This window comes from Eucalyptus grandis, chromosome 3, assembly GCF_016545825.1.
Source record: "Eucalyptus grandis isolate ANBG69807.140 chromosome 3, ASM1654582v1, whole genome shotgun sequence".
In the NCBI taxonomy this organism is placed as follows: Eukaryota; Viridiplantae; Streptophyta; class Magnoliopsida; order Myrtales; family Myrtaceae; genus Eucalyptus; species Eucalyptus grandis.
The window spans coordinates 14,980,829-15,052,917 of NC_052614.1; the positions used below are offsets into that span (position 1 = coordinate 14,980,829).

General features: G+C 36.6%; 3 protein-coding genes and 1 long non-coding RNA gene across 10 annotated transcripts in view; all 4 read right to left on the bottom strand.

The window, feature by feature from the left end:
• LOC104446639 (TMV resistance protein N) overlaps positions 1-9,253 on the bottom strand; it is a 14,151-nt gene extending 4,898 nt beyond the window's left edge. For all 7 annotated transcript variants that reach the window (XR_005549162.1, XR_005549165.1, XR_005549163.1 and 4 more), the window contains exons 1-6: positions 8,628-9,253; positions 6,917-8,027; positions 6,547-6,825; positions 3,834-4,523; positions 999-1,847; positions 1-666 (exon numbers count right to left, since the gene is read on the bottom strand). The exon at positions 1-666 is cut by the window's left edge and continues 95 nt beyond it. Coding sequence is in view for 2 of the 7 variants with exons in the window: in XM_039308327.1 (XP_039164261.1) it covers positions 1-666; positions 999-1,847; positions 3,834-4,523; positions 6,547-6,825; positions 6,917-8,027; positions 8,628-9,103 (4,071 nt within the window). In the remaining 5 variants the exon portion in view is untranslated. The remainder of the gene's footprint in view (positions 667-998; positions 1,848-3,833; positions 4,524-6,546; positions 6,826-6,916; positions 8,028-8,627) is intronic.
• Positions 9,254-30,699: 21,446 nt separating this feature from the next.
• On the bottom strand, positions 30,700-37,876 carry LOC120291455. The gene is made up of 4 exons (XR_005549489.1): positions 37,526-37,876; positions 34,977-35,092; positions 31,869-31,965; positions 30,700-31,074 (listed from the first exon to the last, which is right to left on the bottom strand). It is a non-coding gene; the product is annotated as an uncharacterized LOC120291455 (long non-coding RNA).
• Positions 37,877-39,222: 1,346 nt separating this feature from the next.
• LOC104446680 (TMV resistance protein N) lies at positions 39,223-54,182 on the bottom strand. Its single transcript, XM_039309350.1, has 5 exons — positions 53,710-54,182; positions 51,484-51,848; positions 51,153-51,391; positions 50,745-50,984; positions 39,223-39,759 (listed from the first exon to the last, which is right to left on the bottom strand). The coding sequence occupies exons 1-5, from the start codon at positions 54,180-54,182 to the stop codon at positions 39,223-39,225; spliced, it is 1,854 nt and encodes a 617-aa protein (XP_039165284.1).
• Positions 54,183-66,685: 12,503 nt separating this feature from the next.
• On the bottom strand, positions 66,686-68,559 carry LOC104446679 (pentatricopeptide repeat-containing protein At5g46460, mitochondrial). Its single transcript, XM_039309351.1, is given in 5 exon segments — positions 66,686-66,951; positions 67,086-67,148; positions 67,374-68,181; positions 68,183-68,517; positions 68,520-68,559. Coding segments are annotated over 5 exon segments (1,512 nt in total).
• Positions 68,560-72,089: the final 3,530 nt, after the last annotated feature.

Sequence of the window (72,089 nt, forward strand, 5' to 3'; positions counted from 1 at the left end):
TCCAGGAAGAGAATGCTCACGATGTCTCATGTTTATGACTTTATCATGCTCGTAAGAACTCGGTGGACAATCTAGATCAAATTCGATCAGTCTGTTTTCAAGCTTATGTGAACTCTCTTGCAAGTTTTTTAGTTGATCCATTTCGATTGGGTTGTCTCCATGCACATGTGAACTCTCGACTTCTGGATCTATTGAGTTATGACCAATCTCGTAGAGGAAAGCTGGATCAATTAACTTATTGTCTCGGAGCGTAGCTTTTAAATCGTCCTCTAATTGCTTGCATATTATTCGAAATCCCCACTTTTTCACGCCCTGATCCTTGCTCTCTAATTTAAGGTTGAATTGTGCATAACTCCCATCAATTTGATCAAAATGGACTGCTCCCCATAATTCCATTGGTGCAATATAGTTTATGAGGATGCCACCTGGATCCGATCTGAAGACCCTTGTTTCGTAGCCACCGTAGTCTTTGCCATTAAAATATGTTTGAAACAAAAGTACGCAAAAATCGCCTTCATTGTTACGTACGCCACATAAAATCAATCCAAGAAACTTGTCATATAAGTCCTTTGAAGCCATGAAAGATATAAAACCATCTTTAACTGGTTGAAGCCACTTTGGCATCTCTCCTTTAGGGAGAACAAAAGTAGTGCAAGGAAATACTCTCTGTTACAAAAATAGACCGTTAGAAAGCACCTTAGAAGAATTCAATTTGAGTTTAGTAAGTAATCCTAGTGAATAAAGAGTTCTGTAAATGAGGAGGGATCCATTGATCCCAGCTTGCGTTAAGATAGAAGTCTCATGTGATAAAAATCATTCCCATAAAAACTATGCTAGCCACCTTCACTACGTAAATATTAGTGTAGGATCACTTTATATTCATTTGGTTTTCTCAAACCTCTGATTTTGCATTTTCAGCTATTGCAATATAAAAGCACAGATTGTTTTGAACATATTCTCCACACCGATATGTGTGCGCACAAGAGAGAGAATCTGACCTCGGCAATTGAAGCAATGTCAACCACGGTCAATCCTCGATGGACCCACTGATCAATTGAAGTTGAATGTCCATTTGTTTGTAGAGATTCGCACCCATCCGCGAGCAATAAATTTAAAAATGGTGGAAGCTTGGGAATCTCTTGTAATTGATGGCAATAACTAATTGACAATTTAGACAAACGATCACGCTTACTAATGGATATAGGGAGACTAGTAATATTGTTCCCCGACAGAATTAAGTTTTCCAACAAGGGAAAACAAGAAAGATCCTCAAGAAACTCTACTTCGGACAGATTACAATTGAGAAGGTCTAAGACTTTTAAATTTGAAAGTCCAACCTTCATGCACGGATTAGCTGAATCCATGAGGTTTGGAAACACGATTGGGCCAAAAGCAGATTTGAAGCATTGAAGTTTTTGTAACTTGTAAATATTAGATGGAATGCTTACTGAGTTTTTGCAAATATCTAAGAGCATTTCCTCTAGAGAGACAAGATTTTCTATTGATGTAGGAAGTTCTTTAATAGCAGTATGTAGTATGGAAAGTTTTTTCAGGCATCCAAGTTCATGTGGGATATCGGGAAATCTTTCAAATTTTGAGCAAACAGAAAAGTTGAGATCTCGAAGATTTTTTGACTTGAGCACATTTGGAAAAACACGAAGTTCAGGGCACCATTTAAAATGCAAGACTTGGAGCTTGTCATGATTTGCAATCGACTCGTGGGCTTCTACCAAGTTTTTGCAATTCCAGAGTTTCAATTCTTTGAGATTTGGAGCACATGAGAGGTTGGGCGTAATAATGAGCGACTCGCAGTCACTCAATTCAACGTACGTCAATTGCTTGAAGTCCTGCAAAAACAACAAAACCAACTACCATAAACATTTTGAAAGGGAAAATAGGGTATCCTTATAACGCGGTTGCCACTTCTAAGAATTTTCATCCTTAGGCCACAATTCTCTTCATGTGGATGGAACCAAGAATCATCGTTAGATTAGGCAACTTGGAACCTACTATTTAGGGTTCTAAGTAAATTTCTAAACCTACTAATAACTTTTCATTCAATGTTACTATATATATATATATATAGTATTGAGAAATTACTAAACCCTTAGAAACTTTACCGGTAAATACAAATTTTTATGTGTCTACAGTAAAGCTCACATTCACGAGCGAGTTTTACCTAACAATTTAGTTTTATGATCACATTAGCGAATAAGAGATAACCCTTATCATTTCATTTTTAGATATTATTTTAAATAGTTATATAATATATACAAAATACACAATATTAAAAAGAAATCACAAATAAATTTTTAGACAATCATCAAAACAGTTAGGCATAACATGATAGACCAGTAAAAGATATATCATGATTATTAGAAAATCACTCGTTGGTTTTACAAACAATGGGATGCTATACATCAAACAAAAACTAATCCTAGCAAGTAATAACATCGTACCATTTAATGTTTGATGCAGTAAATATGACATGATTCTTTTCATATATATATTTCAGACAATTACATTTCGTATTTAAGAATTGCACTTTACCAAACATGGAAAAAAGACAATTCCTGTTACATTTCGTATTAAGGGCTAGTTAGTTTAAATTTCTAAATTACTCCGATATTGTCAAAGACAATTCCTGTTACTTTATAGTTGATGGAGATAATTTATATCACCTTATAATTGGTGAGAACAAATATTGAATTATTAAGGATTGCCAAAAGTTTTTGAATGAATTAGTTATAATTTATATCACCTTATAATTGGTGACAATTCCCGGTGGCATGCCCCTACGGGATCACTTATATCGAATTAGTTGTACATGCATTACTAGCAAGATGTTTAATAAATATTTAATTACGGGTACTTAGAAATGCTACTCCTTCGGAACTGATTTGAGCAAATAATGATGTATTTTTTACAGCACGGTGCAGGACAAATGCCGCCCTTTACAACATACATTGGAAAGCCTCCATGACTTGGAGACTACGTGGCCTCTAAGGTTATTTTGAAAGTGAGATATTATGATCGATATATTTGACCAACCACATTTAAATTAAATGCTTGACCATTTAACAAGCTATTCCTTGGGCGTTTTTACTTTTGTATATATGTCAACGGGTTAATTCGTCATGTTTTTGTTTCCCTTTATCTGACCATTATACAATTATTTTTTGATATAAAAATGTTTATATGTAAACTAGTGACATAGTTAGAATTAGGCGAAATAGTTTATACTAGCATATTTGCATTTTGAATTTCTTCCCTAGGTAGATTTGATTTTGAAATAAAACTACATGAATAGTTTGAGATATTAGGTTTAGAAAGTATCTGTCCTTCTATATATAATAAAAACCTTCTACTTGTGAGGGATTTTAACCTCTTTTTTCATTCCTTCCATTCATGATCTTCAGTTGCTCATTTTACAAATATAATAACCATGGACAAATGCACGAAATCGGTTATTTTATTTTATCTCTCACATCTTTCAATATATTAAAAATTGAATTTAATCATGATTCAATGGCCTTCATAAGACAAATTTTTTCTTCCTGCATATAATAATAGAATTTGTTTGAATCGTGTATTTTACCCGCAAATGTTTTCATTGCGGATTTCTTATAAAGATGTTTCACTTAATTTTTCAATGCCAATTATGCTGCACATTATTTCCAACACAAGTAGTTAACGACATTCTACAAGAAAATAGAGTAGTGGTTTCTAAAACAGAGGAACACCATTTCCTTAGGGATACTAGTGCATACAGTACACAAACGCCCATACAAATGAAGTAGATAATAAAAAGGTCTATGTAGATAAATGCTCACCTTACTAATTGACGATGTGGACAAGCGATCACGCTTGATGGATGTGGAAAGGCTAGTAATATTGTTCCCCGACAGAATTAAGATTTTCAACAAGGGGAAACAAGAAAGATCCTCAAGAAACTCTACTTGGGATAGATTACAATTTAAAAGGTCTGACACATTTGAATTTGGAAGTCCGATCTTCATGCATGGATCAGCTGAATTCCAAAGGTTTGGAAACACGACTTGGCAAAGAAAAGATTTGAACCGTTGAAGTTTTTGTAAGTTGTAATTGTTAGATGGACGACTTATAGGGTTTTTGCCCATGTCTAAATGTATTTTCTCTAGAGAGACAAGATTTTTTATTGATGTAGGAAGTTCTTTTAAAGCGGTATGTCGTATGGAAAGTTCTTTCAGGCCTCTGAGTTCATCTGGAATATCGGGGAATCTTTCCAATTTTGGGCAATCGGAAAGTTTGAGATCTTGAAGATTTTTTGACTTGAGCACATTCGGAAAAACACAAAGTTTAGGGCACCATTTAAGATGCAAGACCTGGAGCTTGTCATGATATGCAATCGACTCATGGGCTTCTACCAAGTTATTGCAATTCCAAAGTTTCAATTCTTCGAGATTTGGAGCGCATGAGATGTTGGGTGTACTAACGAGCGACTCGCAATCATGCAATTTAATGTACCTCAATTGTTGGAAGTCCTGCAAAAACAACAAAACCAACTACCATAAACATTCTAAAAGGAAAAGAAGGGTATTTGTATAATGCCATTGCCACTTTTAATGATCTTCATCCCCTGAGGCCACAATTCTCTTCATGATAAAGGAGGCAAGGAGCATCGTTAGATCAGGCAGCTTGAAACCTACTATATAGGGTTCTAAGTAAATTTCTTAACCTATTAGTAACTTTTCATTTAAAGTTACCATATATATAGTATTGAGAAATTACTAAACCCTTTGAAACTTTACCAGTAAATACAAATTTTTATGTATATACAGTAAAGCTTATGAGAGATTAAGTCGTATGGCATGCTCACAAGTGAGTTCTACCTAGCAATTTAGTTTTTATGATCACATTAGCGAATAAGAGACAACTCTTATAATTTTATTTTTAGATATTATTTTAAAGAGTTATATAATATATAATACACAATATTAAAAAGATTTCAAATAAATTATTCTAGACAATCATCAAAACAGTTAGATATAACATGATACTCCATACTTGACCGATAAAGATATATCGTGATTACTAGAAAATTAAACGTCGGTTTTACAAACAAAGAAATACCATATATCAAACAAAAAATAATTCTAGCAAGTAACAAAATCATTCCATATGATGTTTCGATACATTAAATATGACAATTCTTTTTATATATATTCCAGATAATTACATTCCATATTAAAGAATTGCAATTTAACAAACATGAAAAAAAATATAAGGGCCAGTAAATTTAAATTTCGAAATTACTCCGATATGATCAAAGACAACTCCTATTACTATATAGTTGATGGAGATAATTTATATCACCATGGGGAGAACAAATATTGAATTAAGGATTGCCAAAAGTTTTTGAATGAATTAGTTATAATTTATATCACCTTATAATTGGTGACAATTCCTGGTAGCATGCCCCTACGGGATCACTTATATCGAATTATTTGTACATGCATTACTAGCAAGATGTCTAATAGATATTTAATTACATGCACTTAGAAATGCTGCTCCTTCATAACTGATTTGAGCAATTAATGATGCCCTTTTTACAGCACGGTGCAGGACAAATCCCGCCGTTCACGACATTGAATAAGCCTCCATAACTTGGAGACTACGTGGCCTCTAAGGTTATTTTGAATGCGACATATTGTGATTAAGGTATCCGACCAACCACATCTAAATCAAATGCTTGACCATTCGGCCAGCTATTCCTTGGGTGCATTTTCTTTTGTATATATGACAATGGGTTGGTTCATCATGTTTTTGTTTCCTTTTATTTGATCATTAGACAATTCTTTTTTGTATATGAAATTGTTCATATGTAAACTAGTGACATGGTTAGAATTAGGTGAAATAGCTTATACTAGCATATTTGCATTTTGAATTTCTTCCCTAGGTAGATTTGATTTTGAAATAAAACTACATCAATAGTTAGATATATGTGTGTGTGTGTGTGTGTGTCTCTCTCTCTCTCTATATATATAATTATATATTTATTTATCCTTGTATATAACGTAATAAATTCCTTCTACTTGTGAGGGATCTCAACCTCTTTTTATTCCTTCCATACATGAGCCTCAATGGCTTATTTTACAAATATAATACCCATGGACAACTAGATGAAATTGGTTATTTTATTTTATCTCTCACATATTTCAATATATTAAAATTAGAATTTACTCATGATCCAATGACCTTCATAAAAAAAATTTCAAATATGCTTTTTCTACATATTATAATAAAATTTCTTTGTATTGTGTATTTTATCAGCAAAATGTTTCCGTTGGATATTTTTAGTAAAGTTGTTTCCCTCAGTTTTTCAAATGCCAGTTTGCTGCATGTTATTTCCAACGCAAGTAGTTAGCGTCACTCTGAAAGAAAATAGAGAAGTGGCTTCTAAAACAGTGGAACACCATTTCCGTACGAATAATGGTACATCAAACACGCATATTCCCGTACAAATGAAGTAGGATAATAAAACAATCTATGTAGATAAATGCTCACCTTAAAGTGTTTTACGAATTCTGTGATATTGCCTTTCCTCATATCAATACTTACTAATTTCTTGTGACCAGGAGGAAATTTTGGAATCCAAGCACCACTTCCATCAAATTCCATCCATCTTAGCTCATTAGGAAGACATATAAGGCCATGGAAAGAAATATGAACATTGCGTATGATGAGCAATTTCAACTTTCTCATTTTTGGAAAAGCATTATGATGGATACTTAGCTCTTTTAGTTTAGGTGGCTCCAACACAATGGCTTTCACAGCACAATCTCCCTGTATATACAAGACTATTTCAGCTTATGCATTTTCAATAATTAGAGTAAAAAATAAGGAGCAATATTTTGATCATGTTCGCAAGTCTTACCACATCGCTTGACAAAGCATCGGCAACATCATCATACCGCCATAGTCTGCTGCGACTTCTGGGATCATCACGACATTCTTGTCTCACAATATCCATACCCATTGATTGAATCAAGTCATGCATTTGTAGTATTCTTCTATAGTCAATGCTTATCAAGGACGTCTCAATGAGTCTATTGAATCCTACGGTTGCATCAAGATCACAACTATCGAGGACTTTCTTTATGTACTCACTATCCTTCCCCTTAAAAAAGCAGGCAACATTGAGAAAAATATCTTTTTCATTTTCCTCTAGTCCATCGTAACTTATTTTGAGAACATCATTAATAGCTTTGTTGGGAATCCTAGAAACTTTCTTCAGTGTACTTTCCCATACATCTTCTCTTTTACCACGTAAGCAGGAACCGAGAACCTCAAGTGCTAAAGGAATTCCTCTAGCATGATTCAGAACACTATCCACCAAATTTGTCCTAATTTCTAATTTTTGGAGTGTCAGACAAGCATGATTGCTAAGCAGCTCACGAGCTTCATGGTAACTTAGTGGTTCAACTTCATACACATGATCTTGAACAATTTCATAACAAGTTAGCAAATGTTTATCTCTTGTAGTAACAATGATCCTACTTCCATTACCAAAACATTGGCCTTCTCCTGCTAAAGCATGTAACTGATGCAAGTCATCCACATCATCAAGGACAAGGAGAACTTTTTTGTGACGAAGTCTATGTTGTATGAAATTGATACCTCTATCAGCATCGGTCACTACCAATCCATTTTGCTGTGATAAGACATCAGATAGTAATTTGTTTTGCAGTCGAACTAAATCCTTGGAATCTTTCGAAGCTTCTCGAACATTTTTGAGAAAACATGAACCATCAAATTGTCTAAATATAGAATTGTAAAGAACTTTTGCTAACGTTGTTTTCCCTATCCCTCCTTGTCCCCATAACCCAACCATGACAACATCATTATCAAACGCAAGGTTTAACATCTCTTTCAACTTAACAACTGGAGACTCTATCCCAACCAGATGCTTAGTAACATACAACGGTGTTAGGTTAAAGTGAGTGGAAATCTCCTTCACAATTTGCAGTATAAGCTTTGACTCATCTCTGTCAAAAAGGGAAAAAGAGGTTGGATCATCTTTTGAGCAATTTGAATAAGCAAATAACGAGCAATCATAAGCTAACAATGAAAAAAATACAACATCACATTTTCAAATAATCACAGCCAAAACAAAAAAAATTTCTCACCGAGTCGAATTAGAAAACCAATCGAAACAACCATTATGGGGTTCAACTTTTGGTCAGCCAAGTGATTCATGCTTTGTTGATTTATATATGATAATTTACTTTTCCTTTTGACTGCTATATGTAATATATTTATACGCTTCATCAAAAAGAGCTATTTAGGACTTTAAACGGTGGTTAAGATTTTGATTCGATAACTATTAAATACCTAAAGCACAATGTTATTGCCTTACATGGGTTGTACACACTAATTATCCGTTGCTGCGAACTTTCTTACTTCATTCAAAGAAATGGGTTTAAGTGCAATAACGTCACTTAACATTTTCTCCATTGGTAGATCAAGTTTTAACATTTATGCTACAGTTATCTGTGTGTCGTCTTTTTATTTTATTTGAATGCAAACAATCTTTATACTTGTAAAGATCAGCTTCTTACACAAAAATTGAGCTACTTAGAACTTACTCATCATTCAAATGCCACCTGGACAAGTTACTAGCATCAAAAAGAGCTTTTTTCCATTTCTTCACTTTCTCTGGATCCTTTTTGAACTTATCCTCATGCTTATCCAGAGCTTTCTTATAACTCTCTCTCCCTTCTCTCACTTCTCTTGGGTCCACTTTGTAAAACACCGGTAGAACGGTGAGGTCCTTTTGCTCCTTGCACTCCATAATCTTCGCCGTCTCTTCCAAGCACCACCATGAGGAAGCGTAGTCCTTGGAAAAAATGATGATTGCAATGCACGATTCTTCAATGGCCTTCATAAGAGTCGCTGATATTTGGTCTCCCTTTCTCAATTCCTCGCTATCCTGGAAAGTGTATATTCCATTCTGATCTAAAGCTTGGTAGAGATGGCTAAGGAAGCTGTTACGCACATCAGTGCCTCTGAAACTCAAGAAGACGTCGTAAATACTTTTGGATTTCGAAGAAGAAGCCATCATATGATGGATTTTAACAAACAACAATGAGTATTAGCTGAAGGTTTGAAATTGTGCTTTCAGGTAGGTCGTTCACTACTTGTTCTTCTTGTTGATTTATTCTTATACTAGAGGACAGAGATGCACGACTTTTTTAGAACTTTGGTAAATGATGGTGCTTAAGGATGGACCAAGTTATTTAATAGGTGTGAACACGTGGACTCATTTTTACCAAAGACTGCGTACCACCGCATTATTTGAATTTGCTGATTGACACAAGCTTCTCTATGGCCGACAAAATTATTGCACGGATGAAACTCTAGGGTGGAAGATTGTCGTGATCTAGGTCATAGGCTCACTCATGAAAACAATGCTGGTGGTCTTCCTCGAAATTTCATCCCAACCTTCGAAGAAGTAGTTTTTGTCCTTGCTGTATAATAATTTACCACAAGACCACTCAAGAGATATATAATTACACACAATTAAGTGTTCCAGCAAAAAAAAAAAAAAAAAAGATCTATTAATAATGGTACAACTTTGAAAAAACATGGTGCTTAAGTATGGACTACGATATGTAATAGGTGCGAACACCAGGACTTATTTCACCACCGCGTTACTTGGATTTGTCTGATTGACACGAGCTTCTTCGCGGCTGAAAAAGGAAGTGGAGGCTCACCAACCAAAAAAACTTTGCTTGCTTCCTTGAAATTACATCCCCAACTTCGAGTGATTTCTTCTTCACTAAGTAGTAATTTAACACATGACTACTCAGGTAACATATAATACATGTGACGACAACAATACTATTTAATACTAAGATAATCACAACATTACTCTCCAAATGTCAAAAGAATCCGTTTTTTAAAAGTTTATACCTCTAACATTGCGTTGATATATAAATTTTTGCTTGTAGTCCTTTCATTCATTTCATGAGAAAACTAAGAATCAAGTTCGTTGATAGTGGTGCTACTGGATCCATAATAATAATAATAGAAAATACATTTGCTTAGCTGAGTCCTACACTAGCATCTTTTATTGCATTTCTCTGCATTCAGACAAAATACACATTTATGTTTAGGCACAATGCGTTGAATTAAACAAAGCTTGTTTGTGTCAAATGAAACAGGGGCTCAATTACGAACTTCTTCATTTTAAGCGGCCCACTGGACGGCTCGACATGCAAGATGAACGAAAAAGGGAAAACAAGGTGGGAATAAAGCTCAAGAAGTTACAAGCCAAAGGCTACGAGACAGAAAAGCAGAAGACTTACCCTTTTATTCTGTTCTTTTAAATTGCAAAAGAGATAGAAAAGGTCTTCGTTTCAAGAAAGCATTTTTACTCTCGTCAGAAACGACTCCTAGAGGGGTAAAAGGGGCTTCACTGCAGTCGCCAAAAATTTCTTGGCCGTTGGATTGTTTCGTCACGGGGGTGGTTCAGAGCGGTTTTGGATTCTTCTGTCGGATTCGAACTGCATGGGAAAATGCAGAGAGAGAGAAGCTGAATTATCTATTCATGATGATGGAGCGGAAAGGGAAGGGATGAGGCTTTACGGAAACGAGGCTTTACGGACGCAAATGATAACTATTTTGTTTAGAAATTGATTTTTAGAAGAAAAATAAATATTTTATTTTTATTTTTATTCTTGAACGAGTTTCTAAGCAAAAATACGCGGATTAATGATGACACAAAATTTCTATTTCCGGCATAGAAATTTGTTTGATAATGACATAAAATTTCTTCCTTCTGAACGGCGACGAACGACGGCTAGTAGATGGCCCGATGGCTAGCGAACGGCACGCCAGCAGTGGTGGGCGGTGGCGGATGGCGATCGGCGGACGGCGGCCAGCAGCAAGCAAATGGCGATCGTTGCTGGCAGCGGCTAGCGTCCATCAACGGATGGCAACTAGGTGGACGGTGGACGGTGATTGGTAGCAGCGGATGGGCGGCTGGTTAGCAACTAGGACAAATGATGAAAAGAGCTTTTATTTCTCATTTTTGTTTCAGAAATAGAGAAGTGAAAATCTATTTCTCAGTTTTTTACTTCTGATTACTATTCCAAACATATTTCTAGAATAAAAATTTATTTCGTATACAAAGAAATAAAATAGTTTTACCATACAAATTTCTATTCCAAAAACAAGTTTGGAACGGAAATAAAATGATTATCATGTGTACACATAATGACTGGTGCAAGCAACAAAGCAAGTCATAGCGAGGCTGCATCAGCTCCCGGACAAGGAATAGGACCTCTTTGATATACGCGGTTGGCAATGGTTATGCTGTCAGGAACCCCATGTTGGACCAATTTGTTCGGTATCTGCCTCTCTCTCTCTCTCTCTCTCTCTCTCCCCGTCCCTCCTTTCACGGATTCACTCAACATTCGCCTTGGGCTTCCATCTGTACTAGAGAGAACCTCTGCATGTTTACACATATACCAAGGACTCGCAATTTTCGTTACTGGTACTTGGTTTTATCTCTCCCAAACTAACATAAATATAGAGTTATTGGACAACTCCAAGATAGTGGAATTGGTCCTAACTCCTTACCGTAGAGTTTGATATCATTCAGACAAGGTATTTTACGAATCCAATAATTGTGGAAGTTTGGATCAAAGACATTCGAGATGAGGATTAGTCAAGTCGTGGCCAGCCAAGAGAGTGGATTGTTACAAAAAAGCCGATTTTTGAAGGAGCAAAATAAGGTCATGAGATTTGGACTACACAAAAATCCAACCTGGTCGCTGTCGGCGACCAGTGACGATCAATAGCAGTTGGGGGGAAGCAAGGGTAGTGAATGGTGAGTGGTGGCTGACTAGTAGAGATGATGAGCGATGAGAAAAGTTTTTATATATAATTTTTTTTTTCATTTTTATTCTGAAAATAGAGAAGTAAAAAATTTTAATTTCTTATTTCTATTTCAAACATATTTCTTGACTAAAATTTATTCTAGAAATAAAAAAATGAAATTGCATATCAAATGAATTTTTATTTTAAAAATAAATTTTGAATAGAATAATTGTTTTAAAATAGAAATAAAATAATTGTCATGTGCGTCATTATGAGCTTTGGAGACAAAATTAACAAATGATTCGGTGGTTCTTTTCTTTTTTTCTTTTTTTTTTGGAAAAAGAGATAAATGCGAGAGATGGGGACCCTTCGAAAAAGCAAAACCGATCGTGAGCTTCAAGCGCGGGATGGCTTTCGGTGATGGAAAAAGAGAGATTTGAGCGTGAGCTGGAAAGCGATGGAAAATCGGAATCAGACAAGATTCCAAAGCAGTGAGCGGAAGAAAAAGCTGGAGAGTCAAAAAAGTGTTGGATTCGGTGATCTTGAGGAGGGACAAGAAGCCAGCGACGAACGCAAGGGAACCACAATTCACGCACTCTGCTGTCTGCTCATCATGGTAAAGCCTGCTGATTCCTTCCCTTTCCTGTTCATTCTTTCATTTGATCAGAACCAAATTCCATGTTTGCCACTCTTGTGATTTATTTGCTGAGTCCCAAAGCACGCATGTGTGAATGCTAAGGGGTTCGTGTGAAATAGTACGGGTTCGGAATTTCCATACTCATTTCTAGATTCCACGATTCATTTTTTCTCTATTTTGACCTCAAATTCGCTATTTTTAAATCTTTTAATAATAAAAATTTCGCTGCACCATTCGCAATTATTGGGATATATATTAAAAAATCAAAACGTAGAAATTACATATCGAAACTTAAAATCACACTAAGTTCTTGTTATTATGGTATATAAAATTTACCATCATATCGAATTTCTCAAAAATCATTTCAACATCTTCCTTATGTATTATAGTATTCGTGCTATTCATTGTAGGATTTGTCTTTGATATATTAGTGTATGTGAGGGATTTGCATTTTGCAATCTTAAAAAAGGAAGCAGTATGTATTCCTATATTGCACATGATCAAGCAATCAAGCTGGTGTACGAGCTTCGTGAAAATTTTAGGCTTCAGTCATATTAAAAATATATGATATAATAAAAATTTATATATTGGTTAATAAAATCTCATTAAAGTTGTCTTTGTATGTGGTGTATAAATAGTTTATTTTTGCTTTATCACATAACTCAAATCTTTTGGAGATTAACATTCCACATAATAAAAGTACAATGGACTGATATAAAAATTGGAATAGCTAAATTGTTAAGCATACATAATGTGTTATGTTGAATTATGTGAATAGATATGTTGACAATTTGTAGTTTTTACTCCGGTTTATATTTAAATTCTCCATTCTCAATCATATAAATGTAATGGGCAAGAAGATAAATCAGACTTGCACAAGTGACCCGTGTTGATATTTTATAAATGGATGTGTCGTTTCAACCAATTTATGAACTTAGTGAGCCAACAATAGCTCATCCAGTTTGTTTTTCGTGAGAAAATGCTAGATGCTTTCAAAGCATCATGTCATCAACCACCTACTCCAATAATTCGGTCTATTTCTGCATGCTTTTCCCCACTGCAATTATTTGGTCTGTTTCTACACGCATTTCCCCACTGCAATTATTCCGTCTTCGTCTTCTGCGCTTCAAGTCCTAGGTGCTTTTCACGACCAAAGTCCAATCTTGGAGGTTGTTGCGTCTAATAAGTAAGAACTTATTAAATGAAAAGTATATATATGGTAAACTAAATCTGAATCCGAAAAGTTGAAGAGATTTTTATGAAGTCCACTGTTTTTAATGGTTCAAATTCAATTTAGTTTATACACTAAGTTCACTCAATAATTTTTTTTAGATAGATCACCATGCCACTACTTCTTAACTGTCCTTTCGACAATTCAATGGAAATAATATCACTTATCTAATTTTGATATGCTAAATCTCCTCTGTTGAAAAGATGGATATTGCATAAGGCCACCTTATTTAATATGTATGATCCAATCATCCTTTGTAAATCGAATTCATTAAATGAATTTGTGAAATGAGAGGGATCATCATAATGTTGCAAGTGGATAAGATTTTTGGCCCTATTCCTAATCCCTCAATCACAGTAGATGATCTTGTGGGCAAAGAATGAGTTCTAATTCTCATGATCCAATTTTAGGTGTGAGAGGACTTTGCTTAGGAGAGCACCACGAAAATTAAACTTAACCGTGGAATAAATTCTCAACCTCAAATTTCTTGTCGTCAAATCCAAGACAAGCTCAAACATTTTGAGTGTATTATCGGTCCCGCTATGCACTGAGCAAAGGTTTATTCACCATGAGACAAGGCATCTTTTTTTTTCTCTTAGCACCAAAAGAAAACAAGAGTGATAACTTTAAAGTCAAGTCTATGAAATTTTTTCCAAAGTATACGACGAGACAGCATCTTCTTTTTCTCTTAGCACGAAAAGAAAACAAGAGTAACAACTTTTAAGTCAAGTTTATGAATTTTTTTTTTCCGAAGTGGACCATGAGACAAGGCAACAAGGCATCTTCTTTTTCTCTTAGCACCAAAAGAAAACAAGAGTGACGACTTTTAAGTCAAGCCTATGAAATTTTTCCAAAGTGGACCATGAGACAAGGCATCTTTCTTTTCTCTTAGCACCAAAAGAAAACAAGAGTGACGACTTTTGAGTCAAGCCTATAAATTTTTCCAAAGTGGAGAGAAAAAGTTGCCGGCCTTACTAGTTAGAGGTACAACGATGCTGCGGGATAGTCATGAAGAATGTTGATGCCTAGAAGACAATCAGGATGTCACCTTAAGACATGGGCTACTTCTAACTTGTTTCTTCCTTATATGTGGCGATACACCATCCACCGATTTTAATACACCATCATGTTTAACATGAAATTTCTCATTCTTCACTATAAAATGCCCTAAACCTATTATTTGATAGTTAATATCACAAAGGAAGAACTATAGCTTTAGTCTCTCCAATATCGATGTATTTATTAACTCTCACCCTTCACCTTGCATTGAAGTCCCTTAACATTGGTCGAATCTCCTCTCACATGTTCTCTATTTCATTCACCCGGATAATGGTATTACTTGGGTGCAACACTTACCCTCTCTGGCCATACGTGCGAATTTCAAGATAAGGTCATTTATAATCACCAGTTCCAATTGATTGATATTACCGTGAGTAAAACTTATCCTCTATTGCGAAAAGAATCACGTGAGAACTTCAGGACAAGCTCCTCTACAATCATCTGTCTCTCCCCCCTCCCAAAACCATATATGGAAGCCATCTTATAGATTCTCTTGGCAAAAGAATTGTGTGCGAGCCTCAGGACAAGTTCTCTACAATCAAGGTCTCTGCCCTCCCAAAACCATATTTGGAAATCATTGTATAAATCAAGTAATCTTGTATCTTAATTATCACGAAGAAATGAGAACAAAGAAAAAGAGACCGTGGGTTTATAAAATATTTTACAAAATCAACCTATCCAGAATTGATGTTAGGATTATAATACCTCTTTCTTAAGTTAGTGGTGTAACTATAAGGCCACTTGTATAAATCTTTTTTGACGCCAACGTTGTATGCTATAATTATCAAAAGAAAATTCTAAAAATGCATATTGTCATCGAATCCAAGTCGAGTTCGAATGTTTTGAGCATATCATCAGTCCTAATGCCCACTTAACACGGCTTCCTCCACCATGAGACACGGCATCTTCCTTTTCTCTTAGTACCATAAAGAAAGAAGAGTAACGACTTTTAAGTCAATCTTATAAAAATTTTCCAAAGTGGAGGGAAAAAGTTGCCAACTTTACTAGTTAGTGGAATGATGCTTTGAGATAGTCATGGAGATTGTGAACAACCAGGAAACTACTGGGAGACAACACTTCCAGCTTTGTCATGATGAAAAGGTTAGGCTAACAATAGTGAGGAAAAGCATTAGCCCCAAGCCAGATCTATAAAGTTATACACTCAAAAGTTCATTGTCATGGACTCATGGTGGCCTTCAATTACTTTTGCATTCTTTAGTGTTTGCCTTGCGCCTTCAATTACTTTTGCATTCTTTAGTGTTTGCCTTGCACGAGGTTTAAACTTTTCTCAATGGATACAAGTACTCCTCTCTCTGCAATTATTGTTGAAGGCACCTCATTTTTTTACCAATTTTTGACCATGCAATCTATTCTCGGATGGCACTTGCTCCAATAGAAAATTTCTTGGTTTCAAATGCATCAAAGCCTTGAGTGCTGAAAAAAAAAAATTCGTCGAAATTATGATCAGTTGGTGTATTTGGGTTGTGCTTTGCAAGAACAACAACGCCCAATTTGCCCACATCAAACGGCTGGATCACAATTATCATGACATTTAACCACAGCTGTCCAATCTTGAGGGTGTCAAGAAAATTGTGATTTCCCATATTAAGTGATGAATTCAGGTATATTTAGTCACAACTAATGCCTTGAGAATTAGGTTGGTCAGAATTTTAACAAGAAAGATGTTGTGACTTTTCATTATGACCATTCTTTTAACCAAGTTTGCGGAAATTCATAATCCCGACATTTTTTCAAATATCGGATATAAATTCAGGTCATGAGCTTTCTGTGAACATGAATAACGGGTGAATTGGCTGGAAGAGAAATGAGGGGTCAAAGTTCGGACAAATATAAAAATAAAATAAGTGATTTTTCAAAAAAAAAAAGGAAAATTTGTTCCAGGTGGTGGCACCCCTAATAAGCAAATGCGCATGGCGTTTGTAGCGCCAGGCCCACGCCCCCACTGAGGGCCCTGTACAATATCCCTTTGACGGTGTGCAGTGCCCCAATGGCCTTCAGTAAGGCCCGAGGTCCCTTACGCATCATTTCCCTTGCTTACTTCCGATTTTTCCATTTAAATACGGGGTCAAATGCTTATTTTTTCAAGGTAAATTATCTTAATAAGACTCCTTATGTATTTTGAAAATACACACACACATAAATGTATGTATGTATTGTGTGTTTGTGCACGTGGACGAATTATCCTCTACATCTATAAGTTTATATGCATATAATGTTAAGACCATGATGTTTTTGCTATTGAAGAATTTTCTTATTCCTCATGTAGAGAACAAGATCCTGAGTGGAAATTGTTAGACTTGAAAGAACCTTTAGATTTTGGTGAACAAGCAAGGGACATGGGATCACCGAGGTGTTTAGACAGGGCAAATAAATGGAGAACAACTTCAATAATATGAATGCATCAATATACTTGGAAGGACCAAAGTGTAGAAGGTGAATAGATTTAGATTAGGGGAAATCACCAAGCTTTGATGCTTCGCGTTTAAAGGAAGATTACATTGTGGATGGAGTGCACAATAATCCAAGCACCTGAAAACGAAGACCTAGCTCTAAATCTATGGAAACATGGGCCAATTCGGAGCACGGTTAATTTTTAGTGCAAAACGTGGTTAATTTTTAGTGCAAAAACGTAGAGCCGATTTTGTTGGACTGGACCGGAACCGATGGTCCGGTCCGGTTCCCGGTCCTAGGACCAAATGGTCCGGTCCATGGTTCCCAAAATTGGGAACCAGTGTTCTCGGTCCGGTTCCTGGTTCCAAGGTGGAACCGGACCGAACCGGGAACCGATCACCCTTAATTGCTATTTTGGAAAATATACCTTGATTAAGAATTTTTTTTTACTAGAAGCTCCTAATAGTTCCAAAACATTGGCATTTGAAGAATTATTATCAATTTATCAATATGTGGCGGCAGAGTTTGAGGATCTGTACATAAACTTTTATCCCTACCCATGTCGGGAATACAGTTCCTATTTCTCTCTCTCTTTTTTCTCCATTTAATTTTTGCATTAGCGAGTAAAGTTTCTATTTTGACTTATTTATAACTTGTTATTAACACAGCAATGGGATTTTCATATTTCTTGAAAAAAAAAATTGCATCCTAATTTACCGCATATAGAGGAACAGTAGAGTCAAGGATGGGCCCATGGCCCAACTTATAAAAACACTAGACACTTTCTACAGTGTGGTACTAGCCCATGCAGTTACATCTTGACATTATATCTCTAGTCTTTTGTACAATAAAGCAAACCCAATTATTTTCTACGTGGCGTTATATATCTAATCACTTTGTACAATAAAGTCGTCATTTAAGGACATTGGCGATTTAGGTGACTTGACAATTCAAGGAGACATTATTTTAAGAATAAATTAGACTACTTGACTTGTCAGAGACAGGTGCGCTTAAAATATGTGTAGTCCACGGTTACAAATTGCTCTAAATTGATGAATAGGGGTTCAATTGGTTCCTAAATTAAACTGGAGCCTTAAATTCAGTTGCGACCCAACTCGCAAGTCATGAGTTAAGGTCGAAGAAAAAACACGGAAGACATATCGGTCAATTGGGGATTGTTAATTAGCTAGTAACTTATTCCATTCCACATCAAAGGCCAAGAATTTTCCATCCATGCTTTAAATGGAGTTAATCTTATTGACCTGCATTTATAAAGTTGATGTTGAGGAAACATAAAAATGGTCCACGTATTTTACCAAAAAAAAAAAAAAAAAAATGGTCCACGCACTTGATTGGAAAACGAGTAAAAGCTCAAATCATTGTGGTGTCATTACTCCTTTTATTTATATTAACCTTTATTCCTGAAATCCTTACATATACATATATGCTGATTTATAACTGTAGATTCTATTATGAGCAATTTTCTTACTTTACCGTACGTTTTTTAATCCTGCTTTAGTTCCCCTATTCTTACCCGGCTTTTTCATGAAAAGCATGGTCCTTGATGATATGAATATTTGCCACTCCCCATTTTTGGAATGAGGTATGCCTCTCTCTCTCTTCTAATTACTGCACTTACGATGTTGTTGCTTCCTATATTACTAGTAATGAAGCACCAACGTGTAGAATAAAATTAAAGAATGAAATTCTCAATAAGTCTAAATAAGATTAGTAATCACATCACGATACATATGTAAAATAAGCCGCTCTAAAAAAAAAAACACTCACGGAAACCAAATAAATGTTTTATGCATGTACATTACACTCACACATATACTTAGTCGTCATTGAGTTACTTTCCATGTAAAATTATAATAGGAAGACAGATAATTGACACTTTGAGAGATTGAGGTTGTAAATCTCTCGTTCTAAGCATCTAACGGTTAGTGGAAAAAGAAAAATAATTGACCATCAATATTTAAAATATATTGCAGCACAATAGTCGCCACTATTGCCTATTCAATCCAATTATGGCTAAAAGGAAAATTCGATCGAAAGAGCAATCTTATCAATTTAGTTAGTGTGAAGATATTACTTAATTGACCAATTCCAGGGATTCCTCAGCAACATGATCAACATCATGACGTTATTATGCCCATCAAACTTTTAATTGACTCAGTCTTAGTACCACCACAAAGAAGCTGATGAAGGAGAAATTTGATTCCACCGTCAATAATGATCAAACCCCATGAAGAAGCCGAAAGTCCTAAATCTATTATATTTGTGTCAATTTAATCTTAAATCCATTAATTGTGTCAATTGAGTCTTAAATCTTTGTCAGTTTAGTCTTAAACTTTTCAATTTGCTCACTTAGTCCTAAATCTTTTGACGATTTCTCAATTTAGTTCTAAACTTTTTGACCATTTGTCAATTTATTTCTTCCGGCTAATTTTAAAATTTAAATAAGTATTATTAATTAGGGGTGCTGAGCTCTATAGATAAACTTTGTTTTCCCTACTTGGGTCTTAATTGCAAGTTCAAGAAGTTCGGGGGCTAGTGCCAGGAATATAGTTCCTGTTTTTCTATTCCCTTTATCTTTGAATTTGTTAATAGATTTCCTGCTTGACTTATGTTCATCTTGTTATTACAAAGCAATGGGATTCTCATATTTCTAGGGAAAAATAAATAAATCTGCATCGTAATTTTCCGCATCTAGAGAAACAACAGAATCAAGGATGGGCCCATGCCCTTGCTTGAGAGAAAAACTATACGCTTTCTATAGTGGGACTAGCCCGTGACTTTACATCTTGATATGATGTCTCTAGTTTTTCCTGTACAATAAAGCAAATCCAATGATTTCTACATGGCTTTATACCTCTAATCTCTTTGCACAACAAAGTTGTTATTTGAGGGACATTGACGATTTAGGTCACTTGAGAATTGAAGGTGACATTATTTTAAGAATAAGTTAAACAACTTGACTTGGAGGAGGTATGCGCTTGGTTAAGGACAAATTTCCCTAAATTGATAAATTGGGGTTAAATTTGGTTTTTAATTGAAACCCTAGCCCCTGAATACAGTTGCAACCCAACTTGCAGGTCACCAGGCAAGGTCCTCAAGGAAGGAGAGCTAATGGGAGAGGTCGTTGAGGATGGAACACAGAGGACGTATCTCGGTCAATGGAACGTCGAGGGTTGTTACTAAGCTAGTAACCTTTTTCCATGGCTATTTTAAATGGATGGATAAATGGAGAGAGGGAGAGATGAGCCCTAACCCCTAAGTTCGGTTGATTCCACCTCAAAGCCAGCAATTTCCGTCCGTGATTTTAATGGAGGTTCGCATTGACCTGCATTTGATAAGTTGATGTATTTGATGAAATAGAGAAAAAGTCCACATACTTGATTGGAAAACTAGTGAAAGTTCAAGTTATAATGGTGCCATTACAACCTTTGTAAGATGATTGTCGAAAAAATCCTAAACTTTTTGTACCGTGACTAATTTAGTCATAAATTTTTTAATTTTGTCAACTTCGTACCAAAACATTTAATCATTTGCTAATTTTGTTCTAAATCTTTTTACACTTTGCCAATATAATCTTTTCTAGCCCTTTCAGCTAATTGTGATTGGATGTTGTTGACATGATAGTCTAGTTAGTGTTAGATGTCCTACATGGCATAGTTGGCAGCCCGTGCTGACAAGGACGATTTTATAATTTTCTTATTTTTCCTTTTTCTTTCTTTTATTTTCAGAAAAGAAAAGAAAATTTAAAAATTGTTATCCACGTCAACATTAGCTGTATTATGTCAACGATTTTCAATCAAAATTGGCTAGAAAGATTATATTAGCAAATCGTAAAAAAATTTAGGATTAAAGTGGCAAAATTGAAATGTTTATTATTGAATTGACTGACGTACATTAGGGACTTTTTAATCAAGTTTTCCAGACTTTTGTTTATAATAACCTTTGTGCCTGAAATCCTTATAAATACGTATATGCCAATTCTGTAGCGATAGATTCTAATATTTGTAACTTTCTTAAATTATCGTGCTTTCTTAATCCTGCATTAGTTCCCCCATTCTTGCCCGCCGCTTTAATGAAAAGTATGGTCCTTGATGATATGGATAGTCGCCACTCCCATTTTTGGAACGAGGCATACGTTTATTCCTCTTTCTCTTCTAATTACCGCACTTAAGATGTTATTGCTTTCTATATTACTAGTCACGAAGCCCTATCACGTGGAACAAAATTAAAGAAAGAAATTCTCAATAAAAATAAGAATAGTAATTACATCACAATACATATGTAAAATAAGTACACACTCGGAAAAAAAAAAAGGACCCACACGAAAACCAAATAAATGTTTTATGTATATACATTACACTCACACACGTACCTAGTCATCATCAGGTTACCTTCCATATAAAATTATAACAGGAAGACAAACAATTCACACTTAGAGAGATTGAGGTTGTACATCTCTCGTTCTGGTCATCTAAGAATTAGTGGAAAAAGAAAAAAAAAAATTGACCACCAAGATTTAAAATTGCATTGCCGCACAACAGACATCGATGTCTTATTCAATCCGATTATGCCTAAAAAGGAAATTCGATTGAAAAAGCAATCGTATCAATTTAATTAGGGTGAAAAGATTACTAAATTGACATATTCTAGAGATTTCTTTTTTTTTTTTTGGTAAAGGACATATTCTAGAGATTCTTCATCACCATGATCAATTTTTTTTTTTTTTTGGGTCAAACACCGTGATCAATATCGAGAAGTTATAATGCCCATCTAACTTTTAATTTACTCAGTCTTAGTACCGCCGTATGTGCAGCTTGAGCTTGATTCGGATGACCAGTACTATGATAGAGGGGAATCATATTGTGTCACCAAACAAAGAATCTGAGTTTTACGTGAAGCATCTTGAGTGTCGGGATTGTTGGTTTCAGTGCTCTACGTGTTTGAAGCTGAGACAATGTCTTTCTTTAATTAAATTTCTTGTTCGTAATTCCCGTGCTTTGGAGAAGGTGGCAATTAAGGCCAAGTTGCACAAAGCTAGGAAATGGGAATCTTCGATGTTGGCTGATATCTGAAAATTTCTCGAAGCGGCGCGGAGGTTATATTCGGTTGATCTTTTGTCGCAAGTAATGGCAAAGTTTCATCAGTTTCGTGGCATTGGTACGATTGCAATCATTTTTGGCCATCATGAACCGTCGCTTTGGACCATAGAAGTAGGGGTGTAAATGATTCAGTTCGATTCGATTTTTTTAGAAAACCGAACCGAATTGAGTCAATAAGGAAATTTAATGAAGCGAGCCGAAATACAATTTGAACCGAAATTGAACTTAACCGAAATTTAGGTTTTTTTCGGTTCGGTTTTTCAGTTTTTACTTTTGTTTTTTTTTTTTGTCCTACATTCACCCTTTCAATAAATTTTTATTTTTGTAAAAATCAATTATTTTTAATTATTTTTAATTATTTTTCTTCTTCTTCATTGGCCGGTTGCTAGTGAGCTCAAGCCTCGCCATAGGCCGACGAGGCTTGAACTTGCCAGATTTCAACAAGATTGAGCCTCACCGGCCTATAGCGAGGCTCCAACTTGCCTTTGGTTGGTCGCCAACCGCCATCATGGCCGGCAACCGGCCAATGAAGAAGAAGAAGAAAAGGAAAGAAAAATTAAAAAATCAAAAAATGATTTTTTAAAAAAAAGAAATTTTTTTAGATTTTATCAGTTTGGTTCGGTTAACCGAACTAATAAAAACCGAACCGGTCTAAAAAATTTTCAGTTTTTAATGAGAACCAAATCAAACCGAAAAAAAAAACTGAATTTTTTGGTTTGGCTTGGTTCAGTTTTTGGTTCGGTTTTTGACACCCCTACGTAGAAGCACAAGCATCCTTTTCTCTGTACCTATCAGCCTCACATTTGGCCGAGCTTCGGCTTCATTTGCAGAGGAGACGAAATGATCAGTGGAGATGAGGATGAACATGGATTCATTTGCAGAGGAGACGAAATGATCAGTGGAGATGAAGATGAACATGGAGGAGGAAAAAACAGACTTGAGCGAAGGGGAAACCTTTGGCCTGTCGATGAGAGTTTGCCAACGGTGATCAAATTAGGTTGGTCCTTTGGGACATCAAACTTTTGGCGTCACGCCCTGATGGATGCTCAAGGAGGTATATACGAAAGTCTGAATTGTTCTAATTTCTTTATGCCAGTCCCCGATCTTATCTTGTTTTGCAATTTCTTTGTCTAAGTTTTCATATGTGCAGAAGTTGTATTGTTGGCACGGACAAATTCCTGGTGTGGCTCGCTTAAGTAGACAATCCAAAGGAAAAAAAGAAAGAGACATCTTTCAATAGGAGAAAAGTTCCAAATATGAAAGACGAATCTGATTACTTCAGTTTCTTCTCCGGAGACACTGGTACTATTTCATCTTATTCTTTTGGAGTGGTAATTAGAAACATCTATAGCTCCATGGACCCTGGTGTAATTTAACATTCTTTTAGCGCCATTATAGGTAAAAATCATACCAATTTAGTAGAGTTGTCTCTACTTCTTTCGAACGATGTGGCAAGACCTTGAGGTCTCCTTGGTTGGTCAGAATGAAGCAATTGGAATAAGTTAAAAGGAATTGGAACCAACATAGTGTAATTGGAATTGGTGAAACAAAATTTGAGTTATGATGTTTGATAAACACTTTGGAGTTCGATGTAAGTTTTTTTTTTTTAATTTAAAATATTATTAAAATTACCTGAACAAACAATCTGTTAATAAAAATTTATTTCAAAAGTTGTCAAAGAAAGGAAAGTTAAAAATGGAATGAGAGAAATAGTACGTCATATTTTCTTGATTTAGTTTCTTTCTTGATATAAATATTCTTTTATTTATGAAATTTTAGATTTTATGAACTCATACTCATTCCCTCTTATATATTGCCACCTCTCCCCGAAGTAAGGAAAACATGGTAACAAATCCTTTTTCATCACAATATCTAGTTCCATTCCTTCTTATTCAAAACTTATCAAATGCCATAACGAACAAGAATGAGGTTTGTTTTTCATTCTACTCTCCTCGGACTAGTAAATAAACACGGCCTAAGGGTATTAACTTTTATTCGCTGTGCAGTTGAGAATCTCCACTTTTCTATTCGTTTAGGTATCGCAAATGTTCAAATCTGATAAAATGTGAGACAAATGTGTCATACCACCTGTTTTGGTTGACGTGGAGTGTCTTAACCAAGAGAAAATGATAATGCAGACGACTGTGTATTTTTGTGAACTTGACTTATAAATGTTCTTTCCTATATCTTCTTTATTCTGTTTTTTGTTGACGCGGAGTGTCTAACCAAGAGAAAATAATAATGCAGACGACGTGTGTCCGATGGCTCTATTGCTCGACAGCTATTGAAGTTGCACTTAAACACCAAAGTCCAAAACTACGACCAACCCTACTCAGCCACCGCCATCTCTGGCCATTAGGGACGACTCTAAGACGAGAGAATACTACATCCTGGTTATAGCACAATCACACATAAAACATCCAATTAAACTTGCGAACGCCCCTTCGCATTTGAAAAAAGGCTTTGTCAACTTGCTATCAACTAATTTCTCTGTCGGCGGCCTTTTCTCTGCCAAAAAACCATCCATCAAAGAAACTTCACCTGCAGGAGCCTGCTTTACTCTGCTATTCTTTTCAAGGCTTTGATTTCCAGTTTTTTCTCTCCCGATCTAGTCTAGGAGTCTTTTTTTGCCTCATTTGGCATCCTCTTTCTCTTGTCATTGTTACTTTCCTTCGCTCGTCATGGTAAATAAATCTGCTTATAGCTGAAAACTTTGTGAGAATGTCATCACTAGTCTTGCTAGAAGGATGCTATGGACATGATTTATGACTTCTTCGAGATTTCGCGGAACCTTTTCTTTCGATTTAGGTTTAAATATAAATCTACAGTTTTTCTCTTCTGATCTAAATGTAGATTTGGGAGTTCCTTAGATGTATTCGATCCATAGTGGTTCAATATGTTATTGTCATCATTGTCGTCTTTGTCATCTTCTCTGTATGGCACCATTGTTGAGGGCGTCAAACCTAGGTGCATGCTACAAGACGTAGTCTCTAAATGGGAAGATCACTAATGATTCCGATAAATAACTGCTGATTGTTTTTTAAAATATTATGACAAATCTGGCCTTTTGGAATGGCACCGTGTTTATAGGTCAGGCTGTACTCTTTTAATTTCTTGGTTGTTTTGTTTTCCAATTATGTTCCTCTCATGTTTGATCTTGACAAATGAATGAAAATTTCTTTGGACGAAAAAAAAAATGGCTATCAACGCATTAGAATGACACAGAATTGTTCTTTTCTTTTCCTTTATTTTTTTCCTCTTTTTTTGTGGGAACATGAGCTTACCAAATCTGCGGCTATCCATATAATATTTTACATGGTGAGTTGTTAAATGAAAGAATAATGTAACCGGTCATATAATATCTTGGTCTAGTCAGACAATCAAAGTCAGTAAAAGTGAGGTGACGTGGACAAAATTCTTACGTTGAGTTGAATTTCGGAAGTAAAACACATTTAACTGAACACTCAATTCGTAGAAAGAATGTGCCCTCCCCTGCGTTCTCTGCATGTAAGCGACGTCCCGAGACTATTGAACATCTTCAAATTCAGAGGGAAGTCTATATCCTAAAGGTTCATACAAACTTTCAGCCATGCAATCCTCATCCTCACGTTTGTTAGCTTTCGAGCAAATTTGGCAGCAAAGTGAACCCACATTGCAGAGACTTCTTGGAATTTAACCTAAAAGCAAAATTTACAACCGATGTTAGAGAAATCCGAGGGACTATAGATAAATAGGAGTCAATTTTATCTCCGTCTTAGACATACAAACCTCAACATAAAAAGAAGAGAAGGCAAGAAGAACAAGTCAACAATTCCTCCAATTTCCAACACCGGTACAGGTCAATCACACCATAACTATCCATGTAGATTAGGCATCGAAATGGTAAAAATCCTTTTAAGGAAACTTTAGGAAATATAAATCACATAAGAAACTGTTATAAATATTTTATCATTAAACCATATCTCCCTTTATGGGGGATTTAAATGAATTTTATAAGCTTAGGACAATAACTTCAATTTCCACAAATGTCATGTCCAGGGTCGAAGAATATATATGAACCTAGGGAAAACAAGATATTTGATTCATGTCAAGATTCACGGAAAGAAGAATTCTTATTAGTCCATTGCGTCGAATATACCAATATCATCGCGACCCAAGAAATAAAAGAAACGAAAATATAAGACACGATGATGTCTATCCTTCCTTTGTTTGAAGGAATATATCATGAAAACGGCGATCTCCTTCCCATTGCTTCCCTCCCCACTTGCACAACTAGCGTGTGACGGAGACCATCAATTACCATTCGTCGTCAAAAATGCCTTTCAACCATTCGATGATCCTTCCACGATTTGTTCCGATGATTTACCCCGTTCTTACCTCAGTCAAAGCAAAAGGAAACAAAAAAGACAGAAAGCCAACTTGCGACCGTCAGATTCTCTTTTGCCACAGATTTCACTTGCCACAGCTTTCACTACATTACATCCTGGCAAAAATATTCCCCTAAAAATGGTTAGAATATAGTTCTTTTGTTTGAAACATGAATTTATATGATCACACTTCCGACGATGTGTAGTCATGGACTGAGTAGTGACTAAAAAGGTTTTCTATGATCCCTTGGGAGATCGTTCCAACAGCATAAAAAAGGTCTCGCTGTTGTGTATATTCTAGTACTTTCTACACAAAATTTTGTACACATGAATACTTCAAAGACTTTCTATAAATAAGGGAAATCCATTCTTTTGTGATCAAGGTATCACCAATATCCGTTTTAATCCTTTGGTTTTATAAACCAATATTTAAAAGGTGTCTCAAATCCTCAGCAGTACGGGCTCAAGTTCAAACTTTTTAAGCTTTGCCTGGATCAAAAAAGGGGAGACAAATTTTGTTGCAGAAAGTACAAAGCAAATATCCGTTATGAAGGGCTTCCCGTTGGTGCCAAAAGAAGCTCTGCGAGTGGTTTGACCACATAGAAGAAACAAGAATAGTCCAACAACCTCTATAGCAAGAGATAAGTCAACATTCAAATTTTCAGTTTTAGGCAAAAAATTATTTTAAAAAAGAAAGAAAGACCGTCAGAATTAATTACTATCCGCAACAGGAGCAGCAGCAAAACTCGAGCTTCGAAATGGTGGTCCCATATATATTCCATTCAAAAGCAAAGAAAGTTAGGAGATGAGGCCCCAAAAAAAGAAAGAAAATGAGAAAAAACGGAAAGGAAGTTCGAAAACAAAGGTCTCATGGTCGGCTCCTCCATCAATATATGTGATAGTGATGGCAGCTTCATCTCTCGTTGATGTTCGCCCATCTTCTTTAACGAAAATGCTTGCAGGACCGTCCGGAGATCAACGGACGCTCGTGAACCACAAAGTCCATTCTCTGAAGCTGGATGACTAGTTCATCGGTCACAAATTTATTCACAATAACAAGCATATTCTCACATTAATACAAACATGTTCTAAGCAAGCGTGTTTAAAATTTGATTCAATTGAAACCTTTTATTTGGGTGTTAATCGTAACTTATAATCACGAACCTATCAAAAGCACAACTCTATCAGCCACCTTTATTAGTTGTCGGTTGCCAATTGTGGGTGTTGTCGGTTGCCGAGAAGGAAGTTTAAATCCAAAGCATGATGTTGCATCACTCATTTTAAGATGGGCAGGATATGGACAATGAATCAAAGCCCAGCCCTGAGGCTGAGAAGTCGAAGGAAAGAATGAACTGAGGAGGCCGTCGGGACACATTGTCGTTTAAAAGAATCATAAACACCAAACGACGTCTCAATTTTTCGTCAATTTTTTTACATTAAAAATCAACAGCTAGAATCAAAAGAAGAAAGAAGCCAGAGTTTCCCTCTCGACCTCAAAGCTTCTCTCTAATTCAGCCAGTCCTTCACTCCTCGCCAAACCAGAATCGAAAAATAGCAAGAAAGGCGGCGTGTCTCTGCCACGTCTCCCGAGAATCCTCCGGCTTCCGGCGCTTGGCCGAGTTCTACAAAGAGGTGTCCCTCTCTTCCCTTTCCCCGCACCGATCGGGTTTGTCACTTTCTTTCGGGTCCTGAATTGCTCTTGCGCCGATCGCGGATTCTGGCGTTGGAGGAGGTGGAGAGCCCCAAGGTCGAGTTCAAGGTGATATGGCCAGTACGGCGTGAGCTCACCCGGCGGTCGATCCCAAGTACCTTCCCTGAGCCCACCATGTCTGCTTCACCATCTCCAGTTCCGATCCTTTCGTACAAACTCTTTCGAGGTTAATTCTTTCTTTTGGTCTGGTTGAGTTGAGACTTGAGAGAGATAGAGAGAGTCCATGGACATGAACGTGGCTTCGTCGAGCGCATTTCGCAAGCTTCTTTGGACTTCGATCTTGGAGAGACTAGTTCTCGCTCGATCACCAGTCCAAAGCTTGAGGTCACCACCGCACCGCCGGAGTCGTCGATTATCTCTATCGTGGACAGGTACTCGAAACAGAGTCCAGCTTAGTCATTTCAACGAAAACCTTCCTTGCAAACTGGGTTCCTCCTCCACAGCATAATCAACCGCAATAGAACTCGGACAACAGCGAGGGCAAAGCAGGAATGGACTGAAATCATATCTAGAATTTAGTCGGATACAAAACGACCTGATTTAGCTGTGGGCGTCATCAATGAGTCAGCGAAGGCCACAAACGGCTTCAAGCCATCGCCCTCAGAAACTCGACGCTCGGTATGTGCAATCCCGAGGCCGAAGCCCAGAGCAATGCTGGAGAGGGACGGATGACGGAAGAAGTGGAGGCTGGAGCATGGGGCTTGAAGGATCGCGGAGCGAGCGTAGTCGGATTGAGATCGAGACTATCACAGGCGAGGCGGTGATAGTGATGGCTGCCGGAGAGGGGAAAACCCAAACAGAGGAGCCATCGGCGGTAGCAGAGACATCCCGGCAGTGGGAGAGGAGCTGCACCGGAGGCGGAGGCGCAGCCACGGCGAGTTGAACTAAGGGTCCTATCGGCTCGAGTTATGGGCTGAAGCAATGGGCTGGGCTGCGCTCGTGGTTGGACCGGGCTGCATAGGGCCGAACTTAAGGGATGGGCTGGAGCTTTATTATTGTCCTTTCTCTCTCTCTTCCTTTTCTTTGTCTTTTTTTAACTTTTCGTTTTTGTACTTATTTATTTTTCTATTAAAATGCATTTGTGATTTGTCAAGCGCTAAGCATCTCACAAAGGAGATATTACGTACGTATTACTACATTGGTGCGCTTTGTGACAAGATGTTGTAAAGTACCCTATGACAAACTCAGCATATGTGTAAGGCAATATAAATGCCACAAAACTAAGAAGCAATCTCTTCATAGAACTTTTGTCTCCCATGATTGGAAATAACTAGGACCTCCATATTTAATTTAGCATTTCAAAAGAGACGGTCGAACAAACTTTGAAAGTTTTGATGTACTTTTTAGAAATGTGTCTTTAGAAATCTTCAACTAAATTAATATTAAAACATAAATTTACAGAGCATCAGAATTTTTCCTTGAGAATGCAACAACAAACAACTAAGAATTCTCTAACTTGTCTTTAGATAGAGAATGCAACAACAGACAGCTAAGAATTCTCTTTAATTACCAATGTAATATGAATAAAGCCATACAAATTTAGGACTAGGCTTTTTCCCCTTACTCCAAATAAACCATTGGTGCATGCAATTAGGAGGTGAATGAAGACCATGACCTATTTATGTAGCATATTTTAATAGACTTATCCATTACAGGTCATTATTACAATAGTGATCTTCACTGTTCGGCCAATCAATTTATTATTGCAACTAAGACATGCTAACCCTATATATTGAGCAATAAAATATTCTTAATGTATCTTATAAATATTATAACAGAGCATTTTCAAGGACCAAAATATTATGTAATTAATGTTAGCCCACATTGTATAGAAATTTTGAACACATTATGGTCGAAAATTACAATCTTTCTGTTAGTGTTACACTATTGGTCTTTCAAGCAAATGTTTTGGTATTTTCAAATGTTTCAAGCTAGTAATGATCATCATTACTAGCTAAAAAGAACTCAAAATTCAACATTTTATAACCGGAAGAAAAAAGGTCTCTCATGGAGGATTGAACAATATTGAAAGCACACTTGGGGAAGAAATTGCCTCTTGACCAAGCAAAACATCATGACTTTCATTTAATCTTGGAGCCACCACTTGACTATCTAAACCAATCATGGTCATTATGTGACCATATCAAATCATTGACATTTTCCCACAATTTTGTACAATGCTAGGCAAAGTCAACAATGATCACCACATTAACTGACTCAACAATATTATATATTCAAATTGTTCATGACATAATTGCTACAATCATAAAGCTTAAATCCATCAATGCATTCTTTGCCAGGAAATCCGTGCAAATGACATTCAAATTATATACCACTTTTATCATCATTTGGGATCACACAAGATATAGTCCGAACTCTGGTGCTCAAACACATCAATAGTATGCCTAGAATTAACTCAAAGTTCTAAAAACTCAAAAAAAAAAAAAAAAAATCAAGTGGATTACAGAATATGTTGATGACAAAAATTAGCATCAGAAAAGTGGTGCCTACATAGGGTCATGCCATTAATTATCTTAATGGTCTAATAATTAAGTTAAAGTATGAAATTAACATGTGACTGTAACTTCAATTCTTAGTGAACACATGACCACCAGGCAAAAACTGATCTGGACAAGAATCAAGCTTCTCTTCTCGGGCTTCTTGAGGAAATTCTGTGATTGGAAAAGTAGTAAATGGCACATGCATTGTAAGGCAGAGTGCATAGAATCATTTAAAACTACTTTATGCAATGTTAGATGTTTAACTACATCATCTTCTCAAAAAATACAATTTTAAACATCGCCACTAATATTCAAACAAGTCTCTATACTCAAAAGGCCGTTTGAACGTACATTTTGTGATAAAATAATCAACTGTTTCTGATATTACACACAGACAGGAGAATATCTTATTGTGCTAGAATCGGCACCAATGATATCACATCCAGATTTGTGCTTTACATGTCGAATACAATGAGTCACAAAACTATAGTTCAGAAGTAATTTCACGACTAGATCACCTCAAAAATGGGAACTACCTTGAACTGCAAGTTTGACTTAGGTTATAGTCAAATGAAGAGATTAACTAACAGGAACAACGAAAATGAACAATATAATCAGAATAAACAAAGAATCAGGAATGAAGAGCAAGGAAGTTGTCTAACTTCATAGTGAAGACCTTTATAATGTCCTCGTTGTGACTGGCTACTATCATACAAGGAAATCTATAGCTATAGGTATACTCCATCTTAGCGTGAGCATCGTATCATACTGCCACAGCAAGAAACATTGCCACAGCGCCATAATTCATGCCATTCCCTTTTAACAGGACTATAGAAGGTTACACCATACAGCCCACTTTCTATATGCACAAGTAACTGACAATCATGCAACAGAGTTGCATCATAATACCATACATCTTGTCCATGATGTTCAGAAAAGTGACAATCATAATCCAAAGGTCTTACCTAGTCGTGCAAAGCCATGAGAGGTTCAACAGGAAGAACCAATGCACGTAGATCTAATAAGAAGCCTGAGTAACCCATGGCCTGTGAGGCTTTGGAGCTGAAATACAAACATTAGCATTCAGTATTTATCTATAATATTTAAACTAATCATATACCGCACAATGTCATATACATCAAATAAATGAAAAAGGATGGGAAGATGGCGATGAGAAATGACATTCAAGTTACAGAGTTCTATAAAACAGACAAGGAAATTGAATTAATTATATAATTGCCTAGACAGATTATTTCAAGGCCATATTATCTATATGTAATGAGTTGCCAAAGCATACTAATTATCTTAGAAGCATGAAAAGGTTAAGGTCAGATCAGTCTCTTGAAATATATGCAACTAAAGAGCTCAAACTGGAGAATTGCTCAACCAAGAACCGTATATATTAGTAATTCACAATAAGGATCAAGAAGATACTTCCCTCAGTGAGTCTAATAAATGGATTAGCTATTAAGATACTGCATTTCGTCTTTTTCCTTAACCAAGGACACGATGTCCCATTTCTCAAAAGACAATCTGGCTACGAATAACCAGTCTAGAGGAAAAAGCTACAATTGATAAACAAGGCATCTAAAAATTGGCCAGAAGAAAAGACTCTGCATCTATTACTCTTACCTTTTGTTTTGTTTTGTTTTTGTTTTTTTTTTTTTTTTTTTTTTTGAGCAAGTACTCTTACCTTTTGTTACTAAGCAAATTCTACACCCATTCTTTGCAACAATTATATGGCTGAATGGCGTTCCACTGAATCAACTATACTTAGGTTGCATTTGATCAGGTTTCCATTACCGCAAGAGAAACAAGAAAAAAGTTGGAAACATTCATAGATCACACAGACACTTGAAAAGGGGAAAAAAGATTAAATTTCTGTGGAAGCAACCAACTATTTCTGATGATTCTGCATTTTCACCTAGCTCGTCAGCTTGAAAACCAAAACAGATTCTATTTGAAAAACATGTCCAAATACCATGCAAGAGATATTTTGGCAGAATAATTGACAGAGCCTTGTCAGCTTGAAACCCAAAACAGATTCTATTTGGAAAACATGTCCGAATACCATTAAGAGATAATTTAGCAGACTAATTGACAAAGCACTATGCAAAAGAAGGTATCATTAAAGCAAAAACAAGTTTGCGGATAAAGGATGCTTAACTAAGGAAGTTTACATTCAGGTCTGTACTACAAAAAACAGATATTCAGGCAAGCATATTAACTCTGAAGTGTACTATTTAAATCATTTGACGATAACTAGGCTATACAACTTGGCAAACTTCTTCAATCAGATTAAAAGAGGTGTGTTTGGGTTAGGGCTTAAACCTAATGTCCTTCAAGATCAAACAACATGCTGTAAACAGGGCATACTTTGAGGCTTTTAATATAGATGGACAAGTTATCTCATGGAGTTATTGGCATTGGTGATCTGATTGAGAGAAGATTTATGGATTACTTGTATACTAATACTGGCTAGGATGGGTTTCCATCAGTTCCATCTTCCAAACGTTGCAAATGAACCATTCTCCCTATTAACAACAGTCTCATTCTCTCTATCATGAAAATATGCAGTAATTAGGGCTAGTTTTTGAGATTCACAAGGTGGTCATTTATCTGCAGGGAGCATCCTCTTGCTTGATGTCGTATTCAGAAAGGCAATGAGTTACTTCATGCTTCCCACAATACTTTTCACTTGCAAGATTATTAAGAATAGCATACTCGAGCTTCTTCTAAAACTAATAATTCAACAAAAGGATATTGTCTGTAATCTAGATTAGCTACTCTATGCACTGCTCCAATCACAATGAAATAGATCCTATTTCACTAAGTTTTTAACTTTTATGTCAATAAAGTCTGAGTAAAAAATTAATGACTTCTGAATGAGGTTAGGAAACATGAAATGTCAGATCATGGCAGCATTAGACAGATGAAAAATCATACTGGAAACAAAGCCATACACCACAATTTAGGAAGCACATGCCCTCATGTATGCAAGAAGAGACAATTGCAGCTAATAAACAAGAAAAGAGATTTCTTTATCGAGTACATTGCCCATGGTATATCAGAAATTCCTCAGTTAAAATATCACATTTCTTTGAAGAAGCTAAGCTTGCTAAATACTGGAAACACATGCCATACACCACAATTTAACAAGCACATGCCCTCATGTATGCAAGAAGAGAGGATTGCAACTAATAAACAAGAAAAGAGATTTCTTTATTGAGTACATTGCCCATGGCATATCAGAAAGCATAAATTCCTCATAGTTAAAAAATCATAATTCTTTGAAGATGATATATTTACCATTTTAAAAATATTAAAAACATCAAAGAATCTCACTAGAGTGAGAAAACGTAAGGAAGAAGAAATGAAGAAACAGAGGGGAATGGGAAAAGGAGAGAAAAAGCTAAGGTTACCTTAACTTGTAGTACTTCCCAAATGTAAATTTTGTAGGGCAAATAAAAAAAAAAGGAAATGTCTAACAAGTCACATTGGTTTAAAAAATAAAAGGAAACAAAGAGGGGAAAAGAAAGATATAATATTAACTTAACTTCTTGACACTTCTGGAAACTCGAGTTTCTTAGATTTAGACTTGGAAAGGAACAGAAAAGGTGGAAAATTAGTTCTATAAACCTCCATTTCATTTCATGGTTATGTGTCACAATATTCGAAGTGTGGCAACAAACAAAATTACTATGAAACCATATCCATCATTAACCAACATAAGGAGTCATATAAACCTCTACTTGTCAATAGACAGACATCACAATTTCAAAGCGGGGCTAAGTAGATATGAAATCAGCAACAAAAGCAAGTTCTGAAACTGACCTAATAGATGCCTCAAAGGTACTTAAATCCAATGACTATTGATGACTATTGAGCCACAGCCTCCAAATTTATCATTTGCACAGTCATAATACGCTTCCTCTACACCTAAAAATGGCTAAGAGTCATCTACTCATATTTGAATTAACAAATTTGATGAAAGTTTAGTATTATTTCAGTATGACCAACAGATGTTCCAACAATTGATAATGCTGCTGCTGCACACATTATGCATGATTCACCTCATATAAAGGGCGCATGTTGAAAATTTCTCTGCAATTTCTGCAGGTAAAAATCCAGTCCACCGCCACTGCTCAAGAAGAATATCAAGGGCTTCCATCTCTGCATGTCTTGTTGCCTAGGAAAAAACAAGGAGAAAAATAAAGAAAGCATATCAAACTTTGGAAATTTGTCAGAGAGAAAGTTGCTTTTAGTGTAGGTTCAACATAAATTTAGGAAATGCATTTCATGAAACATGTTTTCTCCTTCACATTTATTTATTTATTTTTACTCCTGCTTAATGTTTGAGTAGGTGCATCTCTCAGTGCCATTTTCTTCTTCCTCTTAGAATTGGGAGCATTTGTAGAGCCAATAAAAAATAGTTAACAAAAGCAAATAATGACAACACAATATAACTTGTCTTCTTCCTCTTCAAATCGCCTCTTTCGTATTTGCTCCATGTTGACTATACTTTTAAGGCTTGATGGTGCTCATCCTTTGCTCGGTATGCAGACTAAGTGAGGGAGCTTAGAGTGCATACAATGTATCCTAGGGACAGGATTTTGGTCAAAGCCAACTGCGTTAGATCATGAATCCTATTGGGAAAATCACTTTCTGTAAGACAGAATCATCGATACACCTTATCTGGATCCACAACACTAAGAATCTAAGAGAGGATCTCATGCATGAAGCATGGACAACTCTCTTTGCTCCTCACTATTAGGTATTCGATCTAATTTCTAGTACTCAAGCGTTATATTCTTTGAAATTTTATGTGAAATTGTAGTAACTCCCCATACTTGAGATTTTGCAAAGTCTCTTGACTCGCTTCCCTCAACTTTAGAATTTTACATCTCTCACAACACCTTATTAATCAGGAGAGGTGAAGCCACCATAACAACTCGCTCTCATGTAATGCAAAGCAAGAAATAGTACCCAGAATAATCTATAAATTTATAATCCACTGAGGCCATCAAGAACATGTTAAAATTTTCAAGCATGCAATACAGCACAATCTATGAGGAGTCAACATTCTGGTCCAGAAGCTTGCAATAGCTTTATTTCAATCCAAAAAAATAAATGTAATTCGTCTATTCTCTCTCTCCTGATTAAAGCTTTTTCTTTGATTATTCTCGGTCTGAAATTCAGACAGAGCACGATGGCACAGGAGAATAGTGAAACATTGTACATAGTAAAGCAAGATTCTTGCTATTGTTAGCCATAGTCATATTTTATGAAAGAATAATGGGAACAAAACCATTTACAGCCCAATAATGCATAGAAAATTCCACTCTTTAACAGATTTGTTCAGATATACTAAATTAGCATTTATTAAAGAAATGTTTAAAGTAGAAACACAAACAAGATTAACAGTAACTGTGAGTGGATAATGTGAGGGTATCAATTCATAACAATAGCAAAGCGCTATCCAAAATTTATAAAAAAAGGGGTGGAGAAGCAATGATAAACAAACATTTGGATCATATCTCCTAGCTGTAAGATCAAGATCTTGTAGGTCCTGTATAATATATTGGTCACAAACCTCCAAGTAATGATAATTAATACATACTCATCCTGTAATTCAGATGCAAATCCTGCCTGACACTTTTAACTGATATGGCCCTAACAACACTAAAGCAAAAACTGCAACTAATTTGAGAAACTACATTTTGCTCATTCCAGTGTGTCTTATATTGGTATGTCAGAAGTTTATCCTTCATTAATCAGGTTTCACTAAAACATTCAAGAAACATCTAGTAGTTTTAGCTTCTCAGTCATTTTCCTTCATAAAAGCTGTAGCACATATGGATAAAAAGAGAATTTTAAACCGTTGCAAAGAGAGTGGTCCATGCTTCACGCATGAGATCCTCTCATAGATTCCAAGTAAATTTACTTTTCAATTCTCTCTAGTTGCCAGAGTCAGGAAGTGCTTAAAGGACTCGACAGTCAAGAGACGTTTCTTGGTGGGTTGCCATCTCACTGCATCTTCTTCATTCCTCTATTGTTTTGCCTCTCCAAGTGCCTAAAAAAAAAAATAGAGACAAAGCCCTATCCCAGAGTTTCTCATAATTCAAACCTATCACTGCTGTGCATCTGTATGATAAGTACATACTACACATCCACATTTCCTAGACACCTCGAAAGCACCCAAATGCCACCCTCCCTCCCTCCCTCCCTCTCAACCTACAGCACCTGACTGGCTCAGTTTTTTGCCTCAAAAGGGGACTGAGAAAAACCATTATATCACTCTTCCTCACTTGTTTTTTTCCTTCGAACCTAGACTTCACATACTTCTTTCAATAAATTGCCACCTATGAAAACAACGAAAGAAAAGCTACACCTTCCAGAGATTGTCGCTAATTTTGCAGCGTGTAACGTCGATGACCTATGAATTCACTATCAAGCATCCATAGACAAAACTTACAGAGAAACACCGATTCGGCGTCTCTCGAACAAATTCAACAACACATCCTTTAAGTTCCCGCGCAATTGCAGCACCAACCTAATCAAATTCAAAATCCACCTCAAGTATTAAATCAACTTAATAAAATTCGGATGTGCCAAGCGTTACCTGATCTATATAGCAAGCTGCATGAAGCCCAGAACCTCAGGAGAGAATCGTTCACCTGAAGCTACGTAGCCAGTCTCCATGGCTTCCGTCGACGGTGGCAGTCCGTCGCCTCCGCTGGCCAGTCTCCGTCAGCCGTCGGTTCGCTGGGGACTCCGTTTCCGGAAGACGAACTTCTTCTTCTATTCGTCGCCTCCGTTGGGAGACGGCGATCTTCAATGCGTTAAAGCTCACTGGTGTCGTACGATGGAGTTGGAAGTTTGGCTATGGCGGAGAAAAGGAGGGAGAGCTTCCCACAACGGGAAAATCAATAAAAATTAACGAAGAGAAGAAAGAAATTCAGAATTCTCTTTGGGAATTAAAATTAACTAACTAGGGTTTTTTTTTTTGGACAATACTAACTAGGGTTAATTAAAGGGGATTTGAGCAAAACGAAAAAGGTAATTGTTCATTTTAAGCGAGCGATCGTCAAAGACATAATATATTTTCTATAATGATGGAAGGGTACAAAGACGAAAATCAGTTTTGATAAATTTATTTTATTTCATGAAAATTGACATTGATAGTTTAAAAAAATTCTTTTTTAGAAGAATGACATAACAGGGCAGTTTTTATGAGTCATGTGCTCGAATCCATTTCCAGTGATAATTGAGTGAAGGGAGAACGGTTGAGATTACTCCGTATAAAATGCATGAGTTAGGCTTGGATGGAGGGGAGAATATATGCAAAACTAAGTGCAAATAAAAACAAATGCACATGAATTAAGATCACATAGAAAAGAAAAAAAAAATTGAACGAAAATATGAGGAAGTGAAAGTGGCAAGAACCGAAGGTGTTAGTAAAGAAAAAAAGTAAAAAATAAACTGGAAAACAAAGACAGATAAAACTCACGGAGGGTATTCTTGTTTGCGCGCTCGTCTCTCTCCTTCGATGCCTTGGTCCTTTATACTCCATGGAATGGAAGTTGTTCGTGCCTTCTCTTCCAATTTTACCTCCGCCAGCATCAAATGCCCATCCCACGTTGATAAACCGCACGCTCGCTTCCCACTTCTTTTACATGTGTTAGAATCCCTTCACGTTCTAACCAGATCATCCTCCATCCTGACCACACTCCACGTTTGCATGCTTTGCCACAGGTAAGAGCTTGTGATCTTGCTCTTGTTTGACTTTTCTTCGCAAGAAATGTGCTCTACACGTATGAAATTATTCACCCAAGCCTCCTCCTCAAGTAAATCTCTAGCCACAACCTCTGCATGCTTTCTTGGTCGAACTCATTTTCTCCATGGGGCTGATTATTTCCATCGTTGCAACTGACAAAGTTAATGCCAATTAAAATGGACTCATCAAGTACCTCAATGTTAATATATGGGTAAAAGCGGTTACTAACAGCGGGTTATAAGTTTTTTATTTTTTATTTTTGATAAAAGAACACGAGAAGAACAAAAGAAAAAGAAAAAAAAAAAGAATGCATTGTAATCAAAGTCAGGAGTTCATTTACCTACAAATTGCTTCCTTAGCAAAGTTTCAATCATTCTAACAATAAAAGTTGTAAGCCAACGCTAGCATGCTCATATCTACCAGTCGAATCGAAATCATCATATTCTTGGTTTTCATGCCATGGGGAGAAAAAGCTTAGGACTTCCTTTAGATACTATTTGACTATGTTCCTCACTCCTCCTTTGACAATCTTGCAACTCTTTCTATAGATCTGTTTCAATCAAATTATCTTTGTGCATAAGTGGACTCTCAACTTCTAAATCCGTTAGTTCAAGAACAACCTCACGGAGTAAAGCTAGATCGATCAACCGATTGTCTTGAATCTCAATCTTTAAATCGTCCTCAAGTGGCTTGCATATTATTCGGAATCCCCACTTTTTCACCTTTGCAGTTGATACTGTAAGGCTAAAGTGTACATAACTCCCATCAATTTGACCAAAATTGACTTCTCCCCACAGATCATATGGTGTGAAAAACCAAAGCAAGATTTGATCAAAATCTGTTGTCATGAACTTTCTTCCTCCTTTGCAATCCCTGATTTCACCATTCACATGTGGTAAAACCTCAAATATTGGATACTTTGCCTTATCATCATTGCTGAGAACGGCACAGAAAGTGACCACAAGAAATCTATCATACAAGGCCTCTAAAGCCATGAATGATACAGAACTCTCTTCAATAGGGAGGACCCACTCTGGCATCTCTTCTCCAATGAACCAAATTGTGTAATTAGAAGGTGTCTGCTATAAAGATAGACCATTAGAAAGTACCGAAGTTTGTCATCGTAGTACTCAAATAAAAGAATTCATTTTTGAGATAGCTAGTATAAGCACCTAGAGGGAGGTGAATAGGTGAAAAAAAATAATTTCTTGAGATAAGAGAGCAATACTAAGCAGACAATAGAAAGGAAGTTCTCCTTTAGTTAACAAATCGAATTATGATCAAAGTAAAGCAGAGAGTATAGAAGAGAAAATGAACACATAAATTATAGTGGTTCGGCTTATTCCAAGCCTACGTCCACTCTTCCGCACTAACAACCCACCGGCTGGATTTCACTATGAACAAAAGAGTTGTTACAGCAAGGATCTCCCTTGATTCCACAGTGTAGATACTTTATCACACTTCCTCAAGGTTTCTCAAAATATAGACTCTCTTTTGCGTACAAGATTTCACTCAGTAAATGAATTGACTAAGAACAAAGAGCTTCAGACTTTGGAATTCTTCTATCGTGCACACACTCGAACAATTGGAACGTCTTCCTTATATACTCCTTTATGCCATCATACCCGTTGGCACTTACTAAAGGAATTCTTCCAACCTTCCCGTTGGACAGAATCAAATAAGAAGATCATTCGAGCTATTTAAGGAACATGTCGATAGCCCATCAATCCTGCTCGCCCCTAAATCAGGATCTCGGTTTCCATAAGTAGAACCTTCCAAGTACACTTCGCCAATCATCGGATCCTTAATCTCTGAATCAATCATGATCAAATAAAGGATTCCGTTATGTCATATCCAGCCAAGAGATCTTCTCTAGTCGATAAGGTCAAATCCTTAATGAAACATCCAGATCTGGATAGCCTTCTTCGACGGATTAGAAACTGTCAATGAGAATAGACTTTGAGTCTTGAGTTTGGCAGTCCGGAGGTCTTCAGACTTTAAATAGTAGAGTCTGCAAATCTTCAGACTAGACTGATGGAAACGTTTTGTCAGCTTCAAAATATTCCAGGAAGATTTCTCCAACAATTTTGAGTTTGGTGATTAATCCCAGTGAATTCCACATCAAACTATAGCTCTCTAAATGAGTAGAGATTCATTGACCCTTGCTTGCATTAACATACAACTCTCATGTGATAGAAATCATTCCCGTAAAAGCATGTAGCCAACTTTATGAGAGAGAGAGAGAGAGAGAGAAAAGAGAGAGAGAGTCTAACCTGGTCGAGAGAGGGAAGGTCAGTTCCGGTCAACACTCTACGGACAAAAGCTGCTGGAGATACATCTCCAGTTTTTTGAATAGATTCGCAATTATTAGCTGAAAGAATCTTCAAAAATGGTGGAAGCTCAGATATTTCTTGTAATTCTTGGCAATATGAAATTGCATACACGGTCAAATGATCACGTTTACAAATAGATTTGGGAAGGCTAGTAACATAGCTCTCCGCTAGAACTAATTCTTGCAAGAAGGGAAAGCATGAAGGATTCTCGAGAAATTCTATTTCCAAAAATTACATCCCCAAAAGATAAATAGAGTAAATTTGGAAGTCCGCTATTCATGCACGAGATTAGCTAAATCCTCATATTTTGGAAATCCTATTAAATTTGGACAATATGAAAGTTCCAAGAGTTCAATCTTTTGTAACTTGTAAATGCTAGACGGAAGACTTGCCAAGTTCTTGCAATTACTTAAATCCATCATTTTCAAAGAGACAAGATTTTCTATTGATACAGGAAGTTCTTTAATAGTGGTCCCTTGTAAACAAAGCTTTTTCAAGCCTTCAAGTTTACGTGGAATATCAGGAAATTGTCAATTTTTTGCACCCCTTAAATTCAACGACTGCAACTTGTTGTGATATGCAATAGACTCATGGGCTTCTACTAAGTTTTTGCAATCACAGAGAACCAATTCCTCAAGATTTGGTGTACAAGAAAGGTCAGCATATGAATCAATGATTCACGATTACTGAAATTAACGTACTTCAATTGTTGGAAGTCCTGCAAAAACAATGAAACCAACATTTCATTAAAAGGTGCTATAATTTGATTTTTTTAGAATTACATATTGTATTGAGGAATTAGTAAACAATTAGAAACTTTACTAGTAATTACAAATCTGTATGTATATATTGTGAGAGATTGAAAATTAGTGATGATAAATGAAAAAGCTAATGGATAATGGTCGGATGCAGGCCATGTGGTAAAACTATGACATATGTCACACCATGTGGCAATCAAAATAGTAAAGTGAAGTGCCATGCGGCAACCATGCGAATGTGGGTCATGTGACAAAATTAAGCCCTATGTCATGTCATGTTCCAATTAGAGAAGCAAAGTTAATGTCATGTGGCAAGCACCAAAGTGAACATTTTTTTAATTCTGATTTAGACTCTATATAATAGATTAATGTCAATACTATATTCTATCACAATGAAATTTTTCAAAAAATAAATAAATTTAAATTTCTTTGAAGTTATGCAAAGAAAATGAAACCAACTTAGAAAAAATATGAAGAAAAAGAATTTACATATACAATTCAATATCTAGCTTTGACTTTTGATCAAGAAACTATTGGTATTCCACCACTAGATCCCATTATTTGCAAACGCATTACAACATTATTGGCAAAGCTTCTAATAAATATTTTATTATGTTTGCTTAGAAATGTTGCTCCTTAAGAACTAACTTAAGTAATTAATAATGTCTAGTTTTACAGGACAGTGCATTCAAACCTTTGACAAAGCTAATTCTATTGATGTAGGACAAATCCTGTTGTTCAAGTATGTTACATTGGGTAAAGCTCCATCACTTGCAACTAACTAGCCCCTTAAGTTTACTTTTAGTAAGAGATGTTGTCACTAGGATATCTAATTTACCACATCCAAATCAAGCAGTTTGGCCACTCAACTCCCTACTGCTTGGGTGTTTTCACTTTTATGTACAATATCAACGGATTCGTTCTCTATATTTGTGTTTCCTTTATATTTGCTCATTATACAAATTTTATAGTAAAACAAAAAAAGGTTATGTGTAAACAACCGACACAATTAGAATGGGGTTACATAGCTTACGCTAGCACATTTGCATTCTTCATTAGGTAGATTTGATTTGATTTTGAAATATAACTATGTCGATTGTTAGAGATATTGGATTAAAAAAGTGTTTGTACTTCATCTATATTATTATATAGTACATAAAGCTACTTTTAAGGGATTTCAATTTTTTTTTTAAATTCTTTCCTTCAATTATACTCAATTACTTATTTTACAAATTTTATACTCATGGACGGATATGTCAAATTGGTTATTCTATTTTATCTCACATACTTTATAATTATGTCTTGAGTTTGAGTTAGTATATTGAACTTGACCTGATTGGAGGATGTGGACCTTCGTATTAGATGAGGTGTAAGAGAAAAGTCTGAGTTGGTTTTTGACATGGTCTTGCATTCTTCAGATGATAATCTTGGATTATAAATTGTTTTTATGTGTTGGGATTTATGAATCCAACGCTCAAACAACCAACAAGGGTTTCTTCATATCTGTCCAAGGAATGAGACCAACAGTTGAACTCCTCTAATTGTCACCCGGTTGACTTTCTTGGAAAAGGCTGCACATGAGGAAACAAAGAGGAATACTTTGAAGAAAGTCCTAGGTAGGTTTCAGAGATAGAAAATAAAGTGTGGGTTTTATTTTCTATCTTCCTTCAGCTGCAATCACACAAAAGAGGAACAAGGGGGAAGCTCTTCTTTAGCTATGCACAAGAGCGAGGAACACACACACACTCTTCTTTAGCTATGCACAGGAGCAAGGAACACACACACACACACACACACACATAGCATAGTTTTACATCCAAACTGATTTGTTTCTTTGTGTGCATTGTAGGTTTTGGTGTTTCTAGAATTGGAAATCACTCGAGCATGTGAGCAATGATTACTTTGAAATTCTCCAATTAGTGGATTTTTTTTTTTGTGTTAACTCTCTCCATGGATTAGGTACCATTATTGAGACTGAACCACATAACTATCTCTCTATCTCTTTTTTAGTTCTCTTTTGGTTTTAATTTGAGATTTTTGCTTGTCTGATTATTGTCTAGAAATTATGTTGTTGCAATTATGTGTAAAGTGAAAGTAGAAATTTTGAGAAGTTTAATGGGAGGAACAATTTTGGGTTGTGGAGCTTTACGATGCATGCACTATTAACAACTCAAGATTTGGCTAGGGCGTTGAATGGCAAGGTTAAGTTGATAGAAACGATGAAATATGCCAATAAATATGAGTTAATTGAGAGAGGGACGATGAGTATAATCCTATTGAATTTATCAAATGAGGTACTAAGAATGGTGGCCAATGAGAGGATGCTCCAACATTGTGGGCAAAACTTCAAGCATGATGTGTAAAGAAGGGTTTGAATATCACTTATGCATGTTGAAAATTATGTTTGAAGTTTGTTATACTAAAGATACATCCATCAAATCTCATTTAGATGTGTTTGACAAATTCATGCTGGGAGTGAAAAATGTCGAAGAGACCCTATATGATGAAAAATAAGGCATGATATTGTTGGCTTCTCTACCAAAGTCATGGATATACTTTACTAATTTACTATTATAGGGCACATTGCAATTACCTCATAAGAGGTACAATTTGCCTTGTTCTCTAAGGAGAGGTAGAGAAAGTTGCAAGATGAGGATCTAGCACAAGAGGGGGCGTGAGGACTTGTGATTCAAGGTAGAGATCAACATTGGAGTCTAGGAGAAAAGGTAAAAATAGATGGAAGTCTCACCATGGAAAGTCTAAGGGTTGCGTGATTTGCTTTGAATATCTTGAGAAGGGGCACATGAGGAGAGATTACCCTAAACTAAGAAACACAGTTACTAGGCAAAATTCCACAAGTAATGTAATGTGGCGAACGTTGCCAAAGAAAACACCGATGATGCAAAGGCTGTCTTGATTGTGACTCGTCAAGAGATGCATAGTGCTAGAATTTGATGCATTCTTATCATATGATTTTTCATAGGAATTGGTTTACTACTTACTAGATTACACATGGTGATAGAGTTCATTAGGGAATAATGCAGCCTCAAAAGATTGTCTAAATAGGGACAATCCGGATTTGGATGCATGATGGAGTATTGCATATACTAAAAGACTTTAGTCATGTAACAAAGCTCAAGAATAATTGCATATCTTGGAACACTCGATAACATTAGGTGTAAGTACATCACTGAATGAGGAATGCTAAAAATCTCTTGAAGTGCTGTGACATGATAAAAGGGAAGAAGGTGAAACCTCTGTATCATTTACTAAAAGAGACCATGATTAAAGCTCCTACAATTTCACTAGGTGAGTCAAACTCAAACTTGACTAAGTTCAGGCATGTGCCGTTCGGGCATAAGAATGAGACAAGTATAAAGTACTGAGTGAGAGTGGGTTGCTCAAGGATAAGAAGATAGGGAAGCTACACTTGTGTGAGCAATGCATCTTTAGGAAACAAAGCCAAGTTAAATTCACTACAACTATGCATTCAACCAAGCAACCGATTGGTTACATTCATTTAGAAGTCTACAACACATCTCTAGTTTCTTTGAAAGGGGGTGCTTGATATATACATATATTCATTGACAAATTTTTGAAAAAAGTATGGATATGCTTCCTAAAGCACAAATCTAAGGTGTTCAATCAGGTCAAGAAGTGTAAGGCACTTTGAGAAGCATTCAATGACCAAATTAAGTGCCTTAGGATCAATAACGACATGGAGTTCTATAGTAAAGATTTTACCAATTTTTGCAAAGGAAAAGGGGTTGTGGGACACAACATAGTGCCATTGACACCACAGCAGAATGGTGTCACAAAATGAAAGAATAAGAATTTGATTGAGTGAGCTCAGTGCATTCTTTTGCATGCAAGACTAAGCAAGGAATTTTAGGCTAAAGTTGTGAACATATGCGATTACTTGATTCATCAATCTCCATCATATGTTATTAAGTGGAAGGCTCATGAAGAAGTATGATTGTGGGAATCCTATTGACTACTCTAGACTATAGGTATACAGATGTCATGCAACTCAAGCAAATGATGGTAAGCTTGAATTGAGGTCGAAGAAGTGCATAATTCTAGGTTATGCTCATAGGCTGAAAGGTTACCAGTTATGGTGCAATGGTGCTGACTCACCCAGTTTTCTAGAAGGTAGAGACGTGACATCAAACATGATTGGTAAACTTCAACAGTGAAGTCCTAAGACACAACTGGTTGAAAAATGAATCACGGTGTCAATTGTGATATGGATCTTTAGGTGTAGACTCCAAATAAATCACAGGTAATAGAGGTTGAGATTACAATTCCTAAAGTTGATAATATTGGAAAACTAGTAAATTTGCAACAAAGTATAGCCACGAGCAGACAGAGAAGGTGAATTAAATTATTGGTATATGTGGTCGTACAAGTATTGCTCATGCATTGACTATTGGTGATGAGATGGAGATAGATGCACATTCATTTTATTTTGAGGTGATGGCTAGTGCTAAGTTGTCATGGTGGCTAGCCAGTATGAATAATGAACCTAGCCAAAGTCAGTGTTGTGTTCAACTCCATGGGATGGCTGGTTGGAAGGATTGCTTTAGGCCATCTGTCTTTCCCTCTCTTCTCTTAGCAAAGTAGGAAAAAAGTTCATTTATGGGTCGGGACCCTAAGGCCTTTTTTTTTTTTCTTTTTCTTTTTCTCAAGAGGTGATTTCGAGAATCAACCAACCGACAAATCCATAGCTGGGGTAGACACTGATTGTTATCTAAAGGCGAAGACTCTGAAGCAAGTGAACACTTGGCCCAGTGGGCAAACATGCCGGGCTCTAGCTCCGCGCACCTGTTGACACCTTTCAAAGCACTTTCTAGTGTGTGCTAACATTTGAGAATGTGTCATTTGGCCTCACGAGTCTACAAGCCTTTCTCATTTCAATGCTTGCCTTTTGAATCTTCAGTAGGGGCTTTTAGTCTTTTGATTAGAGTATGAGTTGCGACATGGGATTTGGTTAAAGTACCTAAAAGCTAGAAGATAGTAAGATGCAAATGGGTTTAAAAACAAAAGGGGGGCATTCCCATTTTTAGGTAGTGAGGTATAAGGCAAGACTTGTTGTGAAGTAATATAATCAATGGAATGACAATTATCATAGTAAGGCATTCTCATCTAGTAAGACATACTTCTTTTTAAGTATTACTTGTCTTAGTTGCTACACAAGATCTTAAGCTAGTGCAGCTAAACATGATAGCAATGTTTCTTCATGGTGCATGGAAGGAATGGATTTACATAAGGCAATTGAAGGGATATGCTATTTCAATGAGGAAGATCATGTTTGCTTGTTAGAGAAATTTTTGCATGGCTTGAGCTAGTCTCCTAAGTAACTTTATAAACATTTTGATGCTTTTGTGACTAGTTGGACTATTCAAAAATTCAATTGGATAGTTGTGCTAACTCTAAGAAATTGGAAGATGTGTATTTGATTGATTTGTTATCATATATTGATAACATGTTGATCACAGCTAATAATATGTTTGATATTCATGTGGTGAAGTGCCAGTTGAGTATTGAGTTTGAGATGAAAAACTTTAGGTAATGCAAAGAAGATACTAGGTATGAAGATATTACATGATAAGGCTGTAGCAGTTTCGAGTTTATATAAAAAGATATATATATTGAGAAAATTATGGCATGCAATCAACGAAATCTATGAGTATACCTTTAGCCAAGTACTTTAAACTCATTGCAGACTAAGGAGGAGGAACATATGTTTCTTGTTTTTTATTCTAGTGTAGTGGGGTAGTATTATGTATGCACGAGGCTTGACATTTCATAAGTTGTGAGCATTGTTAGTCGTTACATAAAGCATCCTAGTAAGAAACAATCATAAGCTATGAAATAAATCCTCGTATACTTAAAGGGACAATAAATATTGGTACAATGTATTGACGGATGGCAATAGTAAAGAGACCACAAGTTATGTAAATTCAAATCATGCTAGTGACTTAAATGAGTGTAGGTCCTGCTTAGACTAACAAGTTGTACAATAAGTTGGAAGGCATTCTTGCAAGACCACACTGTCTTGTCTTTGATTGAGGCAAAGTACATGACATCGAATTTTATAGTGAATGAGACTACATGACTAAAGAGTATGCTCTCGAACTTAGGGTTGGAGTAGCAAGACATTGCAATACACTATGACAACCAAAGTACAAAATATTTGGTCTATAATTTAATTTATCACGAGGAAGCATATTGAAATCAAGTACTATTTAATATGAGATGTTGTGGCAAAGGGCAAGGTTGTTATGACGAAGATCGCAACAACGAAGAACCCTTTTGACATGATGGTGAAGCTTGATCTCAAATAGCCTTTGTAGTGTATAAGCGCTCATTAGAGCATTGGGAAAGCTACTATGGTGGATAATGGCAACAAACATCAAGCCAAGGTGGAGAGTAATTAAATTATGTCTCATGTTTGAACCTATATACTAAAGCCGACCCCATAAGAGGATGTAGATCAACTCAGATTGGATGAGGTGTAAAAAGAAAGTCCTAGTTGGCCTTTGATTTGGTGTTTCCTTCTTCAGATGATAATCTTGGGTTATAATTTTTTTGGATATATGAATCCAAGATTCAGTCAATTGATAGTGATTTATGTTGCGAAAACATCCTTATGGTATTTTGAAGATTCCAAAACTATCCTTGGTCTACTATCCTTATGATAAGTGCAGATATTCGTCTTAATGATGCAGCGATGATTTCAAAAAAATTGTGATAATAGTGTTGGTCTTTGTGAGTTCAGTGAAGATTGAGTGCAAGGATGAGGATCATGATAGCAAAACAAGTCAAATATGACGATGTGTTCATGAGGACTTTGAGATACGATGGTTGATGGGTCATCAATGTAAAGTCTTTGGAAGATGAAATACTGAGGAGGATCATTGGATAATTGATTGCAAGTCATTTCACACAGTTTGACCATGGGCAACATCGCAAACTAGTGATAAGTGCTCATGGTTTGATAAGGTGATATAAAGCAATGTATTGTGTTGTCAAGTCTTAAAAGGCATTGCTCAACAAGTGCATTTTTTGATAATAGTTATATGAGTAGAATATAGCTGTTAATAGTTTGAGAACTCCCAGCCGGAGAACAGGAAATGAGTCAGAGCACCATTGATTGTTTTGATCAAATAGTTAGAGGTCCAATTAATGTAACAACACCTACAGACTCCATTTTTGGAAACCTTGGTATCATTTAGAGGAAAGGATTGTATGGGCAATCCATACCTCAATGACAACTGCAACCAAGTCCCAACAGCTCTTACGTCTTCAAAAGCATCTCCCAAGGGATGGATTGAAGATGTCTAATAAATAGGATCAAAGTAGCTAAAAAGGGTTGGATGTAAAATTGAGAAAGACTGTGCTACTATATATCTATAAAATACTTTGCTTGCTACTTTGTATTCAGTGACAAGAGAACGTGTACAAGAATGAGGGTATTATTTTCATTCTAATAATGTGATACATTTGATAATAAAGCAATTCGTGTTGGTTGTACTCTTAAAGATTACTAGTGAATTGCAGCCAATGTTGAGGTTGTTCCCCGGAAAAGCGAATGTAGGCTTTGGGATAAAGTCAAATCACTATTTATTGTTGTGTGCTATTTTCTATGTATACATTATTGCCTATAATTGGTTAACAGCAACACTAGCTTGGTTGATACCTCCAATCTATTTTTGCTACTATCAAAGTACATCATGTTATCTTCCGCAAGATAAATTGTTTTAAGTTTTCAATTAATCTAGTCAGCCCTCTGTAAATTGTTTTGTTAGCCCTAATGATTTCTTCATATTTATCCAAGGTTTGACCAAGGCCAATGGTTAAACTCCTTTGAATGCTGTCAAGATGTAACTTTCGTTTATTTTGTCTCCTTTCATCCACAATCACAAAAAAAGAAGAAGAAAAAGGAACAAGCGGGAAACTCTTCTTTAGCCATGCACAGGAGTGGGTTGTGTGTATTAGCGATTGTAACTATGTAATTCTCTGATTGATTATTAGATTATTTGATGTTAGATATCCCGGTGGAGTGGGTATTGATACTAGACTAAACCAAGTAAAATCTCTTATGATCTTTATTGTTCCTTGCTTATTTCATTGATGATTTCACATTTATTTAGTTTCAAGGTGATAGCTTCTGCATTATTTTACAATGTATTTCAATGCTAAAATTTCAATTTTCTTATGATGCAAGGACCTTAAAAAAAACCCAAATCTCTAAATATCTTTCCCTTTCCACGTATCATTCTCTTATGACTTATTGACCTTCATAAAAAAAAAAAAAAAAAAAAAAGTCAAATATTGAAATATCTTTCTTTCCCACAAACATTTATAAAATTTCCCAATGTTGTGTATTTATTCTGTTTATGCTTAATTTTTCAAATGCCAAATCTATTACATGAAAGAATATTTCTAAAGCAAGTAGTTGGGGTCATTTTGAAAGAAAAGAGAGAAGTGCTTTCTATAATGCAAGAACACCACTTTCTTCTGTGTACTAGAACATATAATAAACATGTACATGTACTAATGAAGTATATAATACAAAGGTCTATGTAGGTAATTGCTCACCTTAAATTGTTTTGGCACTCTTGTAATACTGCATTTACTCATATAAATTCCCACTAATTTCTTTGGACCAGAGGAAAATTGAGGAAACCAAGAAGCACAGCCAGCCCATTCAAACCATCTTAGCTCATTAGGAAGATATATAGGACATTGGAAAGAATTATGCAGATTGTGCATGATGAGCAATCTCAACCTGCTTGCTTTTGTAAAAGCATTAGGCTTGACATATATCTCTTTCTGCTCTGGTGGCTCCAACACTATGGCTTTTACTACACAATCTCCCTGTATATACGAGACTATTTAAGTAATGCATATTTAGTAATTAGAGTCAAAGACAAGGAGCACAATTTTAACTATATTTGCAAGTATTACCATGTCGCGGGATAGAACATCGAGAACGTCATCATATAGCCAAAGCCTGCTGCGTCTCCAGGGATCATCGCGACATTCTTGGTTCACAATATCCATACCCATCAATTGAATCAAGTCATGCATTTCTACGATTCCATGCTCCATACTTATCAAGGACCTCTCAAGGAGAATTTCCAATCCTATAGTTATCTCAAAATCACAACTATCAATAACTTTCTTTATGTACTGACTATCTTGCCCCTTAAAGAAACAAGCAATGTGGAGAAAAATCTATTTCTCATTATCCTCTAGTCCATCATAACTTATTTTGAGCACATTATTAATGGTTTTGTGAGGAATCTTAGAAAACTTCTTTAGTGTACTTTTCCATTCATGTTCTCTTCTACCACATAAGAAGGAACCTAGTACCTCAATTGCTAAAGGAAGGCCTTCGGCATAATTCAAAACACTATCCACTAGATCTGTCCTGATTTTTAGTTTTTGATGTGTTTGAAAAACATGCTTACTAAGCAGCTCGCGAGCTTCATTGTCCTCAAATGCTTTAACTTCGTACACATGATCTTGATCTATCCCATGACAAGTTAGCAAATGTTTATCTCTTGTAGTAATGATGATCCTACTTCCATTACCAAACCACTTGCCTTCTCCTGCTAAAGCATTTAATTGACGCAAGTCGTCCACATCATCAAGGATAAGGAGAACTTTTTGCAACAAAGTCTATCCCGTACTAGATTAGTACCATCGACATTGGACACTACTAATCTTTGTTTCGATATTAATATCTCCAATAGTAATTTTTCTTGCAAAGCAACTAAATCCCTGCAACCTTTGGAAGTTTCTCTAACATTTGCCAAAAAAGCTGAACCTTCAAATTGTCTGAAAATATCATTATAAATGGCTTTAGCTAAACTTGTCTTTCCTATGCCTCCCTTTCCCCATAATCCCATCATAAAAACACCATCATCAGACTCAACGTTTAACATGGATTTTAGCTTAACCACTCGAGAATTAATCCCAACCGGATGCTTAGCAACATGCAAAGGTGTTCGGTCTAGAAGAGTGGAGATCTCCTTCACAATTCTTTCTATAAGCTCTGATTCATCTCTGACAAAGACAGAAAAAAGAAGTTGTGGGATCATTTTTAGCAATTTGAATAAGCAAATAACAAGCAATTACAAGCCAATAATGATAAAGTAGTGCATCACATTTTATGATGATCACAACCAAAACCAACATGTATTCCCACCAAGTTGAATTAGAACTCCAAGAGCTCCACACCAATGGAAACAAGTTAAGGCTTCAAAATTTAGTCATCCAAAGAATTCATGTTCTTCGGATTTATACATGACGATGCACTTATCATTCACCATTCATCATCATCATCATCATCATCATCATCATCATCATCAACATCTTCACCATCATCATGATTATTATTCTTCTTCATCATCATCATCATCATCATCATCATTATTTATGGATATATTGGATTTATATGTATGCTTACTCAAAAATAGCTATTTATAACTTTTAACGGTGGTTGAGATTTCGATTTAAAAACTCTTAAATTCCTTGAAACACGATGTCATCGCCCACCATGGCCTGTACACACCAAAAATTCTGCCTCAGGTTTTCCGAACTTTCTTATTTCTTGCAAAGAAATGGGATAAGTGCATTAAAACTACTTTACATTTTGTCCATTGGTTGATCGAGTTTTGACATTTGATTTTATTCAAATGAGTTAGTGAATGTTTCAGCCGATAACGTCCTAGTATCAATTTCTGATAATTGGAAAAAACATCTTGTCAATTAGGGGTGTCAATGGTTCGGTTCGGTTTGGCTCAGAATTCTTGAAAACCGAATCAAGAAAAATCGAATCGAACTAAACCGTTAGGATAAATAGCTGAACAAACCAAATGCAACCCAAACCGAATACGAACTGAATCAAAACCACAGTTTGGATCAACTCGGATTTTCGATTTTCGGTTTTTTTTTTTGGCTTTGTGTTTTGTACTGGCATTCCCATGGCCAGAGAGAGAGAGAGAGACTCCATCACTTTACTCGTTCTCACCCCTCCATGATCAATCACCCTTTGCTTCTCTCTCTCCCTCCCTCTCTCTCTCTCTCTCAAGCAACTTTTTAACACTCACAGCAAACAATTAAAGATAGCCCAAATCATTGAATTCCAAATCTCTCTCTCTCTCTCTCTCTCTCTCTCTCTCGACCCTGTTCGCACCCTCCTCACTTCCCTTCTTCGCTCCCATATGAGCCATGGATCCTTGTGACGGATCTCACTACACTTGCCACTACGAAAGAGAGACAACCCCTCCTCCACTCTCCATGCTAGCTATTTTCAACTTTAATTGGCTTGATGGATTGAATTGGTATCAATGTGAAAATGATGATGACTAAATTGATCAAATTAAAAGGTTTATAACTAAATTTATACAAATGTAATAGGTTTATGACTGTTTTGGTACTTTTTCCAAAACTATTGTGAGAGTTGGCAAATTTAAGCGGTCGGTAAAAAAGACAAATAAATTCAGTAAAGGACAAAAAAAAGTGGTAATTTATGAAGTATCAAAAAGCTAGTAGTTTCACGAAACTATTGTTAAATTATCAGTAGTTTATTCAAAATTTATATGATCGGTAATTTTTTAACTATTAGATATTTGACGTATATCAACTCTATAAAAAATCTATCAATACAAATGAGATATTCATTTTTTGGGAATGGAACTAGAATCGTCCAAGCCAAAGAAATGAAACGATTCGATGCGGCTGATTCCATAGAAATGATATCACTTGGTAATTGAGCAAGAACTTGAGAATTTTCAGGAATCATAAAAGGAAGCATCTACATGTGTACTAACAATTGTGTGTGTAGATTTTTTTTTTTTTTAAATAGTCTTTATACTTGTAAAGATTAGCTTCTTGCACAAAAGATGGACTCTACTCTACTTACCCGTCATTAAAATGCCACCCGGACAAGCTACCGGCATTGAAAAGAGCTTTCTTCCATTGTTCCACTTTTTCCGAATCCTTCCCAAACTTGGACTCATGCTTTGCTAGAGCTTTCCCATAACTCTTGCTGCCCTGTCTCACTTCTCTTGGGTCCACTTTATAAAACACCGGTAGAACGGTGAGGTCCTTTTGCTCCTTGCACTCCATAATCTTCATCAACTCTTCCAAGCACCATCGTGAGGAAGCATAGTCCTTAGAGAAAACAATGATTGCGACGAATGACTCTTCGATGGCCTTCATGAGCACTGGCAATGTTTGGTCTCCCTTCCTTAGTTCCTTGCTATCAATGAAAGTGTATATTCCATTATGATGTAAAGCTTTGTAGAGATGACCAAGGAAGGTGTTACGTACATCTGTGCCTCTGAAACTCAAGAAAACCTCATAATTACTTTTGGGTTTTGATGAAGAAGCCATTGGATGATTGAGATTAACAATCAGAAATGGCTTTTATCTGTTTAGTCTTCACTTTTCTTTCTCTTATATGGAAAATGAAGCATAGGCGAAACATGACCATGAGGTTCCTTGATATGAGTGGTTGACGTTGACATTTGCTATGATGCAATGATTTATAAACAGTACATGGAATATTCATGTTATTTGATAATATCCACTAGTATGATATTGCAAAATGCATATTTTTATACATATTTATAAGACTGCATTATTCTTTACTTGATGTCATAAGAAATAATGATGATTGTCACTTGCTAAGCCATGATATTTTTCTCCCATTATATTGCCATTCTATGTCACAAGAACATAGAATAGTATTTGGGGGCACGTGGAGAGTACTTGTGAATGACATTTACCAAATGAACTTTAGTAAAGTGAGAGTACTTGTGAATTCCACTTTAAAAATGGTTGGACGAGATGTTTTAGGCGTGGCACCTAACAATCTCTACTTGCGCATGCATATTCCCCACTGCAATAATTCTATCGCTTCAATATGGCTTAGGAATTTGATTAATTTTATGCTCTCATTAAGAGTGCCAGTTGATTTACAATTTAGAGATATATGCCACAACCAAAAGTTCAACATTGAGACAGTTATTTGGGTCTAATAGGTAAGAAATTAGTAAATGAACAATATATATATATAAATATATATATATATATAAACTAAATCTGAATAGTAAAAGTTGAAGAGATTCATATGGAGTCTACTAATTTTAATGTTCAAATTCAATTTAGTTTATGCACTATGTTCGATTCATAATTTTTCTAGATAGATAATCGTATCACTACTTCCTAATGCCTGAGATAAATCATTTCAAGAATTTGATGGTAATAATAAAACTTTGTCTACTCTCAATATGCTAAATCTCACGCGTTGAGAGGATGGATCTGGCATGAGTCCCACCTTCGGTATTGTGCATGAGCCAATCATCCTTGGTAAACCAGATTCTTTAACAATTTTAAATTAGGGGGATGATCATAGTGGTGCAAGCAGGTTGGATGTTTAGCCGTGTTCCTAATCCCTCGATCGTAATAGATGATCTTCTGGGCTAAGAATCAATTGTGATTCCCATGATCTCATTTCATAGGTGGAAGAGGAATTCGTTCAGCTGGGTACCGCAAAAATTGAAGTTAATCCGTGGAAGATCATAAATTCTCATTAGAAATTCTCAATCTCGAGTTTCTTGTCGACAAATTTAAGTCATGTTCAAATGTTTTGAGTGTTCGTATTTTTCTTTCAAAGAGATTGCGTCGGTGACAGAGAACACTAATGTTAGAAAAATGTAGGCTCGGTCAGTCCCGCTGCACACTGAGCAATTCTTTTTCTTCACCATGAGACACGCATCTTCTTTTCTCTTTTAGCACCGAAAGAACGGCAACCACTTTAAGTCAAGCCTATGAAAATTGCCTTCTAGCTTTTTCAACGGTGACGACTTTAAGCCTATGAAATTTTCCTAAAGTGGAGGGAAAAAAGCTTCCGGCTTTTTCTTGTTAGTGAAAGGACGTTTCGAGACAGTTATGAAAAATGTGAACAACCAACCATAAGACAGTTTCTAGGTTTGTCACAAAGCCTTTGTGAAAGGTTTTATGCGAGAATAAAAAAAGAATTTTCCAATTTGCCTTCACTAGATTGTCGTGATTCTTTTGATTAATAATTTAGATTACAAATGCATTCGGATTTTAAAAAAAATATATAGTACTTACTATTTGTGCAATTCAATTTTTTTTTGGGCCCACGCTATTGTCACGGCGACAATAGTTACTAATACGATAGTTATTTTTAGTGTAATGACCAAACGTAAACCCATTTGAAAACAGATAAAAATATCTTAAAGAAAATGTAGTCAGTCCCAATTTCAAAGGTAAGTTTGAAGAAGAGCAAAGTGGCAACCAAAAAAAAAAAAACTAAATAAATAAAGTGACGGTTTAAACTTTAAGCAGAAGGCAGTGTCTCAACCCTAAATTTGGGGCAGAGGTAACTTAATTTCTTTTAGATGATGTAAAGAGTTTTGACTAAGTACACACCTTGAGCGGGGCACATTAAGGACGGCTGGACCTAGTCAACCCCTAACAGTTTCTTATTGTTGTGCTTGACCTCGGCTTTATGCCATTATGATATAGGCCACTTACCTCTAACTTGTTTTCTCCTAACACGTGACGACACACCATCTATCGATTTTAAAACCATTTTGTTGAATACAAAATTTCTCATATTTCACTATAAATATGGGAAAATTACCAAAAAAAGTCCTATACCTATTATATTTATACCAATTCAATTATAAACCTTTCAATTGTACGAATTTAATCATAAACCTTTTGATGATTTGTCAAATTAGTCATTACGATCGGAAAACACTAACGTAACATTTAGTTAACACCAACTGTCCTATGAGGCGCATTGGCGTTGTGTGAACAATTTTATTTTCTAATTTTATTTTCCTTTTCCTTATTTTCATTCTTTTTTCCTTTTTTTTTTTTTTTTTGTATTTTTCTTTCCTTTTTGCTGGTAGCCAATCTCAAGTGATGGCCAGTCACCAGCGATACTCGAAGAGGGCTTGCCCTCGGCCTATCTGGCGAGGGCCACCCTTGCCCGGCCATAGGCAAAGGACGACCTCGCCCAAGTGAGGCCACCCTCTACGGCCACAAGAGAGGGCTACCCTCACTAGCCATAGTCGAGGTTGGCCCTCACCAAATTTGGGAGAGGGTCGCCTCACTCGTAGCCAACAAGGGTCTAGGTGAGGTGATCCTTGCCATAGACTAGCGATTGTAGGTCCTCACTTAGTGGCTAGCCGCAACAAAGAAAAGAAAAGAAAAATAAACAAATAATTTTAAATTTAAAAAAATTAAAATTACAAAAATTATCTATGTTAGCATTGGTGATACCATGTAAGACCACTAGCTCTATGTTGGTGATTTCCGACCAAAATCAACTAGATGGACTACATTGAAAAATTGTCAAAATGTTTATGACTAAATTGACTAAATTAAAAATTTAGAACTAAATTAGTACAAATGCAATAGGTTTAGGACTTTTTTTTTAAATCCCTATAAATACCCTAAACCATTTATTTGCTAGTTAATTTCACAACCGAAGAACTATATCTTTTTTTTTTTTTTTTTGGTCAAAGAAGAACTATAGATTTAATCTCTTTGATAGCGATGTATCAAACTCTCACCTGCCACCTTGCACTCAAGTCCCCCTGAACATGGCTCGAAACTGCTCTCATGGCTTCTTTACCTCATTCATCTAGATAATCGGCAGTACTCATGGGCAATGCTTGCCCTCTCTAGCTTAAAGAATTACGTGTGTACCACTAGACAAGGTGTCCTCTCCATCACCAATCCCGGATGACTGGTATTACCATGCAATCCTTATTATCCTCTCTTGCTAAAAGAATTGTGTGAGAACCTTAGGACAAGTTCCTCAATGATCATTGGTCCCGCCCCACTCAAACCATATATGGAAGCCATCGTACAGATTTTCTTCAATATTCTTGCTGAAAGAATCATGTGTGAACCTTGGAGCAAGGTCCTCTACAATCACAATTCTCTCCCCCCCTCCAAAACCATATTTGAAAGGCATTGTATAAATCAAGTTATCTTGAATCTTGATTATCATCTCAATCTATAGCATCACCCATTGCTTTACCCTATCATCCAAAGACCTCAAGATCACCTCCTTGACACCACCGGTCGATCTGCAACATCATATGATTCATGAAAAATATTATTCTTCGAATCCCCTTGAGAAATCAATCAAACAACTCACTCATCATATATGAGATTGGCAACTCCTCTTTCAATTTGGATATTCAGTGTCGACACTTAAATTTTTTCCTACAGGTCCAATAGAATTAAAACTTTAGACTTGAGATTCCTAATGGCAGTAGGTTCATTTCTTGACAAAAAAGAATCATTTATGTGTCATTAGAGTAAGAAATTAAGAGCATTCCATGCTATTTGTATTTACGTACCATTTTTTCAATGAATCAATTGTTGACTTTTAGGTTAACTTTTTAGTCAAACCAAAGACTTTGACCCTCAATTAAAAGTTCCAAAATTCATTCATTTGATTTTTTTAGACATTTGATTTAGGGGACTGTGATAATTCTAGATTTCAACCCTAATTTCGATGATTCTTGACATGGAGAGGATGGTCAACATTCAAACATGAGTTTAGGGCTATAGTTGACCTTTCACAATAAAGTCAAGGAGTACATTATAAACTCCATTAGGGCCAAATTAATTCAATTTCATATCAATTTATGCAACATTTGAAAAATTTGAAGAAGTCAATCATAAAATGATGAATCAAGAACAATAAGTCAAGCCAGGGCCAACGTGGTTAGGACTAATGGGCTAAAAGCCCATTTCGACCTAATGGGCCAAACAAAGCAAGATAGCCCAGCTCATGTCATGATTTGAAGAGGAATAGAACAATTGAGAGGTCTCGGGTCAACCAAGTCAACTTGGTTTAGCCAATTTTGACCCAAGTCAACCAAATAGTCATCCCAGTTTGCTCACAAGACCCCATGACTAGCCCTCTCTCCCTTTGTTTACAAAATGCCATTATCTCCATAACCAAAATTAAATTCCACACCATCAATCCTTAAGAAAGGCTAATCTTAGCCATTCATTTCCCTTATAATCAAGACCTTAAGATGTGCCATGTCACCTATCCTTGATCTAGGTGACCTAAAGAGCCAATCATATCATTTTTACCTCATTAAGAATTGAGTGACCATAAGACTGAAATTTACATCAAGGGTTAAGATTAGAGGCTTATTTGAATTTTTTTCCCTCTTCCTTAGCATTGGCCTACCACCCCTCTCTCATAATTTCATCCTCACAAAAATTTGAAAAGAAAAGCTCTCTCTCTCTCTCTCTCTCCTGTAATTGTTCCTCTCTCTTGCCGGTTCTTCACCATCACCAGATCAATTCTAACATTGACACGCCGGCCTCTTCATGAGACCGTGTTCCTTGGTCTGTCCGTGGCCAAGTTGTGGTAGGCACCTTCCATTTTAGTCAGGGAACACCTCAATTCGCTTTATTTACTTTGCCGTCATTCGATGATCCTAACAAAGGTAGGAGCTATAGTTCTCGTAACAATTTGGAATGACTATCCTAGGATACTTAGGTTGATCATAGTCTAAAATTAGAGTGATATATTCAATCTATGATTAATCTTAAGTTACGAGACAATGGATTTTGTTATCATTAGAATAGGATGCCTATAGATTTTTGATTGTTTGATAAAATCATATATCAATTGCAAGTTTAGGTGACTTTAGAAATCAAATTCCTTGCTGGCAGGAGTATCCTAGATGATTTTCAAAGTTAACTTTAGTTAATTTCATGTCAATTAAACTAGATTTTGCATGTTTAGATAATAATCCTTGAATATTAGCTTTAAAGCTAGCTTAATGGCATGATTTATATATTGAATTCTTTGCTGTAATGAGGTGGCCAAACACTTAGTGGGTTGATTTGATGTTCATTTGAAGGCCGATTAGTTCTAAGATGATGTTGCGTGAATCATGATTTGAGAACATGTTAAATGGATTCCATGATGATTTTGTAGGAGTTATGCTCCAATTGGTTCATGATGATGTTTGATGATATTTGAATGTTTGAATGTGTTGAATGAACTTGGTTGAAGGTGTTCTAGGCTTAGATGTATACATAGGATCATGCATTGAATGTGCTAAAATTATGAATGTTTTCTGGAAAATTCGAAGTTGTTTTGACCTTTCGATGTTCAATGATTTTTACAAAAAAAATCAAATTTGAATCAGGAATATTTGTCTTCTAATGAATTGTAGCTGAGATTCATAAATTTAATTTGGTATAACGTTCATAAAATTTGAAGAATGTTAAGATTTAAAGTAATTTGGAGCTAGATTTGAAAATTTTATCTCCATGTCGACTAATTTTGCTTTGCAAATAATAAATATGGAGGACTACTTTACAAAAGCTCAAAAACACGAAAGTTGTCTGAGTGATGTTAAACTGCAAAAACCCAAAATTTTTAAAAATTTCACTAGGATGAGTTGGTCAATTTAATTAAAGAAGACCAAAGTCAAATTTGGCTTACAAAACTAATACAGATTAAGTCATCAGGGTAAATTGCATAACCACACATAGTTGGAGGACTAATATACAAAAGTTCAAAACATAAAAATAGTAAAACACATATTAAGTTAGCTGCTTGTCAACTTGGGCGCCATTTGATTGTCCTCTAGTATTTTCTTTCAGGATTTTAATAGAAACCGATGAGAACAGGGTAAAATCTACAGTAATGGAGCTTAATCAAATTTTCTGTGTTATCTGGGCCATAATTAGGACAAGTGACATGAATAAAAGTTAAAGAGGACATTTGAGCTGGAATTAAGAGTTGGAATCGCTTGATTTGGAATTCGTCAAGGCCTTCATTTGGATCAAAACTTAGATGGTCAGAATCAAATAAAAATAGAGAAGTTTCAACTAATTCATCTTGTGATTTCTAAGGTTAATTAGCCTCAATACATGTCTATTTGATTTTGGCTTTTTTTTTTTTTTTTTTTTTTTTTTTTTTTGGTAGAAAGGGTAATAGTCTATTTGATTTTGTTTGTTATTGAATTGGTAACTAATTGCCTTTAATTTTGATTATCGATACATGACACCTTTGATGGATAGTTTAAGGATAGGGATCAGACTTTAATTAGGTGCTTAGTAACTAAGCCCACCACTTGAGGAATTTGCAACTGGGGATCAGCAATCACTTTGCATTAATTTTTAATCCTTAGTTAATTACGAGGTGGATGGGTAATCAAATCACATGTCATTATCTAAATCCCAAATCGAACTCAATTTCTTTGCCTCAAGCTCATGGGGAATCATGTTACGAGGCTTAAGAACAAAGCCTTGTACATTCTTTGCCTGACTTAGTATCGAGTCAAGCTCATGGAGGATCATGCCTTGGGACTTAGAACAAAACCTTGTATATTATTTGATTGACAATTATCATGCTTTCTTTATTGTATTTTACTTTTAGCATTTTAATAATTTTGTGTTTAATTCTTGCACTTTCATTACATGGAATATTATTTTATCTTTTAGAATGGTTAGGATAAGCTTTAGGACCATAATAAATCCTTAAACACTGTTGCATAAACACTTAATGAGTAGAATGACCTTTAGAACTCATAATTGGCAACAAAAACTGCTTGATCACTTAGATAAGCAATCCAATTAAATTAGAAGTACCAAAAAGGCACTAATAAAAACTATTAGTGTAATCAAGTCCCCAATCTTAAAAAATTTCCAATTACGTTGGAAATGAGGTAATCTCCCATGTCTCACTTGGTTTCTAACTAATCAGGCTAGTGACAACTCTCGTTTCACAAAGTAAGGACTTGGGAGATTCTGTTTTTAATTAAGGATTGTCGGTCCACCTTTTGAGCATTACCTCTAATCCCATCTTCCACACAACATCAGGTGCATCGCGACATTCATCAATCCACCGTGGTAGCATTCGAGTCGGTATTCACTTGGTCGAATGGAGATTTTAGAGAATTATTGACCTCTTCATATTTCTTTTAACTCAATCTCGGACATGAAATGGAAGAGCGTAGAGAGCTTCGAATACAAATCGGCTTCAACTTTGGCCTCTTTCTCCCTCAACACTTTTGACATTGCATTGAATACAGATCCTTTTCTTTCCTCCAAATCACTCTCCATCCTAAAATTTAAGTTTTTTTTCTTTGCATCGTCATCAATTTCTTTCTCTCCTTTTGCACTTCATTGCTTCAATTGCTTATTCGAGAGTGCCGACTTTGGGATCTACTTTTTTGGAGCTTTGATGCTCTAGAGAGTTCTCGAATCTATCGATTCGACTGACATGACAATTTTAGCTTCGTGAATTGATCAAAGCTTTCTTGCTCCATCTGCTTCAACACCTTGAATGATTCCAAAGTGTAGTGAGAGAGAGAGAGAGAGAGAGAGAGAGAGAGAGAAGGGCAGAAATATTATGAACGTGGGAATGGAGAGAAAATTAATAAGGCGCTATTCCATAAGTGCATAGCTACCTTAGTTTTGTATTCAGTTAGTTTACAGGAATGATTTAAAAGATAGATAAAGAAAGGAATTAAGATACTTTTTATATTAGAATTGAGCTTATTCCTAAGGCGTTTTCAACTTGTAGGAAAAAAAATGGCTTATTCAGCCATTGTATTAGCACCCCATTCACCTGTTACTGGTAAAATTTTGCTGCAAGTGAGAAGATAACCAAATACGTTAGCCTCATTCTTGACTAAGAGAATGGATTTATTTCTTCATACAACTATTTGCAGGTAGAGTCAATTAGTCATGTATGGTAACTAATGTGATAAACTATCATTTGATAATGGTAGTTAATATGCTTGTTAAGTTACGTTCTAGATGCCTAGAAAATGTCAAAAAATTTATGTAGGATTTTATACTTGTACATAAAATATTATCCCTATTTTTACCTATACTTATTTTGAGTAAAAGTTGTCCAAAATATCATAAATCTTTTTACATGTTACCAATTGAGTCCATTTAACCAATGTTGATTGGAAATCACTGACATTGATCTGATTGTCCTACATAGCATGGTTAGCGCTGATGTAAACAATTTGTTAATAATATTATAATATTTTTTCAAATTCTTTGTTTAATTATTTCCTTTTTTTCTTCTCTTTTCCTTCTTACTTTTTTGTTTTTTTTTTTCTCTTTTTTTCCTTTTCTCTTCTTTCCTTTTTTTTTATTTTCTCCTTTTTCCCTTTGTTGGCCTCAAGTGAGGGATGCTAAGCCTTTTTCTAGTGAGGGCCACCCTCACGTAGGCAAAAGGACGGCTCCCCTGAGGTTGGCTACAAGCCTCAATGGCTGGTGGAAGGAAAAGAAAAAAAAAAAAAGAAGAGAAAAAAAAGGAAAGAAAAAAGAAAGAAAAATAAGAAAAAGGAAAATATTAATAAAAATTTGAAAATATTAATTATAAAAAATTATTCACCTCAATGCCGGCTGTCTGCCAGCCGTGTTATATAGGATGACTGGCATCAACATCAAGTAATGAAGTATATTGTGATTAGGTTGTCGAAAAAGCAGGTCATATTCAATGCCTAATAAAACTTTGCCTCATCACTTTGTATATCTATTTAGTAAGAGCAATATTTGCTTGCTCTTGATGCACATGAACCAAGAGCATATCACCCGTTCAATCACGTGAGTGCATGAGATTCAACATGTGAGATCAATTGGGTTTACATGTGTATGTAAGTGTTAAAAATCTAATATTAAGTCCTTGCCACCTGCGGATGAGGGAATAGAGGCCCTTGTGGAAGGACCTTTCCCAACGTAGTATGACTGAACTTTGTCAGTTTTCCGATTAAGTATTTAATTCATTTTTCCTTCTTTTTTTTTTTTTTTTTCCAATTGAATATCTTAATTTTCCTAGTTATGCTCAATGTCAGCTTCCCTTCAGTACTTGACAGAAATTGTTGATGCACACTTACAACCGTTAAACAACCATAAATTATGTTGATGTGGGGCTTACATGAAAAATTATTATCGAGTAGTAATTTAACCAATGTGGAATGGGGCCTCTCCCTCTCTGCCCACCACTATTGCCAACACTGTCCACCACAACTGCAACCACAAGCACTATCACACTCCACCTTTGACATCCATGAGCCAACGGGACCACCGCCCCCAGCCAAGAACGTATTGCATCTCCACCACCATCAACCGCCCAGCCGACCAGCACCTCCATTGCCATCTCCCTGTGAAGGTTGGGGATAGTGAGAAAGATAATCACAAGCTCTAGCATGGCAGATGGCAACGGCATGTCATGACCTCATAGCGTTAACAAGCGGCATCAATGGCACTTTACCAATTCGGATGATGGCTAAGCATGGAAGAAGATGATGAAGATGAAAGGGAAAAAAATAAAAATATTTGAAAATTAAAAAATATAATGTCTAATCCATTTTATATTGATTACTCCTATTAATTTTTCAAGGATCATACTACATATTCAAGGAAACCAAAATCTAGTAGAAAACAAAGAAGAGTTGAAGATAACAAAGATCCTGCGCACTTTCCGCTAAGCCAGTTCCTCCCAGTGCTGCAAGCAACTACAAAAACATCATCCCGTCACACCAATTGCAATTCATTCTTTCACCTGCAGCTTACCCAATGGATTCACATCTGGTAAGAGAACTCTCATGGGAGATATTCAGCGAAACTCTCAAGCAGCACTTGCCCATGCCTTCATTACTAAAGGGTGACTGCCATTGTGACTTGTACATATAGCTAAATACGTAAAGTATATAAGCAGAATTACAGTCGAGAGAGATCTACCTTCATGAATTAGTGGAACAATAAATAAAGAAGCTTAACAGCAAAAAAATAAAATAAAAACCAGAGAACATCAACCAAAGACAGAGCCAAGGTTGTTGCATCTCCTTGTGAATATCTTCTACATGTACTTCAAAAAGCTCTGAACTAACATGCTTCTCTTCCTATTTCTTGCAGAGGAAAGGCAGTGAGTTTAGCCAATCGCTCTGCAGTGAAACCCCTTTTATCATTTCCACACTGCAAAAGATAGAAGATAATTCTATTTGACTATTTTGTGAAGACTTCTTCATTGAAGGGGTAATCATTGTAATTTATGGGTCATGTGGAGTGAAAAAAGATACCACAAAGCCACACCTGTATGCTAGCTTATAAAGATAGGAAGTAATGAATGCTAAAAAAGCTTAATTGCAAATCAGACTGCAATGTGACACGACCCTAGTGTGCTCCATTTTTCATGTATATTAATGAGTGAACTCTGTTTTACCCTACAAATGACAACAATACTTTCTAGTAGTCAAAAAATCGCACCATTCCTAACCACATGTCAAAGCAGAGTTCTTCAAAGCTTATACCTGTATCCTCGAAAGAAACTAGTTCTTTGAATAAGACCAGAATGAAGTAATGCTCTGTACTCAAAACAGCAAGATGAAAAGTAACTCAAGGACAAAGAGTGTCTTTTAGTAGCATTTTAGGTAACTAGTAAAACAGAAGAACAAAGTTCTAACCAATTCATGCAGACATTTTGGGAGAAAATGAACATGAATAGTCTGACAAAAAACTATAACCTTTTCTCTCAATGCACCACAACTTCAAATTTAATGCCAAATGCAACTTCAAATTGGGGAAAGCATTAAACTTCCCGACCTGAAACCTACAACAAGCAAACAAAGTTCAAGTATGTGTGATCAGCTCTATGAATTAAAATGCACTCTCATATCCAACTTTCATTCTTTGAAAAAAAGGAATCCCACAAGGTAGTGCTAGTATATTACAGGCAGAGGTATTGTGAAATCCATTTCAACATGAACAAGACTGGTTCTCCATTGTGGTGAGGAAGACTCAGGCAATTGAGAAAATAGATGACACAAAAATTATGGACTTTAACCCCCACACAAGACAAATTCATCCATAGGAAATGTAAAAGAATCTTAGGGAGACAGACCTCATAGGATAATCAAAACTGCAAAACAAAGAGTTGACTAATCCCAATCAAAACAAATTGTTTCCACTTCATGTGCAATACATAAACAAGCATCGATAATCAAGACAAATATGCTAGTCCATTGATATTTTATTGTGCTTTTATGACTAACAGATTCTATCACTAGCATCTGCTCAACTTGAACAAGACAAAGAACCTGAGAGTACTAATTTTGGCACTAGAAGTAAACTAACCTCTTTTGGTACTATTGATTTGTTGAAAAGCTCCTGCCACATTGCGAAAGAACATGAGGTGAAGTTGAATTTCATCCAAAGATGAAGAATCTTTTGTTAAATCTCATAGACCTAATGAAGAAACGAAGAGAGGCTGTGAGAATGCTAATAGAGGGTTTGAGGAGAAGAGTTAATGGTACTTTTCAGAGGAGGACCAACTTTTAATGCCTAATCAGTAAAGAGGAGGCAGGGCAGGTACCTTTCTTTTGTTTGGGTAGGTTACTTTTCTTTTACCAAGAGGAACTTTCTTCTACCTGAAGGCCAAACTTATGAATAGTTTGGTTTTTTTCTTTTTCTAGTCAATGCCATAAGCAAAGTGAAACTCACTACTCAACATAAATCCTCGCATGGATCCCGTGGATGGCAATGCCATCCAAAGCAAGAGTTCCTCCCAAGTATCCCAACTTTCCACCTGCCCAACTCATACGGCTGAGAAATACTAGAATGTCCTTAGCCTACTAGACTGAACCAATCATGTTGGGTCCACACTGGAGCTCATAGAAAAGCTGTGTATTCCACATGAATTCATTGCCTATAACGTCCCCAATAAAAGTAACCCCATAAATGGGCCCATGTAGCTGCTCCACTCTCATCAATGCTTAACATGATGAGCTATTTTAGGATGCTTACATGTTCGTGACAGGAGAAACAACCTCATGCCCTTTCTATCAGTGATCCCCACAAGAGCGAATGCCACTTCTGAAGTGATGAAAGCGGCTGGAATTTCTCACAACGATCTCATGATCAACAATCTTTTCAATAAGTTTAATTGCGGAATGACAATCCCCACAGGTGCGAAGATTCTTCATTGCAGTTACCCCACTGCCCTCAACAATACTAATCAATGCAAATGCAATAGCAAGCCTTTCACTATGGTAAAATGATGACTCTTCCTTCCATTTGTCAACCACATCATGGGGAGAGAACATCTTATCTGGAACATAACCCAATTTCTTCAACTTCATTTTCAACCAATCCAGCTTCCAATACATGTTCTCACTCAAAGGGTGGGAATTATCCCCGGAAAGAAATAAATGCTTTTGCCCCTTATAGTCACCCAAATTCTACCTGGTTGCTTCACAATCCCTTTATCTCTCATAGTCACTCTTAATTGTGAGACATCACCCCCATCTATTAGCAGAAGCATAAAAGTTAAACAGTAAAACATAAGCAGCACTACAATGTGATTCTAGGTCAAGAAAATAGTTTACAGCTCTTTCTGCCAAATCTAGGTTAGAATGCATCCTGCAAGAACTAAGCAAAGCAAGCCACACTATGTAGTTTTAAGGGGCATGTTTCTTAGAAAGTCCTCTACTTCCTCTAGCTTCCCACATCGTCCTAGCACATCCACCATACATGCATAATGCTCGTGCTTCAATTCGATGGAAGTGTTCTCAATAAAATATCTGAAAAAGCATCTCCCCTTTTGTAACATCCTAGAATGACTATAGGAAGAAAGCAGTCCTGTGAGTGTGATCTCATCTGGTTGTACCAATCCGCGTATCATTTGGCTAAACAACTCCGTAGCCCACATCCCTCGGCCATGTTGTGCACACCTGCAAATAGTGGCATTCCAAGTGACAATGTTCTTCTCCCTGAGTCTCTTAAACACTACAACAGCATCATCAATGGCTCCACACTTATTATACATGACTACAAGATAATTGCCTACAAATACATCACTTCCCAATTGCAGCTTTACAGCTGACGCATGGACCACCTTACCTTGATCTAGAGACTCTAAGCTACAGCAAGAATTCAAAGCGCTTACAAAAGAAGATTGATTAGGAAGAACACTTGTTCTCATAATGTCACTGAATTCCTTCAGGCCATCTTCATGCCTACCATTCAAGTTATAACCAGTTAGAAGAGCCGTACATATGACCACATTCCTATACACTGCTTCATTGAAGACTTGGGTTGCTTTCTCAATTCGCTTGCAATTAGCATAGAACATGGTAAGAGAAGCACATACAAATACGCTAAGGCAGAATCTAGACTTGAAAACGTGAGCATGAATCTGCACACCAAGAGGAAGAGACAATGCAATTGCAGAGGCACTTAATGCACGCGTCAAAGTACTTGGATTGGGTACAACACCGGACTTGAACATTCTCTCAAAAACAATTAAAGCCTCTTCACTCTTACCGTTTTGGTCAAGCCCCGCCAATCATTGAAGTCCATGAAATCACATTTCGAGATGGCATTTGCTCAAACAATTTCACAGCATCGTCCACCCTCGCATTCGCACAATACCCATGAAACATTGCATTCCACGCAGCGAGATCTCTTACGGGCATCTGATTGAAAAATCTCTCTATTAGCTCAATCTGTCCAAATCGAAAGAGCCCATCTATCATCGCCATCCACAAAACAACATTGGTTCGGGCATTTCGCTGAAAAGCTCTTCCGCTGTGATCAAGTCCCCAGTCCAAGCAGCCTTGGATCATTGTGTTCCAACAAATTGCGTCTCTCACGGGCATTTCGCAGAATAGTTTCGGGCGTCATCAAGGTGGCTAGTTTGCACGCGACCCATGATCATCTTCGTGAACGAACGCACATCTGGGCATTGAAAGATGTCCAGAACCTCCTGAGTTTCATCTGGCTTTACGTCCTTAAGGTGTGCAGAAACTGCGGGATTGTCATGAGTTGCATGACTCGCGCGTTTGAAGAAGCGCTTGGAGAGTTGGATGGAGGTTTCGGATGAGCCAAGGCATGAAGAAGGGAATGAATGTGTGCAGGAGCATCCGAGAATTCGGAAGGATGGCGCGAAATCTGATCATAACAACGATGAGCTTATCTACTTGCTATTGTCCCGGTGGGCGGGACGCGGGATAGCATCTCGTGAACTTCTAAACGTCGCACGATCAAGGCCAATGTAACGAAGGCAGTTAATTCAATAAATTGAGATTTTTTTGTTTGCTGTTTTGAGGAGCACAAATTTGACGGTTGCAATTTGTCACGTGGAGTAAAGCTTGTGTCGCTACTACTCACTCTCTCTCTCTTAGTTCGATTAGGGGTCTGGAGAGCTTCTTCAAAAGCTTCTTCAAGGACTTCAATTAGATATTTTTCTTTAAAATATACTAAATGGTGAATTTTTGGAGATTTCAATAGATCCATTAGAAATTTACATACCTTATTTGGGTATAAATTTAAACATGTATTCTTTTTCTATATAATGAGATGATGTCATTTTTTTTTTATAATGAATCTTTATATTATTTTGCCTTAAAGCAATTCTCACTATTGAAATTGAATCCTGATAAAATAGAATTGATGTTTTGTTGGATATCAGGATAAATACAAATACAGTGCTGAGTTTCTTCAATTGAGTGGTTTTAAATGTTGGATCTTGTTTGTCAAGGGTTAAGGGTTCTTCCTTTTATCCCCAGTAGAGAGTCTTTTCTCTTGGAATATAGCATGCACGCTTAAGAGGATGTGCTGTTAGCAAGGCGCGACCCAGCCCACTTGGGCCAGAAACAAGATCGTGCCTAGGCTCGGCCTGCTTGGTAGCAGATCGTGCAACGTTTTGGGCTTCGGCCGATTTAGGCCATGGACTCTAATGGGCTGGCCTTGGCCCAATTCTCATTTTCCGATCCAGCCTTGGAGGCCAAATCCAATAATGGGGCCCAACTATGGGGAACTTTTGAGGCCTCGGCCCCAAAAATCACTTTAGTGTTGATGTGGGGCTTGCATGGAAAATTATTATCAAGTGACAATTTAACCAACGTGGAATTGGGCCTCTCCCTGTGCCCACCACTATTATTAACACTGTCCACCACAACTGCAGATGCAACCACAAGCAATACCCCACTCCACCTTTGACAGCCATAAGCCAAAGTTACCACCGCCCCCATTCAAGAACGTATTACAATTCCACCACCATCAACCACCCAGGCGACCACCACCTCCATTGCCATCTCTCTCTGGGACTAGCTGAGGCAGAGATATCGGACTCAAGGTGACAAACTCAAACGAAGGTCAGGGACAGCGAAAGAGATAATCACAAGCTCTAGCGCGCCCGAATAGCAACGGCACGTCATGGCCTCATGGTGTTAACGAGCGGCAGCAATGGCATTGTGCCAGTTTGGATGACTGCTGAGTGTGGAAGAAGATTATGAAGATGAAAGGAAAATAATAATTAATAAATAATATTTTAAAATTAAAAACCTTTTTGTTGGAAATAGTATCGAAGGTTCTGAGATTCAGATCTGCTGGTCCTGATCCTAATCCTATTCAAGGATTGATTGAATTGGAGAAAGAGTAATTTGTGGGATCTATATAGCAAATATGAAATTTATTATTCCTTGTATATTATTTCCTTTTCCACTTTCATTCTTACATTATAAATGTATACAATGTAATTGTAAATGAATGTATCAAAATAGAACAAAACCTTTTCTCCATTTCCCAGTCAACTTCTGTCATGGTATCAAGAGCAGATGCTCTTGGCCTAGCTTCCGCACATTTGGAATTGCCACCATATTTTTTTCTGAGTTGTTGTTGCACGACCTTCACCTGCAAAACAGATCAGCAAATTGGTTAGGAATTCCACACACACACTTTTTTTATCATGACCAAGAATAATGAGAGCTCCTCAACAAAAGAGACACTGACCTCAGATCCGGTTGTTCCTTCTGGCGAAGACCGAACTCCGTTCAGCAACCAAAAGACACACATCCTACAAGACCGGTTCCTACCTTGGATCAGACTTCTGCCCAAACCCAGTGGCCTCTGAATTTTGCTCCAGCTAATTGGTATCAAATGTGGACCCAATACCCATCTCAGTCTGCGCCATTTGCAGCGGGTTTAGGCTGAGCGTCGGGGCAAACGAATCCGGGTCAAGGATCTGGATCTGTCTCTGGTCAAGGGACGAATCCCTACCGGGATTCCAGCCCGGATACACAATCTGGGTCGGGAATCCGGATTTGTGTCGAGTCAAGGAACGAATTCCTACCTTGCATTTCCACCCCGATACGTGCCCTTTGTTTTTCCAATCGGTGGCGGCCGGCCTGAACTCGGCGATCCCCTATACACATCGCCGGTGGATGGTCCCAAACTGCACCTCATCAGCATCCAGCTTACCGAACCGGAGACTTATTCTCTATGGGCTTGAAATCTCTAGCGGGCTCTTGTGATGAAAGACAAGGACGACTTCCTTGACAGAGCTGTCCCCTTCCCGACCGATGAGCATCTCCAGTGCCTCTGGTGGAAGTGCAACCAGTTGGTTCGCACTTGGATCGGGAACACGCTTTGCCCCCGAAGTCGCTGCTAGGCTGCCGCCTACCGAAGACTCCAAACAGATCTAGGACGACATCAAAGAGATGTATGGTTGGCTCGACCGAGCGCGGCTCTTCAATATAACTCAGAATTTGACTGAGTTGAAGCAAGGGAACCTCTCGGTTACCGCTTGCTTCAACCGTCTCTCATCCCTGTGGAATGAACTCAAATCAGCAGAAGAACGATTAGAGGGACTCGAAAGCACCCTAAGATAGTATAAAGAAATTAGGGAGAGAGAAAAAGCTACAAGATTTCTACTTATCCTCAACGAGTCTTACTCCATGTTCCAGTCTCAAATTCTTGCCGTGGAACCTCCGCCGTCGCTCGACTGAATATATCAGTTGGCTGTCCAAGGAGAGAATCAGCGACTTGGCTCCACTAGACACGCTTGAATAAGGGAAAGTCTAAGTCTTGCTGCCTTCTCGACTAGTGGCGGCTCCGGAAAGATGGTGGTCGGCAACGATGGGGCCATGGTCGAAACAGGCGGAACCCTCAAAGCCTCTGGTAGTGTAGCTACTGCGGCAATAAAGAACGAAGGAAACCCTAGCTATTTTAGCATGAACGGACAGGATTACCGCACAAGATCAGACGACTGGAATTTGCAGGAAAAATCGAGCGGCTAGGATCTTCGTGGCGGATCGACGGCCCTTGAGCGCCCATCATCTCCGCTAGATCGGATGGCCTATATCAAGCCACATCTACTCTAGTTTATAGAGGATCTATTGGTCCACGAGGCACCACGTCATCGGGAAGGGCAATGGGCAAAATAGTAAATTTAAAAATAAATATTGT

What these genes read in the sequence shown, in the direction of transcription:
- LOC104446680 (XM_039309350.1), bottom strand. Translation starts at nt 54,182, where the DNA reads ATGGCTTCTTCATCAAAACCCAAAAGTAATTATGAGGTTTTCTTGAGT. An exon ending in GGGTGGCATTTTAATGACGG is followed by an intron (nt 51,849 to 53,709) that starts GTAAGTAGAGTA and finishes TGTCTTTGTCAG; the next exon opens with AGATGAATCAGAGCTTATAG. An exon ending in ATGTTCTATCCCGCGACATG is followed by an intron (nt 39,760 to 50,744) that starts GTAATACTTGCA and finishes TCTTTATAGCAG; the next exon opens with ACACCTTCTAATTACACAAT.